The 72,089-nt window shown below is 39.0% G+C and overlaps 1 protein-coding gene across 13 annotated transcripts; it reads left to right on the forward strand.

Moving 5' to 3' along the window:
• The first annotated feature begins 12,484 nt into the window (after positions 1-12,484).
• On the forward strand, positions 12,485-53,569 carry LOC101425955 (zinc finger protein 596-like). Of its 13 annotated transcripts, XM_058289550.2 has the most exons (8): positions 12,489-12,610; positions 14,861-14,921; positions 15,534-15,677; positions 42,152-42,332; positions 48,018-48,144; positions 48,895-48,987; positions 49,539-49,630; positions 50,080-53,569. In XM_058289550.2, the coding sequence occupies exons 4-8, from the start codon at positions 42,300-42,302 to the stop codon at positions 51,544-51,546; spliced, it is 1,812 nt and encodes a 603-aa protein (XP_058145533.1). In that variant the 5' UTR covers positions 12,489-12,610; positions 14,861-14,921; positions 15,534-15,677; positions 42,152-42,299; the 3' UTR covers positions 51,547-53,569. The 13 variants fall into 13 exon arrangements, with proteins under 13 accessions (XP_058145536.1, XP_058145537.1, XP_058145533.1 ...); XM_058289549.2 differs by lacking the exon at positions 15,534-15,677; XM_058289551.2 differs by lacking the exon at positions 15,534-15,677 and having other exon boundaries at positions 42,248-42,332.
• Positions 53,570-72,089: the final 18,520 nt, after the last annotated feature.

A 72,089-nucleotide genomic window follows, 5' to 3' on the forward strand; every position in this document is an offset into this window, starting at 1 on the left:
TGACAAAATGATCACTCACACACTCCGTAGAAGCCTGCCCTGTGTCAGATGGCCCCCTTAAGCATCTTAAACAGATTACCTTCCTTATTACACTTTCTATAGAGTTTTCTCACCATTATAGTTTCAACCACATACCTGACAATCTCCTATGTTTGAATGTTCCCCTCACACTCCCCCCAATTTCTTGGGACACCTGACCCATCCTCCAATCCCTAGCTCCCCTCAAGCCCACAAAGGCCCACCCAAAGGTTTCCCTATACCCCCATTTTATCCCTTCCCTGTGCGAATAATTACCTCCAGCTTATCATAGATTCACCCATGTAAGTGTCAGCTCACAACTTTCCTCTTCCCCCATTTCCTTTAAGCCTATCATCCTATCTCTAGCTGTCTGAGACAGCTTGGTTTATGTATTTCATGTCAGTGAGATCATGTAGTATTTGTCCTTCAATACCCGACTTGCTTCACTTAACATAAGATTCTCAAGATTCATCCATGTTACCACATGTGTGTGTACTGTACTCCTTCTTATAACTATGTAGCATTCCAGTGTATGTATATACCACATTATATTTATCCATTCATCTATTGGTGGGCATTTGGGTTGATTCCAACTTTTGGCAGAAGTGAATAGTGCTGCTATGAACATTGGTGTGCATATATCAGTTTGTGTCCTTATTTTCCATTCTTCTGAGTATATTGCCTACAGTGGAATTGCTGCATCATATGGCAAATCTATAGCTAGTTTTTTTCAGAAACTGCCAAACTGTCCTCCAGAATGGCTGAATCCTTCTACATTCCCACCAGCAGTAGTGTTCCTATTCCTTCACATCCTCTCCAGCACTTGTAGCCTTCTGTATTTTTGATAGCTGCTAGTCTTTAGGAAGTAAGATGGTATTTCATTGTGGTTTTGATTTGCATTTCCCTAACAGCTAGTGATTTGGGGCATTTTTTCTTGTGCTTTTTAGCCATTTGTATTTCTTCTTTGGGCAAGTGTCTGTTTAAATCTTTTGCACATTTTTAAAATGGGTTGTTTGTCTTTTTATTTTCATGATATAGGAGTTCTTTATATATGCAGGATATTAGTCTTTTATCAGATATATAGTTACCAAATATTTTCTCCCACTGGGTAGGTTGTCTTTTCACTTTCTTGACTCCTTTGGGGTGCAAAAGACTTTAATTTTGAGGAGGTCCCATTTATCTATTTGTTCTTTTGCTGTGTTAAATTGAAGGGGTGATAGTGGGCATCCTTGTCTTTTTCCTGATCTTAGGGGAAAAGACTTTAGGATCTCACCATTGTAAATGATGTTAGCTGTGGGTTTTTCTATATATACCCTTTGTCACTGTTCAGAAAATTTCATTCTATTCTGATCTTTTGCAGTGTTTTTCCAAGAAAGGGTACTGTATTTTGTCAAATGCTTTTTCTGCATCTATAGATATGATCATGTGATTTTTTCCCTTGAATCTGTTTATATGGTGTATTACATTACTTGGTTTTCTTATGTTGAACCATCCTTGCATGCCAGGAATGAATCCCACTTGGTCATGGTGTATGATTCATTTAATGTGTTGTTCAATATGATTAGGAAGTATTTTGTTGAGGATTTTTGCGTCTAGGTTCATTAGAGAGATTGACCTGTAATTTTCCTTTCTTGTGGCGTCTTTGCTTGGCTTTGGTATTAGGGTAATGGTGGTATCATAGAATGTGTTAGGTAATGTTTCTTCTATTTTGGTTTTTTGGAAGAGTTTAAGGAAGACTGGTGTTAGTTCTTTCCATAATGTTTGGTAGAATTCACCTGTGAAGCCATCTAGCCCAGGGCTCTTCTTACTTGGGAGGTTTTAAATGAGTGATTCTATCTCTTTACTTCTGATTGGTTTGTTGAGATCGTCAATTTTTTCTTTTGTCAGTGTAGGCTGCTTTTGTGTGTCTATGAATTTGTCCATTTCCTCTAAATTGTCCTTGTTGGAATACAGTTTTTCAAAGTACCTCTTATGATTTTTTTAAAAAATTTCTGTGGGGTCAGTGGTGATATCCCCTTTCTCATTTCTTATTTTGTGTATTTGCATCTTCTCTTGTTTTCTTTGTTAGTCTAGCTAAGGGTTTGTCAATTTTATTGGTCTTCTCAAAGAACCAGTTCTAGGTTTTGTTTATTTTTCAAGTGCTTTCTTATTTTTTATTTCATTTAGTTCTGCTCTTACCTTTGTTATTTCTTCCTTTCTTCTTCCTTTGGGGTTACTTTGTTGTTTTTTTACTAACACCCCAAAGTGTGCAGTTAGGTCTTCAATTTTTGCTCTTTCTTCTTTTTTGATGTATGAATTTATGGCTATGAATTTCCCTCCCAGTAGAGCTTTTGCTGCATCCCATAAGTCTTGATATGTTGTGTTATCATTTTCATTGGTTTCAAGGTAGTAATTGATTTTCTTTGAGATTTCCTCCTTGACCCACTCTTTTTCTAAGAGTGTGCTGTTTAACTTCCATATCTTATTGCCAAATTTGGGTCTCTGGCCCTTGCAGATTTCCAGCTTCATTACACTGTCATTAGAGAAATTATTTCATATGATTTCCATCTTTCTGAATTCATTGAGACTCTTTCTGTCACCTACCATGTGGTCCTTCTTGGAGAACGATCAATGTGCACTTGAGAAGAATGTATATCCTGCTTTAGTTGGGTGTAATGTTCTGAATATGTGTATAAGGTCCAACTCCTCTAATTTATTGTTCAAAGTCTTTGTTTCTTTATTGATTCTCTTTTGAGATGTTCTGTCTAAAGCTGATAGTGGTGTATTAAACTCTCCCACTATAATTGTAGAGGCATCTATTCTTTCACTTAATTTTTCCAGTGTTTGCCTCATGTATTTGGAGGTGCCCTTGTCAAGAACATAAATGTTTATGATTAGTCTTTCTTCTTGAAAGATTGTCCCTTTCACTACTATGTAGTGTCCCTTTTTATCTGTCACAATTGTTTTGCATTTAAACTCTATTTTGTCTGATATTAATATAGCTACTCCTGCCTTTTTTTCTGTTATTGTTTGCTTGTAAGATTGTTTTCCAGCCATTCACTCTCAACTTTCTTGAATCCTTGGGTCTAAGATGTGTTTCTTGGGAAGCAGAGTTGGTCCAATGGATAGGGCGTCCACCTACCACATGGGAGGTCTGTTGTTCAAACCCCGGGCCTCCTTGACCTGTGTGGAGCTGGCCCACTTGCAGTGCTGATGCATGCAAGGAGTGCTGTGCCAGGCAGGGGTGCCCCCCACATAGGGGAGCCCCATGTGCAAGGAGTGTCCACCATAAGGAGAGCTGCCCAGCATGAAAGGAAGTTCAGTCTGCCCAGAAATGGCACCACGCACACGGAGAACTGATGCAGCAAGATGATGCAACAAAAAGAGACACAGATTCCTGTGCCACTGACAACAACAGAAGCAGACAAAGAAGAACAGGCAGCAAATGGATGCAGAGAACAGACAACTGGGGCAAGGGAAGGGGAGAGAAATAAATAAAAAATAAATCTTTAAAAAATGTGTTTCTTGTAGACAGCATATAGATATGTCATATTTCCTTATCCAATCTTCCAGTCCGAGGCTCTTGACAGGTGAGTTTAATCTGTTGACATTCAGTTCAACAGTTCTTTAAGTTTAGGTTTCTTTTTTTTTTAAGATTTATTTATTTATCCCTCCCCCCCACCTTGTGGTTTGCTTGCTGTCTGCTCTCTGTGTCCATTCACTTCACGTTCTCCTGTGTCTTTTTGTCTCCCTCTATTATGTCATCTTGCTGCACCAACTGTCCAAGAGCATGGGCTGTCAGTTCTTCACAGGCATGGGCCATCAGCTCTCTGTGGGTGCAGGCCAGCTTGCCATCACGAGGAGGTCCTGGGATGCAAACCCAGGGCCTCCCATGTGGTAGACAGGAGCCCAATCAGTTGAGCCACAGTCAATTCCCTGTAGGTTTCTTTTTTACAAACTCTCTTAATTTCTGCTTTTCTGTGAATATTTTGATTTCTCCCTCATTTTTGAATGCCAGCTTTCCTGGATAGAGTATTTTTGGTTGGCAATTTTTTTTTCTTTTAGTATCTTGACCACCTTATACTTTTGCCTTCTTGCCTCCATGGTTTCAGATGAGAAATCAGCATTTAATCGTATCAAGCTTCCCTTGTATATGATGGACATCATTTCTCTAGCTGCTTTCAGTACTCTCTGTCTTGAGCACTGGACAATTTGATGAGTATATGTTGAGGTTAGGCCCTAATTCAAAAAGATTGAATTCTGTATAAGTAAAAATGGAAACTAGTGGAGAAGCCAGAGAAGGAGAGAGAGATTTCCATGTGATGAATGCAGAGATGCAACTACAAATGAAAGAACTCCAAGGATTACTGGCTAGCTAGCACCAGAACACTACAGATTCTGGTAGAAAGCACAGCCTACGGATACTATGATTTTGGGATTCTAGTCTTCAAAACAGTATGACAATAAATTCCTGTTGTTTAAACCCATCACTACATGTTATTTTGTCATAGAAGCCCTGGTACACTAAGACAGTCACTGAATGACACAAGATCTCATTTTGGAAGTACATCTTCGCAATTCCAAGGATTAGATGGCACAAGATGTTGCCATGTAAAATCACAAATTCAGTGTTCTTATTAGGCTTATTATGTTTACAAGGAGATTATCTAAAGAGGGAGAATCGGAAGCATCTTCCCCTTTCCTCTTTGTTAAGTAAAGAAAATTTCATCCTTTTACCCTAACACAACTGAGAAGTTCAATTTGAATATATTTGTTAATAATTTGAGTACCCAAGAGAGCTGTATATGTATTTATATATGTGTTTCATTTTTTAACAAATCCAATTTATTGATGCTTATTAGAAAAGTATCAATCCACAAAATGTACAATCATGGTATTTGATATAATCACACAGTTGTGCATTCATCAATCCAGTTTTAGAGCATTTTCATTATTCCAGTAATAATAGCAACACTAAAAATCCCCAACGAAACAAACTCACCACAGTCTCTCTAGGCTTCCCCTGATGTACCTAACTGCTAGTCTGTTTCCATCTGTCTAGTTTATTTGTAATTATATTTTGTAAAAACAGTCTTACATATGCAGTGTTACATTTTTTAGGGTTCCTTCTAGTAATATAAATGTCCTTAGGATTTTCCTTTTAACCATTGTCAAAATCATAAAATAGCTCTGCTTCTCATGAAAAGCATGATGTGCTCTCACAATTTCCATTCATTTTGAAAGTTTTACAAGCAACCTTTTTACCAATTCTGCACAGATAAGCTCTCAGCTTTCCATTCTCTACCATCATTCTATTTTCTGGTGACTATATTCTAATTATTAATTCCATGACTTTACCTAATATAATTTAGTTCATAATAGCACAATCACACAGCATTTGTCATTTTTGTGTCTGGCTTGCTTCATTCAACATAATATCCTCAAGGTTCATCCATGTTGTCATATGCCTCCATGATTTCATTTCTTCTTACCACAGCATAATATTCCATCATATATATACACCACAATTTATTTATCCATTTATCAGTGTATGGACACCTGTGTTGTTTCCAACTTTTGGCAATTGTGAATAAGGCAGTGTGCAGATGTCTGTTCATGTCACTGCTCTCAGTTCTTCTGGCTATATAACTAGGATTAGTCACATGAAGAGCCAATATTTAAGTTCCTTAAGAACCTCCAAACCATCCTCCACAGTGGCTGTACAATTCTACAATCCCACCTGCGGTCACCCCTCGGGCTGAAGTGTGGTTTGCTGGCCTGGCAGGGGAGCGGCCGCGGTAGGCCTAATTCCGCTGCCCCCATAATAGGGTGGCTGGTCGGACTCACCGCCACCCCTGAAGGAAGCTCGGCATGGGCGCAGAGTGCCCTCGGGTCTCCCCTTCTCGGCAGCCATGCTTCCACGGCCGCCCCTCCTCCCAGATGGCGCCACCCGATGCCTTGTGGGGCGGCACCCTTCTTCTTCCTTCTCCCTGCACAGGCGCAGGGCAGAAAATTCCAGTCTGCCCTTTTCCCCTCCCCCGACAGCAACAACAGCCAGGTGTGGGCGGAAAAATCCAGCCGGCCCTTTTCCCCTCCCCTGACAGCAGCAACAGCCAGGTGTGGGCGGAAAAATCCAGCCCGCCCTTTTCCCCTCCCCCGACAGCAGCAACAGCCAGGCGTGGGCGGAAAAATCCAGTCTGCCCTCCACCCCAGCAACAGCAGCCACCAATCCCTAAACCCTGCCCCTTCCCCCAGCAACAGCGACAGCCAATCCCTAACCACCACCCCTCCCCCGTCCAGTACCGCCCACTGACCTTTCGCCAGCAACCAATCAGAACAGGGCGTGGCTTCGACCAATCAGCCTTCCCCGGCCCCTATAAAACTGTTGCCTCTCCCTCAGTAAAGTGGACTTGCGTGTTTACCTTGTCTCCGCGGTAGTTCTTCTGCCGTGCGCCCTCCAGTCCTGAGAGCCCCCGACAAGGGCCTGGCCTCCCTTGTCCCCAGTTCGTCGCCTGCTTCTCCGGGCGACCCCTTCGTCGCCTGCTTCTCCGGGCGACCCCTTCGTCGCCGGCTTCGCCGGGCGACCCCTTCGTCGCCGGCTTCGCCGGGCGACCCCGTCAGCCGAACCGCGCAACCCCTTGTGAGACCGATCCCTCGTCTGCTGCCGGACTGACCCCTCGTCCCAAGCGGGACCGACCCCTCGTCCCAAGCGGGACCGACCCCTCGTCCAGAGCTGGACCGACCCCTCGTCCGCAGCCAGACCCCACCTCTACCGACCGAGCAAGCCGCCGCAGTTGGCGCCCAACGTGGGGCAAAGCAACCCCACCACAGCACAACGTGGGGCAAAGCAACCCCACCACAGCACAACGTGGGGCAAGGTAACTCCACCACAGCCTCACTCTATAACCTGGCGGCCCCCCCCTCCTCTCTTCTCACCTTGGGACTTCTCTCGTGCAACATTGCTGCTACCTGAGCCTTGGCTACCTCATACGATCCACGGCGGTCTGGGAGAATCGCTGGATGGCTTTCTCCTTCCATGTCGGGGGCTTATACCGACCCGCTATGATTAAGAGGAGCCTTGGATTTCTCGGGAGCGCGCACTTGCACGTCTGAAGTAATCCTACCACAGCCCTACCCCCTCCTCTCTTCTCACCGTGGGACTTCTCTCGTGCAACATTGCTGCTACCTGAGCCTTGGCTACCTCATACGATCCACGGCGGTCTGGGAGAATCTCTGGATGGCTTTCTCCTTCCATGTCGGGGGCTTATACCGACCCGCTATGATTAAGAGGAGCCTTGGATTTCTCGGGAGCGTGCGCTTGCACGTCTGAAGTAATCCTACCACAGCCCTACGCCCTCCTCTCTTCTCACCTTGGGACTTCTCTCGTGCAACATTGCTGCTACCTGAGCCTTGGCTACCTCATATGATCCACGGCGGTCTGGGAGAATCGCTGGATGGCTTTCTCCTTCCATGTCGGGGGCTTATACCGACCCGCTATGATTAAGAGGAGCCTTGGATTTCTCGGGAGCACGCGCTTGCACGTCTGAAGTAACCCTACCATAGCCCTACGCTCTCCTCTCTTCTCACCCATATCTTTTCACTCTGCATTGCTGCTCCTGAACCTTGGTGACCTCATATGATCCACGGCGGTCTGGGAGAATCGCTGGATGGCTTTCTCCTTCCATGTCGGGGGCTTATACCGACCCGCTATGATTAAGAGGCGCCAATAAAACTCTCAAGAGCGCGTGCCTGAGCACCTCCACCCCTGCCTTCACCTCTGCCTCCTCCCCTCTGCGCTTGCTCCCCTTTGCCTTGCTCCACTGCTCGTCGTCCCGCCCTCCCCTCGTCGGGGCCTTCTCTTGGCCCGCGACCACCGTCGGAGCCCCACCGGCTCCGACCCCTCGTCTCACCGCGCACCTCGGCTCCCATCGCCGCGCTCTCAAGGTAAGGGCCCCTTTTCTTATCGGCTCCAAAAGGCCATTAGCAATGGGTAACATCCTATCTGCTAAGCAAGCCCCACAAGTTCGGGCTCTCGCCGGTCTCCTAGACACTCACCGGTGTAAGATCTCTCTGAAACAGCCCCAAGTCTTCTGTAACCGCGGCCCCCCATGCCGCCATCGCTCTCAAGCAGCACCAGGCCCGCAAAACGGCCCACAACCCGCTTTCCCCGGCCTGCGGCCTGCTTTCTAGCATCTAATAACGTTTCTGCTTTTGCCTCCCTATACTTCTGCGGAGCTTCCTCCTGTCTCAACCTCACTCCTCTTCTCAGCCATCCGAAGCGTCCCTCCTCGTCCCCCGCCCCCCTCCTTTTTCGCTTGAACCCCTACTGCGTTGCAGATTGGGCCGCCCCATGTCGGCCCGCCCCATTAACATCGGCCTCTCTCGCGCCCGTGAAGACTTTGGCCTTCTTATTGTCCTCGCCTACGTCTCCACCACTCCCGATGCTGCCGCCACCACCGTCGCTGGTGCCCTGACGCAACTTGTCCTCACCGCTGCGATCCTCCAGACCATCACACAGTCTGCCTCTACCGCTCTTCGCCGCCAAGAAGAGATCAACTACCTGTAACGCACTGTCATCCTGGACTTTTAACAAGCAGATGGACCTTATAGCCACCGAGATCAACAAGAATTGGACATTGGCCACCCTTGCTTGCAATGGCAAGATACTGCCCCCCAAATTGTACATTTGTATCCCCGTCATACTCACCTCCCTCTTCAGCCCCGCTTCCCTCATTGCTTACTGCCTCTTGGGCCTCGGCTACTTGTTGCTGCTGCCATCCTGGCCCTTATTTGAAAAGAAGGGGGAAATGCGGTCACCCCTCGGGCTGAAGTGTGGTTTGCTGGCCTGGCAGGGGAGCGGCCGCGGTAGGCCTAATTCCGCTGCCCCCATAATAGGGTGGCTGGTCGGACTCACCGCCACCCCTGAAGGAAGCTCGGCATGGGCGCAGAGTGCCCTCGGGTCTCCCCTTCTCGGCAGCCATGCTTCCACGGCCGCCCCTCCTCCCAGATGGCGCCACCCGATGCCTTGTGGGGCGGCACCCTTCTTCTTCCTTCTCCCTGCGCAGGCGCAGGGCAGAAAATTCCAGTCTGCCCTTTTCCCCTCCCCCGACAGCAACAACAGCCAGGTGTGGGCGGAAAAATCCAGCCGGCCCTTTTCCCCTCCCCTGACAGCAGCAACAGCCAGGTGTGGGCGGAAAAATCCAGCCCGCCCTTTTCCCCTCCCCCGACAGCAGCAACAGCCAGGCGTGGGCGGAAAAATCCAGTCTGCCCTCCACCCCAGCAACAGCAGCCACCAATCCCTAAACCCTGCCCCTTCCCCCAGCAACAGCGACAGCCAATCCCTAACCACCACCCCTCCCCCGTCCAGTACCGCCCACTGACCTTTCGCCAGCAACCAATCAGAACAGGGCGTGGCTTCGACCAATCAGCCTTCCCCGGCCCCTATAAAACTGTTGCCTCTCCCTCAGTAAAGTGGACTTGCGTGTTTACCTTGTCTCCGCGGTAGTTCTTCTGCCGTGCGCCCTCCAGTCCTGAGAGCCCCCGACAAGGGCCTGGCCTCCCTTGTCCCCAGTTCGTCGCCTGCTTCTCCGGGCGACCCCTTCGTCGCCGGCTTCGCCGGGCGACCCCTTCGTCGCCGGCTTCGCCGGGCGACCCCGTCAGCCGAACCGCGCAACCCCTTGTGAGACCGATCCCTCGTCTGCTGCCGGACTGACCCCTCGTCCCAAGTGGGACCGACCCCTCGTCCCAAGCGGGACCGACCCCTCGTCCAGAGCTGGACCGACCCCTCGTCCGCAGCCAGACCCCACCTCTACCGACCGAGCAAGCCGCCGCACCACCAAAGTGAATAAAGCATTCCTATCTCTCCACATCCTCTCCAACATTTTCAGTTTTCTGACTTTTTAATAGTGGCCAATCTAATAGGTGTGAGATGATTTGAATTTCCCTAATTGCTAGTGATGTTGCACATTTTTTTCATGTGTTTTCTTCACCATTTGTATTTCTATTCTGGACGATTGCTTTTTCAAGTCATTTCCCTATTTATAACTGGGTAATTTGTCTTTTTATTGTTGAATTGTATAATCTCTTTATATATGATAGGCATTAAACCCTTATCAGATATGTGATTGGCAAATATTTTCTCCCATTGAGTCAGCTGCCTTTCACTCAGTTGACAAAGATCTTTGAGGTGCAATAGTATTTAATTTTGGGGATGTCTATCTTATGTATTTTTCCTTTCATTGCTCATGCTTTGGGTGTAAGTTTTAAGAAACTACCATCTACTAAAATATTATGATGATGTTTTCCTACAATTCCATCTAGGACTTTTAAGGTTGTCACCTGGTGTTATATTTAGGTCCTTGATCCATTTGAGTTAATTTTTGTCTAATTTGTGAGATCAGGATTGATTTTCTTTGGGATATGGATATTCCATTCTGCCTTAGATAGAGTGATGTGATCAAATCAAGATTTCTGAAAGAGACCTTCAAGTGATTTTTGACAAGGCTGTGAAACAAACACAGCTGAATCAGAACAGCCTATTCAAGAAATAGTGCTGGGAAAACTGGATATCCGTAACTTAAAAAAAAGAAAAGGATCCCTATCTCAAACCTACAAAAATTAACTCAAAATAAGTCAAGGTCTTCAATGTAAAAATTAGAATCATAAAATTCCTAGAAGAAAATGTAGGAAAACAACTTTTAGATCTTGTGGTAAGTGGTGGTTTCTTGGCCCTTATACACAAAGCACAAGCAATGAAAGAAGAAATAGATTACAAAGGATTTAAGACTTCATCAAAATTAAACATTTCTGTGTTTCAATTTTTTTAAGAGGGTGAAAAGACATCATATTCAGTGTGAGAAAGACCAACAAGGGTTTTATTTCCATGTTTTATAAAGTGATCACATACCTCAATGACAAAAAGTCAAACAACCTAATTCAAAAATAGGCAAAAGAATTGAATAGACGTTTTTCCAAAGAGGAAATACAACGGGCCAAAATAGCACTTGAAAAGATGCTCAGCATCACTAGCTATTGGGGAAATGCTGATCAAAACTACAATGTGATAATGTTTCATGCCATACAGATTGGCAATTATTTTAAAGAAAAAAGAAAACTGTGGTTGTTTGAGAGGATGTGGAGAAATATGAACGCTACTTCACTGTTGGTGGGAATGTAAATAGTGTTGCCTCTGTGGAGGATGATCTGGTGGTCCCTCAGGAAGCTAAATATAGAACTCCTCTATGATACAGCAATTCTACTAGGACTATATACAGAAGGACTGAAAGAAAGGATGCTAACAGATATTTGCACATCCATGTTCATAGTGACATTACTTGCAATTGCTAAAAGATGGAAACAACATAAATGCCCACCAAACAATAAATGGATAAACAAAATGTGGTATAAAAATTACAAAATAATACTATTTATATGTAAGAAGAAATGAAATGACAATGCATGTGACAACAAAGATGAACCTTGAGGATACTATGGTGAGTGAAATAAGAAGAAACAAAAGGATGAATATTGTATATTCCCACTGACTTATACTAAATACTTTTAGTAAGCTTATGGAATTACACTATAAACTGCAGGTTAGTAGGAGATAGAATGCTGGCTAAGAAAGAAGATATGATATGGAATGTATGTAAAATGTTTAATAAGGTCAATTGTAAATATGTTGCAATGGATAGAGTTGAAAGAAACACATTATAATGACTATTACACACTCTGCTTATTTATAAATTTAGGATTGTAGTTTAAAGATGTAATCTAGGGAGCTTAATCTTAACTGAAAGTATAGGATAGTCTATGGGCTGTATAATATAGTGATTTTGGTGGACTGTGTTTAATAATATAAATACAAGAATGTTCTTCAACTACAAGATGTTAAGAATTTGGTAATAAGAAAAAATCAAGTAATATAGACTGTAATTACCAATAGTTTTGTAGTATTTTTGTAAGAAAGGCAAAGAAGGTATCATATCATTGCTAAAGGTAAAAAAAAATGAGTTTCATTTTATGAGATATGAATATGATTAAACATTTTTTCCTTCATTTTCTTCATTATGAAGGAAACATGGGTCATATCATTTAACCAATCTCTGCTCATTTATGTATCTTTCTGAACACTGGAGAAATAATTGAGTTTGTTTCTAGGGTTAAATACGATAAATGTGACTGGACAGAAATTTCTAGATTAATGCTTTCATAATTTGTTAAGCTGCCCTTTGTATATTACTTTACTTTTTGAAGTTAGAAAAAATCAGTGAGGGAGTGGATGTAGCTCAAGTAGTTGATTTCCTGCTTCCCCGGTTTGAGGTCCTCGGTTCAATCTCTGGTACCTTTTAAAACAAAAACAAAAAATGAAAAAAACGAACTCGCATTGGAGAGTGGATCTAGCTCGGTAGTTGCGTGTCTCCTTCCCATGTAAAAGGTCCTGAATTTTATCTCTGGTACCTCTTGAAAAAAAAAAATCAGTGGTCTATGGGTGACGTCATCAACCAGCGACAGAAGCCGTGCCCAGACAAAGCCACCGCAGGTACCCTGGAGGATGGCAGAGACTGGAGAGAGGCTCCACAAATGTCAAATTGAAGAAAGAGAGAAATATCAGGTAGGAAACTTCCATCCGGGAGATATTGGTCCTCTGCACTTTCCTCTCAGAGGGTCCTGTGCAAAACTTCTGGGTTCTCCAGAGGCAGCAAGAAAAAGCAGCCTGGATCGCTCTCACGGGGGAACAGATTTTAGAGGCACTAACAGCATATTCAGGTACAGAGACCCAGTGCTGAAAACAAGCTGCTGAGAAGTGCTGAAAACAAAAGGGTCCCCATTCTGGGGGATTGGGGAGTAAAATCGCAGCAGAATGGCTGTGGCAAGTGGTACACTCGCTACAACCCATTTCTGTTGGTTGAATTCCCTAAATGCAGAATGGACTTTTTGGGGACCCCACCTTTCTGCAATGACCCTCTCTGACTCTCTGGGGCAGGATAACCTAGCAGGGAAGAAACTTTAGGCAGAAAAACCTCACAGAGAAAAACTGAGAGGGAGCATTAAACTGAACTGCTGCTGGACTGGAGAGTTCCAGAAATGAAAAGTGTAAGGAAAATGGGGCACTGGGTGAGGAAGAGACTTTAAACAAATCATAGAAGCTGGGGACAAAATTCTACACAGAAACAAAGAGAACAGATCAAGATTCCTGAGAAGGAAACGAGGAAAGAAACTGGCAGGTTTTGGCAAGTTGTTATGTTTCAGGTTCTGGGAAAAGGAGCACTTAATAAGAAATAGGAACTATGTTAAGCTTCAGTTTGCTGATGTAGGACTTAGCATAAAGGTCTCCATCAAGGGTCTACTTAATTTATTTAACAATTTACCCCGGTTTGATCTGGCTTACAGCCATTTAGAGTGGTAATAAAAAATTTAGGATGTTGAATCCATTTTCATGTAATGTCTAAGGTCTTGGGGTAGTATTTCTGGTTGTTTATATGTTGTGCTCATAGATAGTCATGATGTCATTTTTCCCATGATCATAATTTTTAGGTCATCCCAGACATAAAGAAATCATTTGCTGGATCTCAAGTGGTTGGGGATACACATTCAAAACTCTTGGAAAAAAAAAAAAAACAATGCAAGAGGGAGATTATAATGAGTATGAGTGACAAAAGGTCCAAATGCCAACCACATAATGTATGCCTAAGCCCAGTTCCTATGATTTGTCCCAAATAAAATCAAAGTGACCAAATCAGGGCCTTGAGGAAGGCCTTAGCTGGTTTAAATCATGAACTGCATTTAATTATTTTATGTAATTATGCCTTAACTTCCACAGAAGTGTGTACCCATACAACAGGTGATGTTGGCAATGACAAAAATGCCTCCTTGTTCAGCTAATAAGTAACAACTGTAGCTACTAAATCTAATATCTTGCTGTGCAGTTATAGCTCTAGCAATAGATTCAGTAATTTCTCCTATTGTGATTGATAGATATCTAATTCTAATTTCATTTGTGTTAACCCCAAGCTAAAGTAGCAGCAATCAGCCCAAAGAACCAAACCCAGAATCATTAACTCCCTGGGTAAATCCTCTTTCCCCTGAGACTATAGATTGAGAGGAATAGTCCGTTGAGAAGTCTCAGATTCATTATAAATTCCTAAGGGACTGTGAGGTGACCAAATGCACCTTCCCCGGACATTTTTTCACCTATTAAGATACTTTACAAACCAGTCAAATATCTGATAACGTTTCCAAAATAAAAATATTTCCTGGGGAAATGGATGTGGTTCAAGTGATTGGTCTCCCATCTTCCATATAGGAGGTCCAGGGTTTAATTCCCAGGGCAGCCTGTTGAAAGGCAAGCTGGCCATCATGGTGACCTGGCCTAAGCAGAGTGCTGGTCCACACAGAGTGATGGTCCATGCAGAGTGCTGGTCTGTGCAGGAGAGCTGGGCCCATGCAGAGAGCTGGCATAGCAAAATGTTGCAACAGAAAGAGACACAGAAGAGAGACAATAAGAGATGCAGCCGACCAGGGAACTGAGGTTGCACAAGAGACTGAGCACTGCACTTCCACTCTGGAAGGTCCCAGAATCAGCCTGGTGCCACCTAAAGAGAAAATAAGCAGACATAGAAGAACACACATAGAGAAGAGAGCAAGTAAAAAACAATGGGGGTTGGAGAGAAATAAAATAAATTTTAGAAAAAAATTTTTAAAATGTATTTCCAGGCAGAACAATGTAAATACAGTCAAAGTGATGTTTATAGATTTATAACTAGGAATACTATCATTTGTCCTTAGTATCCGTTGGTCTGTCTTATTGAGATTATAGCTGAAAAGCTGACAAAAGTTTGTTTGTATTGTGAATATTTTGCAGATCCAGTACCCTAAACCTGAAAGTGGACATGTATTGTTAAGGTAACTTGTACTTGATGAAGGTATGTGGACTAATATAGTAAGTTTTCCAACTGTTCTATGATATCTTTGTAATTCTCTCAATCCATTGTGTCTCTTGTGTGGTTGACCCCCAAAAAAACAGGTTGTTTCCTTCCAATACACTTTAGTTTTTTTAAAAGATATTTTTATTCTTTTTTGAAAAGATACATAGATCACACAAATGTTAAATTAAAAAGCATGAGGTTCCCATAATCCCACTCCCCACCACAGCCAATCTCCTATGTCAACAACCTCTTTCATCAGTGTGGCACATTCATTGCATTTGATGAATACATTTTGGAGCACTGCTACAATGCATGGATTATAGTTTACATTGTTGGTTACACTTACCCCCAGTCCATTCAGTGGGTTTTGTCAGGATATATGATATCCTGCATCTGTCCTTGTAATATCATTCAGGACAACTCCAAGTCCTGAAAATGCCCCCATATCACAGCTCTACTTCCCTCTCCCTGCCCTCAGCAACTCCAATGGCCACTGACTCCACATCAATGATACAGTCACTTCCATTGCTAGAGTCACAATAATTCTTTAGTAGAATGTCAATAAGTCCATTCTAATCCATAATTTATTCCTTCACCCTGTGGACCTAGGATGGCTATGTCCACTCCACCTCTAAATCAAGAGGTGGTTTAGATCCTACATGGCTGATGGATTTCTCCTGCTTGCAGTTGTGGACTCTCTCAGTTCCTTGGTGTGGTGGTTGACCATTCTCACTTCCCTGTTGCCTCACCTGGGTAAGTAGAATAAATTGGAGAGGAGGTTTAGCAACCCTGCTGAGGCTCATGGCCCGGCTGGGACATGGACAGACCAGAGATTCAAGTCTCCTGAGCATACACCAACCCCAGGACCAATGATAGGTTCAATGAAAGTGACAGAGGAGGCATGTTTAGAGAGTTCACATCTGAGTCTGACTCCATTACATTAAGGAGCACAACTTCTGAAGAAGGGCCACTGGCAAGGTACTGAACTCCAGAGCCATCTGCTATGACCATAGGATCTGGGTGTCTCCATAGCCCTCAGGAGCACCACTACCTGAAGTTGTATCTACTTTGGCTGTCTCTGGGATCCTGCTGAGACATGCGTACGTCCTAATGCTCTGATGAACTCCTGAATCATTTTGAAGTTACTTAAACATATAAACTCATTTGTCTTCACCATTTCCTCCTTTTATTCAAGGTATTCTTCTTGTTGCATCACCAGCTGGTTCTTGATGGTAATCCCTTGGGGCCAGGGAGGCTAATCCCTGGGAGTCATGTCTCATGTTTGAGGGGGGGGAGATAATGCATTTGCGTGATGTGTTTTCTTTAGAGAGTGGCCACATTTGAGCAACATGGAGGCTCTCAGGAAGTAACTTTTAGGTACCTTGCAGCTTTAGGGCTAGTTGAAATTTCAAACACACAGCTCATGAGTACAGTCATTAATATCAAGTGCACATAATTGGACCATTCTTCTTCACTAGTCTTTGCCCTTGCACTTGGGGGATTGTTTCTATTCCATGGGGAATGTGACAGAGCTCACCAGGATAGGAACTCACCACTCCCTCAGTTGTCATGTGTAAATCTGCCCACTATGTCAGTACCCAATAAACATATGAACATATACATATACCCTATATGCATGCCCTAGGAACTCCCTACCACCCATTCATCACCCATCAATGGCATCCCACACCAGTGCTCCCCCCTGCCACATTTGACCCCCACTGTGATCCAAAACTTCTTAAAAAATGAAGCCAAATATAGTGCCACATTCAATTAGTGGGAAAGTGAAATAGTAATGATAGGTTTAACAATTATAAATAGAATATATAATAATTTAGAAAAACTAAATTAGAGTAAAAAATAAATTTGGTATTAAAAATGAAAAATATCATTAACCTTGTTTTTGATGTTTTGCCTTTTATCACTGTAATATGTGTTGCCCTGTATGTACAGTGGCAAGGCAATCTCTTCCATTTCTTTCTCAGTGTCTGCATCCTTTTCTTAAAATTTTTTTTATTATATCTTCAAAAAAGTTTTAGGTCACTGTCAAGTCACATATAGAATATAGGGGATGCCCATATACCCAACATCAAACCATTTTCCCCTTTCCCCAGCAACAATCTTTTTAATGTGGATGTTATATTTGCTAGAACTAATGTACAGATACTAAAACATAGCTACTAACCATGGTTCCATTATGATTTGCATTATGGTTAATATTTTAGACAGCACACTTTTATAAATTTTGGTTACCTTATGGTTTACCTTATGGTTTACGTTTTAGACTATACATGTTTATAAGTTTGTGGTGAAATTTAACATGGCCTATATCCATCATTGCACAATCTTGTGGAACACTTCCATTGCTTTCCAGTTAACCCTTCTTACATCCATTCTATTTCTCTCTCCTCCTCCCTCAGGGCCCGAAGTGACATCCAAGCTTGAAGGACAAGATTCATAGATACTTGTAACAATGCTGAGGGATTGGCACACTAGTCTGTCCTCCCCCTTTTGGAGCCACCCTTGCTCTTGAGAGACATACTTGCCTCTGTTAAAGAACATCAGGACTCCCCAGGATGGGGATACAACACATTTCACTCATTGTAAGGGTCTCACCCAGTGCTGTAACACACTATGGCAAGACGAGCACTCACACAGTCACTAGAAGCCTGCCCCAGTACCCTCTGTGCCAGATACCCCCATCAAACACCTATAACCAGTAAACCTTCTTTATAATATTTTCTAAAGAGTTTTCTCAACATTGTAGTTCCAACCACATACCTGACAATATCCCATGTTCACCTGCTTCCCTAAACCTCCCCCCAATTCCATGGAACACCTGACCCATCCTCCCAACCCTAGTGCCCCTCAAGCCTGCACAACCCCATCCAATATTATACCTATGCCCCAGTCTTATCCTTTCACTGCACAAACTACTTACCTCCACTTTATCATAGATTTCACCCATGTAGGTGTTGGATCACAACCTTATTCTACCCCCTATTTCCTATATTTTCCAGTCTCTAGTTCTATGAGATAGCTTGATTTGCTTAATTCATATTGTTGGAAACTGAGGCACAGTGGCCTCACAAGGATAGACGTGCTGTCTCAGTGGTTACACTTGCAACCTAAGGAATCCAGTAATTAAGAGTTCCTGGCAAATGGGATGAAGCTCTTAAAGGCTAAAAGAAAGGATGAGCACATAAACCTTTTGTAGTAAATAGAACACGTAGACTTTGTACCTTGAGATAAGATTTTTTGAGTTCCTTAGTAATGCTAATAGTTAACTGCATGTTGCTGCTTGTTGTCACATAGACTGTATGTTGCTGCTGGGGTATATAGAGAGCCCCTTGTAAACAATAAAGTTGTCTGATGAGTCTCTACTCACAGACACCGGATCCTAGTTCTCTCCTTTCTTTCTTTTCTTTTCTTTTCTTTTCTTTTTTTTCTTCTTTCACTCTCCTTTTTCTCTTTCTTTCATTCCTGATACCAATACCATTTGGGTCCAAATTGCCAACACATATCAGAAAGGTCATGTAGTATTTGTCCTTTAATGCCTGGCCTGCTTCACTCAACATAAAGTCCTCAAGATTCACCCATTTTATCCCATGTGTTAGTTCTGTATTCCTTCTTACAGCTGAGTTGTATTCCATTGTATATATATACCACATTTTGTTTTATCCATTCATCTGTTGATGGGCATTTGGATTGATTCTACCTTTTGGTAATAGAGAATAATGCCAGTGTGGACATTTCTGTCCATATACGGTTGTGTCCTTGTTTTCAGTTCTTCTGAGTATATACCCAGCAGTGGAATTGCTGGGTCATATGGAAAATCTGTAGCTACATTTTGAGGAACCATCAAAAGGTCATCCACAATGGCTGGACCCGTCTATATTCTGACTAGCAGTAAATGAGGGTTCCCTTCCTCCACATCCTCTCCAACACTTATAGTCCTTTGATTTTTTAATAGGGGCTAGTCTAATGGGTGTAAGATCATATCTCATTGTACTTTTGATTTGCATTTCCCTAGTATCTAGTAATGGTGAGCATCTCTTCATGTGCTTTTTAGCTATTTGTATTTCTTCTCTGGAGAAGTGTCTGTTCAAATCTCTTGCCCATTTTTCAAATGGGTTGTTTGTCTACTTTTGAGATACAGGATTTCTTTATATATGCTGGATATTAGGCTCCTATCAGATATATGATTACCAAATATTTTCTCCCATTGTGTAGGCTGTCTTCTCACTTTCTTGATAAACTCCTTTGAGGTGAAAAAGGCTTTTAATTTTGAGGAAGTCTCATTTACCTATTTTTTCTTTCATACCTCAATTTTTGGGTGTAAAGGTCATGAAGTCATTTCATATTACAAGGTCCTGTAGATGCTTCCCTGTATTTTCTTCCAAGGTGTTTATGGTCTTGGCTCTTATATTTATATCTTTAATTAATCATGAGGGGTTTTTTTTTGTATAAGGTGTGAGATGCGTTCCTCTCTCATTCTTTTGCATATGGACATCCTGTTCTCCACGCACCATTTGTTAAAGAGGCCATTCTTTCCCAATTGAGTGGGCTTGGTGGCCTTGTCAAATATCAGATGAAAGTATATGCAAGGATCTATATCAGAACTCAAAATTGAGTTCCATTGGTCAATATGTCTATCCTTGCGCCAATATCATGCCGTTTTCACCACTATAGCTTTGTAGTATGTTTTAAAGTCAGGTTGTATGATGATTCGGCTATTGTGTCAACTCAACCAGGTAACTGTGCCCAGTTTGGTCAAGGAAGCACTGGGCTAACTATAATACAAGGGCATTTATGGACTTTAGTCATCATTGACTTTTGCAGTGATAAATCATAGATAACTGGTTATAAGTACCTCAGTCAGGGAGACTGCCATCAGCAGTGAGTGATGCTTATCTCAATCAGTTGAAATCCTTAAAAGGGGAATTGATTCCAGCATTGAGAGAGAATTTCCCAGCTCATCTTTGGACAGTCAACATCTCCCAGAATTTGTCAAGAATATTCGTTGGACTTTCATCAGAGTTTCTTATTGTAGCCTGCCTGCGGAACATGGACTTGTGCATCCCTATGGCTGCATGAGAGACTCTGACAAATCTCTTACTATCAACAGATATCCCTTGTTGATTGTTTCCCTAGAGAAACCTGACTAATACAGGTAGTGTGATTCCTCCAATTTCTTTTTACTTTTTAAATATGTCTTTGGCTAATTGGGGCCTCTTTCCCTTCCAAATAAATTTCATAGTTACTTTTTCCAGTTCATTAAAATTGCTCTGTTGATTTTTATTGGGATTGCATTAAATCTATAATCTGTTTGGGTAAGATAGATATCTTAATGGTATTTAGTCTTCCTATTCATGAACAGCAATATTCTTACATTTATTTAACTCTTCTTTGATTTCCTTGAACAGTGCTGGGTAGTTTTCTGTGTATAAGTCTTTTATGTCTTAATTTATTCCTAGATATTTGTTATTTTATTTACTATTGTAAATGGAATTTTTTCTTGATTTGCCCCTCAGATTGCTCATTATTGGTGTACAGAAATGCTGCTGATTTTTGTACATTGATCTTATAACCTGCAACTTTACTGAACTCATTTATATGTTCTAAAAGATTTGTTGAACATTTCTCAGGGATTCCTATTGATAAGATCATGTCATCTGCAAATAGTGAACTTTTGACTTCTTCCTCTCCAATTTGGATGTCTTTTATATCTGTTTCTTGCCTCAGTGCTCAAGCAAGTACTTCTAACACAGTGTTAAGTAAGAGGGGTGATTGTGGGCATCCTTGTTTTTTCCCTGATCTTACAGGGAAAGATTTTAGGATTTCACCATTGTAAATGATGTTAGCTGTGAGTTTTTCATATATACCCTTTATCATGTTCAGAAAGTTTCCTTCTATTCCTATCTTTTGCAGTGCTTTTATCAGGAATTTTGTCAAATGCTGTTTCTGCACTTATAGATATGATCATGTGATTTTTTTCCCTTTGATCTGTTTTTGGGGTGTATTACATTAATTGATTTTCTTATGTTGAGCCATCCTTGCATACAATGGGGTGAAACCCATTTTTACATGGTGTGTAATTCATTTTTTGTGTTGTTGAATATGATTAGTAAGTATTTCATTGAGGATTTTAGCATGTAGGTTCATTAGAGAGATTGGCCTATAATTTTCCTTCCTTTTGGGGTCTTTGTTTGACTTTGATATTAGGGTACTGTTGGCATCATAGAATGAGTTAGGCAATGTTCCTTCTATTTTGAATTTTTGGAAGAGTTTAAGCAAGATTGGTGTTTGTTCTTTCTGGAAAGATTGGTAGAATTCACCTGTGAAGCTGTCTGTCCCAAGGCTCTTCTTAGTTGTGTGGTTTTAATGACTGATTCTATCTCTTTACTTGTGTTTGCTTTGTTCAAATTATCTTCTTTTGTCAATATAGGCTGCTTATGTGTTTCAAGGAATTTGTTCATTTCCTCTAAATGTCCTTCTTTTGACATATAGTGTTTGAAAGTATCCTCTTATGATACTCTTTATTTCTGTGGGTTCAGTGGTGATATCACCTTTTTGCATTTCTTATTTTGTGTATTTTGCAGCTTCTTTCTTTTCTTCTTTAAGGTTTTGTCAATTTTATTGATGTTCTCAAGGACCCAGCTCTTTGTTTTATTTTTTCTAGTGAGTTCTTATTTTCTATTTTATTTAGTTCTGCTCTGATCTTTGTTATTCCTATCTTTCTTCTTCCTTTGGGGTTAGTTTGTTCGTTTTTTACTTTTCCTCCAAGTGTGTAGTTTTGTCTTCAATTTTAGCTATTCCTTTTTTTTTTTTTAATGAATGAATTTATGGCTATGAATTTCTCTCTCATATTGCTTTTGCTGCATCCCATAAGTTTTGATATGTTTTGTTGTCATTTTCATTCGTTTGAAGGTAATTACTAGTTTCTTTTGAGATTTTCTCCTTGACTCACTGTCTAAGATTGAGTTGTTTAATATCCATATCTTTGTGCCTATCTGATTCTATGGCCCTTGCAGATTTCCAGCATAATTCCACTGTGGGCAGCAAAATTATTTTGTATGATCTTAATCTTTCTGAATTTATTGCGTTTTTCTCTGTGACTTAGCATGTGGTCTATCTTAGAGAATGTTCCATGTATACATGTGAAGAATGTATACCCTGCTGTATTTGGGTGTAGTGTTCTGTATATGTTTAGTAGGCTCAGATCCTCTCATATATTATTCAAAGTCTTTGTTTCTTTATGGATTCTCTGTTGAGATGTTCTCTCTAATGGTGATAATTATAAGTTCGCCACTATAATTGTAGAGATATCTTTTCCCCCACTTTGTTTTACCAGTGTTTGCCTCATGTATTTTGAGGTGCCCTTGTTAGGTGCAAAAATGTTTATGATTCTTCTTTCTTCTTAAAAGATTATCTCTTTTACTAATATGTAATGTCCATCTCTGTCTCTCACAGTAGTTTTGCATTTAAAGTCTGTTTTGTCCAATATTAGTATAGCTACTCCTGCCCTTTTTTGGTGATTGTTTGCTTGTAGGATTTTTTCCGGCCTTTCCCATTCAACCTCCCTGAATCCCTGGGTCTAAGGTGGGTTTCTTGTAGACAGCATATAGATGGGTCATATTTCCTTATCCATTCTGCCAACCTGCCTCTTGACTGATGAGCTTGATCCCTTACCATTCAGTGTTATTAGTCTCAAGAAATTACTTAAAGTAGCCATATTTTCTTTGCATTTGTATATGTTCTATGTTGTTTTTATTTCTCTTTTCATCTTTTTAGTTTTTCTTACACTCCCCTTCAAGTCTGTCTCTCCTGCTTTTTTCTTTCAACATGCAGAACTCTCTTTAGTAAAACTTGAAGGGCAAGTTTCTTATTGGCATAGTCTCTTAGTTTCTATTTATCTGTGAATATTTTGAACTCTCCATCATTTTTGAATACCAGCTTTACTGGATAAAGTATTCATGGCTGGAAATATTTTTCTTTTAATACCTTTTAAAGTCATACCACTGCCTTCTTGTGTCCATGGTTTCCAATGAGAAATCAGCACTTAATTTTATTTATTTTTAATTGTCTTTTTTAGTATGACACATAGATCACAAAAAAATGTTACTGATAGTTGTATTTCAAAATCTGTACATCAGCTGCAGCAAATATAAACATGAACATCTAAAAAGATCATTGCTGGGGAAGGGAAAAAGGGTTTGATGTTGGATATCTGGGAGTCCCCTATACTGTGTATGTGAATTACTGTGATCTAAAACTTTTTTGAAGACAAAATTAAAAATTAGGAAAAAAAAAAGGATTTAGACACTGAGGAAGTAATGAAAGTGCCTTACCATTGTATATACAGGGCAATACCTATTACAGTGATGAAAGGCAAAATTTTAGGAAAAAAGCTTTATAATATTTTTCATTTTATTAATACACCAATTTATTTTTACTTTATTTTAGTATTTGTAAGTTACTATGTATTCTATTTCTAAACTTTAAACCCATTGCTATATTTTAATTTCCTATTAATTGAATTTGGCAATATGTTAGGCTTAATTTATGAAGAGAGGTTCAACTATGACAGGGCAGGAACTTTGGTGTGGGGTGTTATTGATGGGGGACACATGGTTTGGGGAGAGTTCTCCAGACTATGTATATAGGGGACATAAATATGTTATGATATATGTTGGGTATTTTTATAGTAGTTACAGTTACAAACATCAACTGAGGGAGTGCTGAGTTCCCACCCAGAGGAGCTCTGTCACATTCCCCAATGGAACAACAATAATCCCCAAGTGCAATGGCAAAGATCAACAAGGAAGGATGGTCCAATAATGAGCCCTTGATACTGATGACTGTGCTTAGGAGCCTGTGTGCCTGTAATATGAACTAGACCTAGAGCTGTAGGGTGCCTAAGAGTTACCTCCTGAGAGCCTCCCTGTTGCTCAAATGTGGCCACTCTCTTAGCCAAACTCAGTATGTAAATGCATTACATTCCCCCCAGTGTGGGACCTGACTCCTCAGGATGAGCCTTCCTGCTGCCGAGGGATTACTACCAATCACTAACTGGAGAAGCAACTAGAAGAGACCTCAAATAAAAGGGCCAACTCATACCAGCAGAATATCTCAGCCTACATGTTGGATCAAGTGTTAAAAACTGCTTTTTGACCTTGAATAAAAGGGGGGAATGGCAAAGACAAATGAGTTTATATGGCTAAGAGTTTTCCAAAAAGAGTCGGGAGGTCATCAGAGGGGTCACACTTATGCACACCTCAGCAGGGTCCCAGAAAAAGCCAAAGTAGATACAACCTTAGGTACTGGTTCTCCTGAAAGCTACAGAGATCCATAGGGTATGTGGTCATGGCAGATGTATTTGGAGCTCTGTGCCATGTCAGAGGGACCTGCTTTGGAATTTGTGCTCCTGAGTGTGATGGAGCTGGACTCAGATGTGACTTTTCTACACAAGCCTCTTCTGTCACTATTACTGAACCTGTGGTTGGTGCTAGGCATGGTCCGTAGTCAAGAGAATTGAATCTCTGGACTGCCCATGTGACAGCTGGGCCTTGAGTGGTGGCTCCTCTCTTGTTCATTGGTCTTACCCAGGTCAGCTAACAGGGAGGTGAAGATGGTCAACCACCATACCAGGGAATCAAGAGTGCCTACAACTGCAAGCAGATGAATTGCATCTATCATCCATGTGGAATCTCAGCCCCCTCTTGATCTAGAGGTAGAGAAGACATCACCATCCCAGGGTCCATAGAAGGGAGGAATAAAATATAGACTAGAGTGGACTTACTGATATTCTGTTACAAAACTATTGTGAGGAGTAATAGAAGAAATTTTAGCATCTAGGTGGGAAAGTGGCCCTGGTAGTTGCTGAGGGCTGAGACATGGTAGAAGAGATGTGATGTGGGGGAATTTTGGGATTTTGAGTTGTCCTAAATGATATTGCAGGGTCAGATGCTGGACTTAATATATCCTGCCATAACCCATGGATGTACTGGGGGAGAGTGTGAACTACAGGGTAAACTATTATCTGTGTAGGGCAGCAGTGCCCCAAATGTGTTCACTGAGTACTATGAGTGTGCCACAATGATGGGGAAGGTTGTTGGTGTGGGAGGAGTGGGGTTGGGAGGTGGGGGTTATACAGGAACCTCTTATATTTTTTAATGTAGTATTTTTTTGTGATGTATATATCTTAAAAAATATATAATTTACAAAAATGATGTGGTGGGAGTGGGAAGTGGGTTATATGGGAACCTCTTACGTTTTTTGTTTTTTTCTTATGTTTTTTAATGTAACGTTCCTTGTGATCTATTAACTTTAATTTTAAAAAATATAAGCAATAAAAAAAGAAAAAAATATGTAAGTGCTTCCCATATACCCCACATCCCACTCCTTCCACATCAACAACCTCTTTCATCATTGTGGCACAGTCATTGCATTTGGTGTATACATTTCAGAGCACTGCTGCACCACAAGGATTATAGTTTACATAGTAGTTTACATTCTTCTCCAGTACTTTCAGTGAGTTATGGAAGGATATATAATGTCCAGCATCTGTCCCTGTAATAACATTTAGGACAACTCCAAGTTCCAAAAATACCTCCACATCACACCTCTTCTACCCTCTCCCTGCCCTTAACAACTACCATTGTGACTGCCTCCACATCAATGATATAGTTTCTTCCATGGCTAGAGTCAAAAGAGTTCTATAGTAGAATACCAGTAAATCTACTCTAATCTATATTTTATTCCTCTACCTGCAGACCCTGGGATGGTAATATCCACTCCACCTCTATATCAAGAGGGGCTTAGATCCCACATGGATGATGGATGGGATTCTCCTGCTTGCAGTTGTAGCACTTAATCTTATTGAGCTTCCCTTGTATGTGATAGTTCTCTTTTCTCTTACTGCCTTCAGTATTTTCCCTTTGTCTTGAGTATTGAATAATCTGACAGATATATGTCCTGGAATAGGCAAGTTGGGGTTTATACTGTTTGGGGTGTGCTTCACTTCCTGGACTTGTACCTCCATCTCCTTCAGTATGTTTGGGAAGTTTTCAGCAATTATTTCCTCCAACACCCCTTCTGTCCCCTTTCATTTCTCTTCTCCTTCTGAGATGTCTATAATGCATATGTTTATACATTTTTAATTGTCTTTCAGTTCCCTTTGTCTGTGCTGGATTTGCTCTACCTTTTTATCTATGAGTTCTACTATCTGTTTGATTTCAGATGTACTGTCTTCCACATCAATAATTCTTTCTTTTGTCTGTTCAAATCTGCTATTTGCTGAGAGTGTATTTTTGATTTCTTGGATTGTGCACTCATCACCATCATATCCATGATCTTTTTGAATATGTTTACAATTTCTTCAGTGTGCTCTGCAAGTGTTTTTTAAATATCTTAATATCTTCCTTCACTTCATTAATTTGGTCCATGATATTTGTCTAGAGAGCTTTGATTAGTTGCTCAATGTTCTGCTCCTCTTCCTGGGTTTTAGTTTGTTCATTGGATTGAGCCATGTCTTACTGATAATTGGTATGGTTTGTAATTTTTTGTTTTTGTTTGGTCATCATTTATCTTAATGGTTTGTTCAGTTGATTAGCTTCTCTGTCTAATCACAGTTTTTATTTAGGTATTGTTTGCATGTGTGTGTTATGTTTTCTCTTTAATACTTTGTTCTTCTTATTCTCTTTCTTTGTTGTCTAATTTCCCTTGAAGGAAAAATATTAGTGCCATGGCAATCAAAAGAGGTAAGAAAAGAAAAATATAATAGTATAATTGATAACAAATCTTAGCAGAAGAACTGTGTAAGATTAGGAGAATGAATATTAAACCCATGTAAGCAGTGTAGAGTTATACAATAAAAAAGTAGAGTACTTACCATGAAATGGGAAACTGAATAGAGAGAAGAATATAGTATGAATTAAAAGGCCATTTTGATGAGGAGACAGGGAAAGAGAAAAGAAGGGACAATAACAGAAAGTTAATAAAAGATAGAAAACAGAATAGAAATGTTAGAAATGAAAAGCCAGATAAGGTGGTGGCCAAAAAAGGAGATTTAGAATATAAGAGAAACTACTGAATTTGAAAGACAGAAATATATAGAAGGAAAAAAGATAGTGTTAGTAGCCAAAATCAGTACACACAGAAAAGAGGAAATACACAACAAATGGGAAACAAGCTGGCATCCCCTAATTAAGAAAAAGGGGGGTGGTTAAGAGCAAAGAAAGATAAGAAAACAAAAAACAGACAAATCCACAGACACAGAGTCAGCAGAACATTAAGAAAAACCAGGCTTCTTTCTTAAGCCCCTGTGGAGATTTTCAGGCTGCTGGTGTTTATGTTACCCTGCAGCTTTGCAGATTTTGAAGTGAGTTTTAATGAGTAAACTAAGTTAAATTATGTAACAAAAGTAACCTTTTTTTTTTAAGGAAAAATGAAAGACCCACTAAAAGCTCATCCAAGGATAATGTCTATGTTTTCCCTGTCCTAAAGTATCAGCTGGACGTTTAATATCCCTATGGGTCATTGCTCTCAGAGGAGCTGGGAATTGTACTAGAGAACTTGCACATTTAAGGCTGAAACTCCTACACTGAGGTAAAATTTCTTTTTGGGTTGATTTGCTCTTCCAAAACAGCCCTTTTCCCCATGGCTGGATTGACTCTTTGCAATTGGATAAACTGCTAATTAGGAATCTATCCTCCCCCCCACACACACTTTTTAGCTGCTTTCTCTCCCAGGGTAACAGGAAGCAATAACTTGTGTGAGAGTTCCCCTTTGAAATTCAATGAGACCCTGGTGAATTAACTCACCACGGAAATAATGACTCTCAGTCTCTTTGAAAGAGAGCACCCACACCTTGTTGGGAACCCTAAAAATGCTCTTGGAGGCCTATTAAGCACTTCCTACTGTCCCCCTCCCTTAGGTGTGTTGTACAGCATTAGTTAATTGCCTGATTTCAGCTTCTCCCATACAAATTTTTCCTATCCCTGGGAGGTTAGTTAAATCAGGCTGCCTCAGCAGATTCACCTCCCCCTCCCTGGTTTCTCCTCAAGCCAGCTAGTATGCTCCTCACAACTCAAAAAAGGGAGTCCAAATAATTGAACCCACACTTGTGGAACCCCTTGTTGTAGAGAAGTCGGGTGTATGTGGTATCGAAGGCCAGGACATGAGAACTCTGAGAAGGAAGTTGATTTATTTTGACTGGCCAGACTTGGTGGACTCCTGTCCTAATAAAAACCAAGCCCCAAATAGAATTTTGGGTTCCCTTTTATACAGAAAAGATATAAGGGTTGGGAGTTAAATGGTGCCCTTTTGAAAGAAAATGACTTTCCTTGTTAGTTGTTTGTTTGAGTACTAGATAGGTTTTCAATTAAAGTACCCCGCATATTTCAGGTGAGCTTGAATTAGCATATCCCCCACATTTCAGGTGAGCTTGAATTTGCATATCCTCCACATCCCATCCGGATGCAATCTTGAATACACATTCAGTCTTACATCCTTTCTGAACATTCAAAGACTGTAGGGCCTATATTACTTATTTGGATTTCTAGAGACTAGGTACACTTGGAAACAATTTTGAATTTATGCACAGGGTATATTATACCCTCTCCACCCTTCACCAGAGTCCTCCCACTCTCAGAGTTTGTCTCCTCTGGCTGTGTGACCATCAAGGTGCAGGGAATGCCCTGGCTTCCTGACCTGACAGAGGGACTTAGCCATGCCACAGTTCCAGCCTCAAGCACCAAGAACTCATTGTTTTACCTTGGGCAATCACTCTTTTTTTGCACTCTCTCCAGACCAATCTCCTGCTTCGTGGTCCCCAAAACAGCTCTCTCAGGCAAGATGTTGTCCCCACTCAGCTGGTTTTTGGGGGAGAGATGATGTGGGTGCACTGACTGATACCATCTTGCCCCTCCTTCTCCCAATACACTTTAAAGTCCAATTTCTGAGACACTGAGGTTCCAAGTGAGAAAGTTTATTTGCTAGGCATGCAAAGCAATCATTGGTTTAACAAGGGCCCAAAAACCTGCCTCCTTGATTTTCAGGAGTTTAGGGTTTTTATGGTTTCAAATGGGAGGGTGGAGTAGTTACAAACACAATAGTAAATAGTCACAAGCCTAGTTTTCAAATGACCATAAACAAATATGAGTCTAGAATAGACACCACAATAGTAAGAAAACACAAGGATGAGCCTAGTTTTGAAATAACTGTAAACAAAGGTAAGGTCAGACTGGAATAACCGTCATAATATTATGTATATACAAGGGTGTGCCTCCTTTAAAATAATCATAAAGAACGAGTTTGACCTAGTCACTTTCAGTGGCTTCAGGTATTAGTTTTGGGCTATTCTATAATTCACATTCCAGAAGTTATGGGTGCTTGGAAGGATTCCTTTTAATGAGGATGTTGGGCTATATTTTTTTGTGTCATTTCCAGTAGACCCATTACCCTGATGTCAGATTGTGATTAATGGAGTGTCTGTCATGTGGGAAAGGAAAAGTGTCCTTTACTTATTGAAGGTAATCTTTGGCAAAATGCATTAAGGATTTGCAAATTGGGTCATGTCATGGTGTAACAATTTTCTCAATTTATTCCCAGAGATAGGTGTGCTAGGAAAAAATTTCATTTGGGGAGAGTTTGAGTTTCTTAAAATAAATGCTATGAATAAACAGGGCCAGAGGTAAAATTTTGGGACTGGAAAGTCTAGGTTCTTCAGGTAATTTAGATAGTATTCATTTAAGTTTATAATTATACCTATTTTACTAGTGGCTGTTTTTGCATGAAAGTATGCAAGTGCATTTTAAAAATATTCAGGCTCAGTCTTTTTTGTGTAAGCCTTTATCTTAATGATAACAACAGTAGATGGGAGTAAAATGGCAGGAAGGGGACAATTTGCTTGTCCACAATTTTCAGTTGGCACACCAGATGAAGCAAGGAACACTCTTGCTCCCAGAGCATGCTGAAATCAGTATAAATCAGGGGTTCTAAACCAGAAGCCTGGAGATTTCAGGGGAAAGATTTCAGAGGGTCAGTGAGCTTGAATTGAAAATTTTAATTTAAAGACATGCTGATGTTGAGTGTCATAAAACTATCTGCTTCTACATTCTGAGTAGGGGTCCATGGTGTTCACCTGACTGCAAAAGGGATCCTTGGAACAAAAATGGTTAAGAACCCCTGTTATAACTGTTAACAGAAAGCAGGATTGGGTCAGAGTACAGAGTTCATCCTTTGTGGTAGAAGAAAGTTGTGGATGGCTACCTTATTCAATCAGTATGTGGTTGATAGTAAAGTACATATGTGTAGAAGTCAAGGGGGATTCAATTATTTGCATATAGAAAAGCCAGGACTCAGGAATAATTTTGGGAAGGAAAAAGGATTTATTTATGACCAGCCAGGCTCAGAGCTTGTCATTCAAACTCCCAGCCCTGAACAGGATTTTTGAGTTCTTTTTATACAGAGGAAGGGCCAAATCATTTTGTTTCAGGGCTTGATAGGCTTGAATTAACATGTATCTTCCACATCCTGGGTAAACTTTTAGCATGGACTTCATACATTCTAGATAAACTTTAGCACATTTGGTTTGCATTTTCCCTAAATACTTAAAATTTATAGTTTGCATTGCTAAAATGTTTTTCTGGAACTGGAGTTGTTGTCATGGTTACCAAGGGCAGGGCTGCAGTTCTCAGTGTCCAAAATGCGCAGCTCAGGACACATACAGCTCAGGTTATCTACGAAGAGATAAACAGCCTCCTTCAACTACAGCCTACATCCTTTCCACCCTTTATGCCAGCTTATGTTGCTAAGCTTTGGCATAGTTATTGTTGGATTATGATATGGGTGGCTGTTCATTGTTTTGATTGATTATTCCACTTATCAGTGAGAGCCCAAATCAAAGTTCCTAGGTAACATCTGGGGTTTATCCTGTTTTCAGAAGAAGCTCTCATCCTGCACAGTAGAATCATGGGGGTGGGGCCCCCCAACAGTCATGCTGGGGGTTACTGGTGCTTATGTGGGTTTCTTGCTAAGTTCTAGATCCATCTATTAATTTTATTTTACCCTTAAAGAGTTTACACCTTTAATCTTAAAGGCGTGCTGAAGGGAGATTATCTCTTTTCTGTAAATACTTCCTGCTAGCCATGGGTTGTAGTCCTTACCTAACAAGGTGTAAAAACTTTGTTATTTTATTTTGACTGGAGGACGGTGCATCTGGCATTCTGTACAAAGCTGGATGTAGTTTTCATATGGTTAATAAGATGATCATTCTCAAAGAAACAAACTTAATTAAAATTTTTGGAATACCTGTTTTTTTAAAAGAGGACATCAGATTACAAAGGTAGACAAAGTTAGGTGCCTATAAAGATGGCACCCTTTTTAAAAGTTAGTGTAGAACAGTATATATATATATGTTATTTATTTTCAGAGAGAAATTGTAATAGATAATAGTATTAGGTACTTAGCTTTGTTCTGAAGATGCATTTTAGATTGTTTAATGATTGGCACTCATGCTCCATCAGGTGCTTTTGGTGAATTGGCACCTTTTGGGCAGTTGGTTTTACTCAGAATTAGTGCACCAAGTTGTAAATTCCCTTAGGTTTTGTAGCTGTGGGAGTGATCAGAACTACAGAATAAGTTTTTTTTTTTTTACATATCAGTTTCAATTGAATAATTCCTGGTAATTTTGACTGCTCAATAGGTGACCCATTACTAGCAAGCAAGCCTCATTTGCTAACAATAGAGTAGAGTAGTAGGGTGGCTGAGCCTGGCACCAATTAACCGGCTACCTGCAAGCCACTGGTGGCCCATTGTTTTCAGCTAAGACCACCACCTTATTTTATAGACATGTTTATTAACTATTTAGAAAATGAAGTTACCAGGAATTTAACATAATTAATGTACTTTTGTATCTGATCCAGAATAGAAAAGATAACATTATAATTATTAAGCATACACATAGAACAGGATAAAAAGTACAGCAGCACTTAATATTAATTAATGTATTACTTAATGCATAAGGATTCTGAGTTGTAATTAATAGTTTTAAGTTTTAGGTTTATAATATCTTATATGTTATCTCTCCATGGAAGAAGGCCATAATGCCAATTGTGTTTAAATTTTATTTACAGTATCCTGATAATCTTGGCTTCACTTAGCATGGTCTTCACACAATGAACCAGTCACAGCATCGGTAATCCTAGAGAGAGTTTCCAGTATTTAACTGGCCTGGTGCACAGTGCTCTCTGGCACTTTGGAACAGTGCCAGTCTGGAGATGATATCCATTGTACACTTGGCTGTACTGAGTCATCATTGGCTGCTGCAGGATCTTGAAACTGCAATGTAGTTTCCAACAACTTCAGGAGCATAGCCAGAGGTGTGATATAGTAAACATTTCTATTTGAGGGGTCAGTGACCAGCCTAGCCAATAACTCACATGGAGAGGCTACTTGTAATGTATTCAAGGCCTGGTTTGAATGCAGAAGAGAGTTTGACAATGTTAAAGTTTATGCCTTGTATATATATGTATATATATAAAAAATATATATATTTAAACATTTTTAATGCAACACATTATATATCAAATGGCTTTGTTTATTTTTTACACTTTTACCATGAAGATACTAGCAGGCTTAGTAGTAGAAGGAAAATAAAACTATTTTTGATTTTTAAAATGAAAATGGATGATTTCCTATAGAATTAAGGTAACTTTTCATTACCATTTACTTAAATATGCACCTTGCAGTGACCTTCAGACAGGTTTTATTATCACGAAGTTATTTTTTGCCATCAATACCAATCCAGGTTTTTAGTTAACAATGACTTCTAGAACTAGAATCATTTAAATGTTTCAGTTTGAAAGATGTTTTTTACCAACTTTTTACAATTAACCACAATCACATAGACTGGTTACCTTGTATTTAAATAAATGTATTAAATTACAGTTACCAACTAAGGAGGTTTACTTTATTCATTTAAGAGAGCATATCTACAATATTCTTTAGCTTAATTTCATTAACATGAATTTATAATTTTCATTATTCCAAAGATTTTGTACCTATAATGTTAATTTATTTAATGGTTTTTTTATAAACCAAGGGAGATTATACCTGAGTTAAATAAAATTGAAACCATTATAGTTTATGCAAAGAATGTTCTCTTTCCTTTCTTTACAGGAAGCTAAAACCTTTTTTCTTTGTTTACGTTCTGAAACTGAATAATTTTAAAAGCATACTGACTTGTAGGCTTTGGAATATATTATAATTGCATAATTTGTGTAATCATAATTTAGGAAAGATTTTTCCATAGCTTTTATGGACTTTTACTTACTGAAATTTGATAATAGAATTATTAACCACCCTTATTTTAAGGCTGTTAAAAGGTTTAAACTGGGGAATTACAGGGCAAACTGATTCTTAATTCCCCAGTCTAGAAAATAGTTTTAATCTGCCACACCTAACCCCTCCCTCAAACCTCTTGCAAAGAGAACACCCTTTCCCTCTAGTTCCTATAATCAGATTTCTATGACTTTTCCAGCCTGTGTGGTCTAATTTGGGCTCCAGGAATATTTATTCACATATATAACTGCATATAAATTTTTAACAATTTGAATAGAGCTCTTTTAAGAATTTTCATTTGTTAATTTGATACTATTATCCCAATGTATGAAGATATACACTGAGCAAATAGGCAGACACAAATAGAGTTAGACACAGTAACACAACTCATTAATGTTACTTATAATTTGCATTATTTTATATACTGTTTAGTTTAATTTGGTTTCTAGAAATATATACTACTTATATAACTACATATTTAACCCCAACAATTTGAGCAAATAGGCAGACACGAATAGTTTGACACAGAAACATAACTTAGTTACTTAAAACTTTCATTTTTTAAAACAAAATAAGGGTAACTGCAAAACATTTGAAAGACTCCTGAAAGGTGGTTTTTTTTTTCCCCTTAATTTGCACTATGACCAAGCAGTTTTGCACAAGAATTTGTTTCTTAACTAATGGCTTATAACCAGAATGTTTCCAATGCTTTAATATAATTTTCCTTTGTTTCAGAACCTTATATTTTACTTTGACTTTAGCAGATTTTTGATGAGCAAGACTAATTCTCTGTATATTCACTGAGGCTATTGAAGCCTCAGGGAGGCAGGCTGGTTTCTCTCATGAATTGCCACTTTTAGGAACCCTGACAGTCAAGGCAGGAGGCCTCCTTCACTTCCCAGTCCTTGGAGATAAAAAGACTCCAGTGGACCTTCACCCCTAAGGGTCAAGAATTCCCCTAGCAGCAATTTAGTTCACACTTGGAATCATGAGAGAAAGCAGGGTTACTAATACCAGTAGGACAGGAGACAGGGATGTCTCATGTATGCTTTTCCCTGAGCTGTAGGGGCAGAAGCTGTTATGAAATAACCATAAGCAGAGGCAAGAGGTGAGGCTAGGCTTGAAATGACCATAAACGAAGGTAAAGTTAGTTTAGAATTTATACTTAAAATAAAAGTTCAGGCTAAATTCACCGTTATAATTTCAGTTATTATCTTCCTGCTGTTTTATAATGTAAATGCATCTGTAAATGATCTTAACTCTTAGTTACAGTTTTCATTAAGTTGTATTGTTAAGGGATGGGCTAGATTTCCAGGAATCACAAGTAAATGCAGTCTACAATTACCATCACAGTAGCTGAAATCCAGACTACATTTACTCCATTGCAATAGCCCCAGCTACCAACTTATATATATATACATACATAACTACTTATGCAATGATTCTAAGTCATAGCTACAGTTCTTAGTATGTTTAAATTTGAGATGAATTGGACACCTTTATTAATTAAGTTACAAGAACCTTGTTAGTTATAACCCTGCATAGTTTTCCTGTTTTTTTTTTTCCTGCAGTATTTCATGACCCTTACTGCTGACTGCTTTCAGCTAAACCATTAAAAGGGCTATCAAATGATTAGAGGTCTATTGATTTCAAGCAATAGCCTCCTTCCTTTACAGAAGTTTACAGCTTAAAACATTTCAAATCATTTTTACATTGACTCACAGGGAGAAAGATTTGGAAAAGCAGAACCTGGGCAGAATGCAATTTTTTTTTCGCCTTTCACACCTTAAGGAGGGAACGTTATTGCAATAATTTTGATCCTGTTCTGTGTCCCCTTCACCTCCCCCCTTCCAGGCAGTCAGGTGCATAGTGATTAAATAGGAATGTGGCTTATGAATAGAAGGTGTGGACTCACTGGAAAGGAGCAAGCCACTCCCCCCTTTTCAGCTCTCTGCTAAAATGGCTTGAAAGAACTTTTCAAATTTGGCACCTTTCCCATGGATGCCTTGTCCTGGCAGGGCTATGATTCAAGTCACTGGCTCCACCAGCCACCCTGACTGGGCCAGCTTCAACAAACTTGGGTGCATGATGCGGACATGGACACAGACAATCCCTGAGTTCTGGCAAATGGGGCTGACCCAGAGAGGCAAGACAGCAGAGCATGCGCCCACACATTCACGCCATGGTTTTGCTTTATAAACTCAAATCAGTTCACTCTTTTGCCAATGGCAAGGGAGGGTTCCAGCTTAACCAAATTTTACCACTTTACATAATTACACAATTTTAACACTAGCATTGAGCTGACACAGACAGAAGCACAAAACTTATTAATCTGACTTACAAGTTCTATATATATTTTCTTTGGCATGGCTGCCCCTACAGCCATTACAAATTTTAAAAAGAGAGAACTTTTAACATTAACATCTCATATAAAGGAAATTTATTTACAATTCAGCACTATAACAAAAGATTCCAGCTAGACCTCTTTCACTGTTTAACTTTACACCCAGACCGAGCTTCACTAAAAAACCAATTCATTTTCCTGTAACCAAGTTTTTCAAAATCCAGACCAATTTCCAGGATGTTAGGTCTCAAACCTCTAAACATCCTTTCTTAGTATAATCAAGCCTTCACTATTTCAGTGGAGATAAGACCAGTACCAAATTCTAAGATGCAGTTAGACAAGCCCAAAGCACCAGGTTTTTTCCCTTTTCTCTCTCTTTTTTTAGACCTATGCCTTTCCCCCAAATTTCTGGAGGTACTGCGGCTCTCTTGGTAGGTGATCAGGCTTCCCCTTCCTAGCAATTAAAACTAAGGTTTTCCTGATTATACTCCCCTGGGAGTCTTACCTTCCTCTGTGTTTGGAATCTTTTTTGTTCCCAGAATTTTTTTTTCAGACTTTCTATTGTCCTTGATTTTCACTGGGAAGATTCTGGTGGAGCCCGTGTCTTTTCTGGATTAAATGTAATCCATGGGTGCCCAGATTGGGGTTCACCTGAGTTGTCCTGCCTTCCTTGGGGATCCAGAAGGGGTAGTGAAATGCTACTTTCTCTGGCCTTCATTTGCAAATCTGAGATGAGTCCCCCAAAATGTAGAAGTCAAGAGAGGTTCAATTATTTGTGTATAGAAAGGCCAGGACTCAGGAATAATTTTGGGAAGGAAAAAGGATTTATTTTTGACTGGCTGGGCTCAGAGCATCTCATTCAAAATCTGAGCCATGAACAAGATTTTTGACTTCTTTTTATATAGAGGAAGGGCCAAATCATTTTGTTTCAGTGCTCAGTAAGCTCAAATTAACATGTATCTTGCACATCCGAGGTAAGCTTTTAGCATGGATGTCATACATCCTATGCTTTAGCAATCTGGCTTGCATTTTCCCTAAATACTTAGTTTATAGAATTTGCATTGCTAAATTGTTTTTCCAGGACTGAAGTTGTTGTCATGGTTACCAAGGGCAGGGCTGCAGTTCTCACTGTCCCATACACACAGCTCAGGACACATACAGCTCAGGTAATCTATGAAGAGATGAACAGCCCCCTCCCCCCGTAGCCTACATCATATACACACTAGAACAATGAAAATTTTCCTTGACTTTTCAGCACAAGTATTTCTACTTACATAGTCACATGGGTGACTTAGAAAATATTGGTATAATTCCATTTCTCTTAGAAGTGCACATTAGTAAGAATTGTTTTGTTAAAGATGTTTTAGAGTACTTGCCCAGGACAACCAAAATTCATAAAAGTGTGATGCATCTTTGAAAAAGTGGGAAGGTTGGTTTTGAGAGTTTTAGAAGGAAGTGAATGACACAAGTGTGCCTTGAGTAGTTTTATCATGACTAAAATCTGTGTTAATCAAGATGTATATTTTGATTTATAGGACTAATGATGTTATAACTACATTATGAAAGAGTTTGCCATCAAAATGGTGGTTTTTCTAGAGAGAATGAAGCTCTGAACTACACTTGTGGTGAAAGCAGCTTCATTAAGACTTGAATTCCTCGTATCAGTCCATTTGGATTCTCATGAATAAGGAAGAGAATTTTAATGAGGTGGGAGACTCCTCATTCATTTGGTAAAATATTTACTGTTTAATCAGAATGTATTATTTTTTAAATTAAAAATTTATTTATTTATTTCTCCCCCCTTTACCCTCCCCCCCCCCCCCCCCCCCCCCCGGTTCTCTGCTCTCTGTATCTATTTGCTGTGTGTTCTTCTGTGTCTGCTTGTATTCTTGTCAGGAGCACCAGGAATCTGTGTCCCTTTTTTTGTTGTCATCTTGCTGCATCAGATCTCCATGTGTACAGTGCCACTCCAGGGCAGGTTACACTTTTTTCATGCAGGGTGGCTCTCCTTATGGGGAGCACTCCTTGCACATGGGGCTCCCCTACACAGGGGCATGGCCCTCCTTGCATGCATCAGCACTTTGTGTAGGCTAGCTCACCATGTGTGTCAGGAGGCCCTGGGTTTGAACCCTGGGCCTCCCATGTGGTAGGAAGATGCTCTGTCAGTTAAGCCAAATCCACCTCCCAGAATGTATTATTTTTGACTGAAGGCAGTTGGATCAAGGCCATCTGAGTTAATGTGGATATACAATATTTCTGGATTTATAAGTATTTACTTATTTTCAAAGGGAAACTCATTTAATATATTACCACTCAAGGAAGGGTTTTATGCAGTTGGTCTAGGGAGAGACCAAAATATGGAAAAAAAAAAAAAAAACCAATAATTGTACAATGAAAAATTATGAGTGACCTGAAGAAATAGTAGAATTTTAATATAGGCTATAGGAAGGGCAGAGGATACTTGTTGGAGTTTAGTGAGGATTCTGAGGAAATGACAAATACTAAAAGAATCTGAGTATGAAGTGGGAAGTTTTTTGAAGGGACTTTCATGGAAATGAGGGGTGGTTATAGTGTTCAGTACTGAAATAATAGCTAATAAGAATATATTTGTGTGTTTCTGAGTAATGAATTCTTATTTAATCCTTGGGTGCCTGGAGGAGTCCTAACTTAATATAACTTAATTTGAAGGAAAATGTTTTATTAAAGTGGCATATCTTGATTATATTCATCTTGATTGGCATCTAGGTTAAACAAAGAGGTAGCTGTAGAAAAAGAGAATTTTTATTTTAGATTTCTGGGCTCATGCTGGTAGTAATGTTTTGAGTTATATTGGATTTTTTGAAATAGAGATGTACACTCTCATTTTTGAGCCAACAGTGGTATAAAATGAAGCAATTGTATAGCTCTGTGATTACCATGATAGTATAGAGAAGTGGGAGAGAAAGGGGGCTACAATTCAGTCTTGAGATGTTCTAATACTACTGTTTGAGTACTGCCATGCAGAACACAAGAACAAGGAATACACTCAGGGGACTGAGATATCAGAGAAGTCTAGGAAAAGAAAGTTGCCAGAAGGCCCAATACTTTACTTCCAAGTTATAGATTGAAGCACACATCCTGGATTTATTCATGGGGAGCTTATTGGAGATGGTAGCATGATTTACTTAAGAGGACGCTTGTCATTTTACTGACTCATCATTTAAGGTTGTGTGAGTAAAGGGTAAAAGTGCTCATGTAGATTGATTGTGAAAGAAGAAAAAGGAGATCAGGCATAAGAGATGAAATAGGCACAGTGGGCATTTGGGTTCATAATAAAAAAAAAACAATAAGGTTAAATGATGAGGTGATTATGATAGAAGAGACCAGTTACTGGTAATTATTTCAAAAAGAAACAAGAAAGCCAGGAATTCATTTGGAGGCATTCAACTTAATCAGATGACAAGGCCCTTCAATGAGAGAGGAGTAACTATTGGGTATGAATGCAGGAATATCTGTAGACATTGTGGTGCTAGGTTGAGTTGATTTTTAAAAATTACATCATTCACCTGGTTATTACAATGTCAATCTCATCTGGTAAAAGTAATATTAAATGTGAGAATATGTGGTATTCAAAACATGGGACTTGAAGTGATTATGGAAGATGGAAGAATGACTCAATTATTAAGATATAGTCTTTTTCCCCAGATGTTTTGAAAGCACCAGGATTTGTGATTCTGTATTTAGTCATAAAACAAGAGCTTAGTAATGTGCTGTGTGACATGCAGTAATAAACATGACACAAAATTATAGTCATCTATGTGGACAGATAGGGAAAATAGTAAGATATCTGTTGGCACATAGGGTAGATACAGTTGTTCTTGAAAAAAGACTTTCACCAAAAGGCAGAAAAGTTTATATGGCCAAGGGACTTCAAAGTGAGTCAGGAGATCATTCCAGAGGTTATGATTATATCTGTCTCAGCAGGATTTCCTTGACTGCCAAAGTTGATACTATCCAAAATAGCAGGACTCCTGAGATCTCTGGAGACATCCAGACACCATAGTCAGGTCAGATAGCTCAGGAGTTTGGTGCCTTACCAGAGTGCTCTATTTTGTAATTTATGCTCCCCAGGGTGATAGAGTTGGACACTTGTTGTGGTTTCCCTACACATGGCTCTTCTGTCGTTCTATTTGAACCTCTAATTAGTATTAGAGTTGGTACGTGTACATCCAAGAGTCTTAAATCTTTGGGCTGTCCATGTGCCATCTGGGCCCTGAAACTCCATGGAGTTTCAACACTTACTCTCCATTCATTGGCCACACCCAGGACAACTAACAAGGAGGTGGGAATTGTCAATTTCCATACCATGGAACTGAGAAAGTCTACAACTCAAACAAGAGACTTCCAATCACCAGCCCAAATGGATCACAACCCCCTCTTAATTATAAGTGAATGGACATCAGCGTCCCAGAATCCTCAAAATTGGGGAGTGAACTGTGGCTAAAGTAGACTTCCTGGTATTCTACTATAAACTTATTGTGATTCTAACAGTCATAGAAATTTTATCATTGCTGTGGAGGCAGTGGCCACTGGAGGTTCTGAGAGATGGTAGAGGGAAAGAAGAAATTTTGGGTACATTGAAATTGTCCTGAATGACACTGCAATGAGAGATACAGGTTATTATATATCTTGCCGTAACGTACAAAATTGTGTGGGAGAGAGTGTAAATAAACTACAATGCAAATTTTAATCCAAATTATTGGCACTGCTCCAAAATGTGTTCATCAATTGCAACAAATTTACATGCTAATAAAGGATGTTGTTAATGTATGAAAATGTGGGGGGTGTTGGGAGTGGGGCTTATCAGAATCCCCTACATTTTCATATAGCATTTATATAATCTCAGTATCTATTAAAAAATTAAAATTAAAAAACAAATGTTCTCATGAAACATATGCTGAAATATGCATGCTTGCTTGGATACATCTGGCAGTTACTATTACATGAGGTGGACGGTAATGCTTGCAAAATAGATTTGAACCAGGCTAGTTAGGGAATCAATAGACAGATCTGGAACTTGGCTGAAAAACCACCACCATTAAAAGTGTAGATATTGGTACCTCCAAGATGGCTGCTGGAAGAACTTGCAAGAATCCCATTCAGAATGAGACATCCTCTGGAAGTCAGGAGAAGCCCTGGATACTCTTCTGGGGCCTTATCATTGATCCCTCCTGGGGAATTGATGGTTGGCATAATCAATCAAAACAGCAAACAGCTGGTACTCCTCCCCTGTCATTAGGAAAGGGGTGTAATAATCAGTGGTTCAAAAAGCAAGTGAAAAGGCCAAACCAGCCCTTTCTTGACTTTTGACCCCTGTTCTTGCCTTCTGCCCCCTACTCTGGCCTTTTTCACCCCTCACCTGGATTAATACACAAGTAAACCTGGGGATTTATAATCTATAATGGGGAATTGTAGTCTGTCAGTCAACCCTGTTTATCACTCTTCACCCCTTTCCTCTTACTTAGGCCCCATGATTTGTTATTTTCTCACATTTCTCTTCTCACCAATCCTTAATAAGTTACTGGCCTAAGGAAACCGCCTTGCTCTTGAAATTCATTTCTTGTAGTTTAGCCAAGAACATGGAGAAAATTTGGAAACAACTTCAATGCAAAGGTTTCTTGAACAGGTTTGCTGTTCATGGTTTTAAGTAACACACTATATGAAGAGGAAGTTTTGACAACAGGGCAAGGATCTGAATATTGAAATGAGGGGTGACATTCCATGAAATACCTAGGTGTGGTACGTAAATTGAAATTGGGATACAGCAAGAAAAATTTCAAAATCTAGCTGTGTTTTCCAGTGGCCATATAAATTTGTCATTTTACTTCAGCTCTCTGAACCTCAATTTAGGACATTTGTTAAATGGGTAAATTAAACTTTATCAGTTGGGTTACTGAGAAAATTAAATTTTTAAAAGTTTGTAGTTCTCAAACATTGAATACAATCATTTTCTTCCTGGACTTGAGGTACAAATGACTTTACTAATCTTGGGTGTGATCATACTCATAATAACATATTCTTTTATTTTCTTTTTTCTTTTAATAATGTATATTCTTAAGTTTCTTAGTTGATTTCCAAATATATTTGGGTGGGATGTAAAACTCAGTGTTGAGTGGGCTGCATTATACATATGGAAGAATAAAGATGTTTTAGGACAAATGAATTGAGAAGGTCAGATTCATGGCAGAGCAGGGAGTGAGAATCCAGAAATCAGAAATGCATGTGAAAGAATGAATGCTGTTTCAAAAACCAGTAATAATTATAACTGAGATATTCTAGTCTGCTTCCTTTTGTAGTGAGGACCCAATTCCAGATGTGATTTTCATCAGGGATTCCTATGTTTTAGAATCAGCAATGAATTAAAAGTCTCTGAACATCATTGGCTAATTAATAAATGCAATTCAAAGAAGAAAAGATCTACAACACCTGGACGCTGGGAAAGGAGAGGCCTCTTTTATTTTTCTTGACATACCTCATGGTCCTTTTGTTGTTTTGGCAGGAAATACTTCTAGGTGAAACATTTGGCATTCATGACAGAGGGACCTGAAAATTGTGGTCAAGACTTGAATCTTAAGACTTCTTTCTCCATTCTCAGCTTTGTTCTCCTCTGCCTGTCTGGTTGTGAGTGAAAATCCTGAGGAAGATAGATGCCAGCTAAGGTATTAGCAATGCAATCACATGTGAGTATGTAATTCTTCTTCAACTGAAATTTCACTTCTATTGTCAGGAGATGTGCAGATTTCTCCTATTGGTTTGAGTATTTCAAGTGTACTCAGGAGTTATTCAAGGATCTTAGCTTAAGTTTATATAGGACTCTTTAATAATTATGGTAAGTTAGGTCCTGATCAATGAGTAATCTTACAAGGTAAATGCAAGAGTTGGTTAAAGATACCATAAAGGCTGTGTGTTCTCTGAGATGATGACAGAAGTTTTCATTTTCTCACCCATCCCATGACCTCATTGGATAAATAATGAATTCATAGATCATTTTAGTGCCTGAGATTGGCCTGGGCATATGATGAATAGAGTGACAGAGATGAGTAAGACGAGATGTTTACAATCAGAAGGGAAGTTGAGTTTTCAGCTATGCATTCAGTCAATCCAACATTACAAGTTTTGGGGTGTAGGGAGTAGGTATATTCATCAGAAACACATGAGAGTTTTGTAAATTAAAGGAAATGAGGAATAATATATTTATTTCCCCCAATTTTAATTTTCTTCCAGTTTTGATGGAATATATTTGTACATTTGGAAATACTTTTTAAAAAAGATTTTAAAAATGTATTTATAAAGTCCACTTCATTGTTTGCACTCACTGTGTGCTTTCTGTGTCTTTTCATTGTGCGTTCATCCTCTATATAAGAGGAACCAGGAACTGAACCCAGGCCCTCCCATGTGGGAAGGAGGTACCCAATGGCTTCAGCCACCTCTTCTGCTTGTTGTCTCTCATTGTGTTTCCTCTTTGTGTCTCTTCACTGCATCATCTTGTTGCATCAGCTTGCCATGCCAGGCCATTACATCATTGTCTCTTCATTGCCTCATCTTGTTGTATCAGCTCATATACCAGCCCATTGTGACAGCTTGCTGTCTTGGTCATCTTCTTTAGGGGAGCACCAGGAACCAAACCCAGGACCTCCCATGTTATAGGCAGGAACTCAACTGCTTGGACCATATACACTTCCCTTGAAATAATTTTTTAAAAAACTACAATTCTACTTACCACTCTTGTTCAAATTTCCCAACTTCAATTTACTAAATCAAATATATTTAAGTTTTCAAAAGGGGTGTCATGTATAGGAATTACTTTTCCTTTATTGTGGCTGTGGATTCAGAGGCTGTATAATAGTTGGAATAAAATTTATGTCTCTGTGAAAATTTTTGAAAATTTGCAGAGGCTAGAAGCAATGAACAGGATACTTTTAGTCTTCCACAGACAGAAGAAATGAAGATAAAAGTGAAACAATGAAAATTGGTCTTTGTGCACTCCAGAAAATGGTGATATTGGGAGGTCTCCAACCACAGGGATGGTCCATCTAAGGCCATGTATCAGTACAACTGTCTCAGGAGTCCCTGGCTTGTGACCCTGAACCATCTTTATTTATACATTACAACAAATACCAAAATTTTATAGCACTGAGGAAAGCAGGACTTACTAATTTGAAACTTACTGAGTTTTGCAGAATTCTGGCTATTTCTTCAAGATTCCCTGCCATTTTAATGAATAATTGATATTTGAATTGAATTTAGATAGAGAGCAATTCACACCTTAACTGGAATTTGTCGAAATGCATTACATATTCTTCAATTATTTTGTTTTTTAAATTTTTTATTATATTTCTTAAAGATATGTAGATCACACAAATTGTTACATTAAAAAATAAAAGAGGTTCCCATATACCCCACTCCTCATACTACCTACTCCTCCAAAATTGAAAAATTCTTTCATTACCATGGTATATTCATTGCACTTGATGAATACATTTGGGAGTATTACTGCACAGCATAGATCATAGTTTATGTTGTAGTTTATACTCTCCCCTAGTCCATTCAGTGGGTTATGGCAGGATATATCATGTCCTGCATCTGGCCCTGCAATATCATTGAGAACAATCCTAACTTCCCAAAATAACCCCAGTATCACACTTCTTTTTCCCTCTCCCTGCTTTCAGCAACTCCTGTGGCTACTGTCCCCACATTAATGATATAATTTCTTCCATTGCTAGAGTCACAATAATTCTGTCGTAGAATACCAGTAAACCCACTCTAATTCATACTTTAGTCCTCCATCCTGAGGATGCTAGGATGGTGATGTCCATTCCAACTCTAAACTGAGAGGGGCCTTAGATCCCATGTGGTTGATGGATGGAATTTTCTTACTGGCAGCTGTAGACTCCCTTTGTTCCCTTGTGTAGTGGTTGACCATCATCACCTCCCTGTTAGCTGACCTAAGTAAATCCAAAAACAACAGAGTAGATAATGCAACTCTGCTGAGGCTCAGGGCCCAGCTGGCACATGAACAGTCCAGAGATTCAAGTCTCCTGAGCATACACCAAATACAGTGTCAAGCACAGAATCAGTAAAAGTGACAGAAGAGGCATGTGTAGAGAGGTTACATCTGAGTCTAACTCCATCACACTCAGGAGGACAAATTCCAAAGTAGGGTCCAATGGAAAGGTACTGAATTCCAGAGCCATCTGTCATGACCATAGCACCTGGTTGTCTCGGTAGTTCTCAGGAGAACCATTACTGGGGTTTTATTTACTTCATCTGTCTCTGAGATCCTGCTAAGAGGTGCATAGCAAGACCCCACTGATGACCTCATGACTCATTTTGAAGTCTCTTAGCCATATAAACTCATTTGTCTTTACCATTTCCCCCTTTTATTCAAGGTCTTTTTCTAGTTGTATCATCAGGTGGTGCTTGGTAGTAATCTTAATGTTTGGTTTACTCCTTGCTTGTGGGCTTATCTTTCTTCTTTATATCTCATACTTTTGTTTTTTCCTTTTTTCAATTAGGTGCTGCTGGCTTGATCTTGTTTGCTGTGCTTCCTCATCCTCAATTTCATCTTTTCTGTGTATGGATTTTGGCTACCAAAGCTACCTCTTTTCCTTCCTACATCTTTCTAACATACACCTTTAGTTGTTGCTCTTGCAATCCATCTCTCTTCGTTTAGCCAGCAATTTTTCTGGGTTTTTATTTCTAACATTTCTATTCTGTTTTCTATCTTGTATTAACTCTTTCTATTATTGCCCTTTCTTTTCTCTTGGTCATGCTGGTTGTTTAATTCATACTCTATTCTTCTCCATATTCAGTTTCCCATTCCTTTGTAGGTATTCCACTTTTTTATTCCTATAACTCTACACTGCTAACATAAGATTGTTTCATTCTCTTAGGTCTTATATGGTTCTTCTGCTAGCATTTACTATCAATAGTATTATTATACTTTTTCTTTTCTTACCTCTTTTGCTTTCCCTGGCCCTAAACTTTTTCTTTCAAGGGGATTTAGACAACAACAAGTAAAGAAATAAGAACAAGTTGTCAAAGAGAAATCTTAACACACACATGGACAAACAGTACCTAAATAAAACCTGAGGGTAGGGTAGACAGAGAAGTTAGTCAACTGAACAATCCCATCAAGAAGAATTGATGACCAGAGAGCAAAAATTAATTACAAACCATACCAATAATCAGGAAAACATGGCTCAATCCACTGAACAAACTAAAAACCAGGAAGAGGAGCAGAACATCGAACAACTAATCAAAACTCTCCAAATAAATATCATGGGCCAACTTAATGAAGTGAAGGAACCAATTAGGGATATTAAGAAAACACTTGTTGAGCATACTGAAGAAATTGTTAACATACATAGAAAGATAACAGTTATGATGATGATGAATGGCACAATCCAAGAAATCAAAACTATACTTTCAGCATTTAACTGCAGTTTTGAACAGGCAGAAGAAAGAATTATTGAGTGGAAGACAGTACATATGAAATCAAACAGATAGTAGAATTTATTGATAAAAAGATAGAAAAAATCCAGAAGCAACTTAAGGACCTGATTTACAATGCAAATTGCACAAATATATGCATTATAGACATCCCAGAAGGAGAAGAGAAGGGAAAGGGGACAGAAGGGGTGTTGGAGGAAATAATGGCTGAAAACGTCCCAAACCTATTGAGGGAGATGGATGTATGTGTTTAGGAAGTAAAACACTCCCCAAACAGTATAAATTCCAACAGGCTCCACCCAAGACATATAACTGTCAAATTACCCAAGCTCAAGGCAAAAAGAAAATATTGAATGCAGCAAGAGAAAAGAGAGCCATCACATACATGGGGAATCTCAGTAAGATTAAGTGCTGATTTATCATCTGAAATCATGGAGGCAAGAAGGCAGTGGTATGACATCGTCAAGTTAATGAAAGAAAAAATTTCCAACCAAGAATACATTATCCAGCAAAGCTAGCTTTCATAAATGATGGAGAGTTCAAAATATTCACAGATAAACAGAATATAAGACAGTATGCCAATAAGATACCTGATCTTCAAGAATTACCAAAGGGAGTTATGCAGAAGGAAAGGAAAAAATAGGAGAGACAGTGTTCGAGGAGAGTGTATGAACAACTAAAAAGACAAAAAGAGAAAGAAAAACCACATATGACATATAGGAATCTAAAAATATATGGCTACTGTAATTCCTTGAGAGTAATAACACTGAATGTCAATGGATTAAACTCACCTATCAAGAGACACAGATTGGCATAATGGATAAGGAAATATGACCCATCTATATACTGTCTATAAGAAACCACCTTAGACCCAGGAATTCAAGGAGGTAGAAAGTGAATGTCTGAAAAACAATCTTACAAGCAAACAACCGAAAAGTGCAGGAGTAGCTATACTAATATCAAGCAAAATAGACTTTAAATGCAAAACTAGTGTGATATATAAAGGTGGACACCACATATTAGTAAAAGGGGCAATCTTTCAAGAAGAAAAGTCATAAACATTTATGCACCTAACCAGAGCACCTCAAATTACATGAGGAAAACACTGGAAAAAGTAATTGGAGAAAGAGATGCTTCTACAATTATAGTGAGGGAGTTTAATACACCATTATCACAATTAGAACATCTCAACACAGAATAAATAAAGAAACAAAGACTTTGAATAATATATTTGAGGATTTGGACCTAATAGACATATACAGAACAATATAATCAAATACAGCAGAACATACATTCTTCTCAAGCACATATGGATCATGCTCCAAGAGAGTCCAAATGCTAGGCCATGGAGAAAGTCTCAATGAATTCAGAAAGATTGAAATCATAGAAAATAATTCTCTGACCACAGTGGAATGAAGCTGGAAATCTGCAACAGCCAAATGATTTTATAAATTAGGAAAGTGAGCTCATCTATATAGGGGAGTAATCTAACCATATTTTTAATCTAACCTTTTTTAAAATGATACATATCATGGATATTACTTGCCTTATAATAAGTCTGTAGATTTACTTAAAATTGTTGAGCATGATTGATTTAGTTATGAATGCTCAAATGAAAGATTTATAATCAGCAGCAAGAAGGCATAATTACATGTTTATTGGGATATTCCTATGCGTATATCACACCCTGTGTCATTTGACTTTCTTTTACAATGGGTTCAGTGTGTGTATGTGTCTGTGCATGCATCTGACAGGGACATGGCAGTTCAGCATGGATAATGTTACTTCAACCACATACACCTTTTAAGTTTTATATACACATTTTCTGCCTTCAGTACTGTTATATTGTACATTCCACTTGACATATTGGTAAGGATAACCCTGTGTGAACAGAAATTTCTGTAATGTTTTAGGAGTTAGTGACCTTCAAGGATGTGATTGTAGACTTCACCCAGGAAGAGTGGAACCTGCTGGACACATCCCAGAGAAAACTGTTCAGAGAAGTGATGCTTGAGAATATCAGTAACCTGGTCTCAGTAGGTGAGACTCTCAAAATTTATCTAAGTCTATATCTATCTTTTATCTATCATCTGTCTAATCTATCTACCTATATATTTATCATAAATAATCTTCCATTTTTTAATTCAGATATCCAAATAAACTTCTCCAAATTATATCATCTTTCTTTACATTATATTTTTTTATTTTATAATTTTAACTCACTTATATTGTGTTAAAAATCCCCAAATGAATTTGTTTCCTCATTTTTTATTTACATCTATTTCATCCCAATAGAATTTAATATTCATGACCACAGTTTAAAATATTTCTTGAATCTCAATATCCAATACTCAGGGCTGTGTAAAAATAAGTATTCTCCTCCAAGTGCTATGCTGAGACTTCAGAACATAGTAGTAAAAGCATTGCATATATCCTTTTCCATATAAAATTCAGATCATTCTGTTGGAATTTATGTTAATTGGATTATTTTTAAACATAATATTCAATCACTTTGGAAACCTATTTCTCTCCATTTAGAAAATAGACAATTATGCAGTCTCTCTTTTTACAGTGCATGAGTAACAACAATCAGTGGTCCTCATCGAATGGGCAAAAGGTCAAGAGTTACAGTTTCTGTCGAAATATTGTCAGTGATCTAAGTTCAAGTTATTATTGCATTGCTCACCTTCAGTGCTTATTTTATTCTTTCATAACTTGTGATGTGCATCATGATCATGCCCTGATACTATTATAACTCAAAACCCAGGTAACTTTTTTTCATACAAACAGAATATCAAGTCTATAAAAGAAATGTGCTTTCACAGTTTGAACAGGAAGAAGTGTGGAGAGAAGGAATAGGTTTTCCTAAATACCAGAATCCAGGTGAGCTCTAAAGACCTGTGCATTAGAAGAGGGGTCTCATGTTATAGTATGTCCTTGAACATTTTGACTTCAGGATTACTTAAGTGAGTAATGATTCCTTCAGTGTTCCTAGTATGAGATATTAATTATTTCTAAGATGTAGCTGAGGATATTGGGGAAATTTTAGTCACATGTGTTTGTTCCATACACTTCTCAAGCTTTATCGAGTGTCATTGGCATTAGGAAAGGGATATTCATTTGTTATTGCAATTAAACCTTCACATAATCCTTATTCTGGTCCTATTCTTAGAAGATTTTTCCCTCTTTTTTAAATTCCATGACATCCCAAATTTTTTCTCATAGTCCATGCCTCAAAACCTTTTCTAAATGTAATATCCTAAAATTATCTTAATTTTGAATACTTATCCCTAAGTATTTATTGCTTTGATATTATTTCCTAGCTCATTGAGAATGTGGGAAACATACTGAAAGGGATACTTGGAACTTTCTAAACTTTTCTTCCCCTAATACTATTCTAACAATTTATTCTGCTTTTTTCCCAATTACTACAGGGAGGAAATGTGCCTTTAAAACATGTGAAATGATAGAAATGATATTCAATCAATGTACCTGTAGGAAAGACAATTCTAAAATCATGTCACTGGTAAGCTCAATTTTGTGAAACCTAGTATTTTGAATAGATACCTAGAGATAGAATAAATTAGGAATTCAGTAAAATCATGAATTGGTAATTTATGTTTGGATTAAGTGCTAATCCAGGAAAAATCTGTAATAGTTTGAATTTTAGGTAAAAATAAACTTAAACTCTAACCTGAGGTCACATAAAAAACAAATTGTACAAGCAGGTTTCATGAATGTAATCTTTGAAATATCATGAAGCTCAAAATTAATCACATACCTCTGCAATTAGATTGTTACAATAGAGAAAATCTGTGTGTTTTGAGTAGAATAATTTTTATATGAAACCAACATAGCAAATATTTTAATTGGAGACTGCCACTAGTGGATTAGTCTAAGTTTCTTATGTAGGGAAATGAATGAATTCATGTAAATGGATAAAAGTTTTATAGTCTCTTATCTAATTCCCCACAGCACAGATCACACACCAAATTACACTTAAAGAATTCCTTTAAGTGTAATTCTTTGCAAGAAGATTTTTCTCACACATCCATAGTGAGTCAGTATGCATGGATTCACGTAACAAAGAAATCCTATTTCAGGAAACCACCTGCAACCATCCTCAGTGACTATTCATATTTTAAAGAACATAAGCATCTTCTCCATACAAGTAAATCATGTGAACACTACCAAAGTGCTAAAAATTGTATCCAACGCTCTGACTTCAGACAAGACAATGCAACTCCTATTGGAGTGAAAACCCATGAGTGCCATCTATGTGGGAAAACCTTCACTACATCCTCTTCCCTTAAACAACATGAGATGTGTCACACTAGAGAAAAACTTCAAGAGCATTATTTTTATGGGAAAGCCTTCATTCAATCACAAACCCTAAAACAACATGAAAGAACTCAAACTGGAGAGAAACCCTATGAATGTCATCTATGCAAAAAAGCTTTCAGTCAGTGCTCTCACCTTCAACAACATGAGAGCATTCATGCTGGAGAGAAACCCCATCAATGCCATCTCTGTGGGAAAGCCTTCACTAGATTCTATTCCCTTAAACAACATGAGAGACGTCACACTGGAGAAAAACCACATGTATGCCATTTCTGTGGGAAAGCCTTCACTAGATCCTCTAACCTTAAACAACATGAGAGATGTCACACTGGGGAAAAACCACATGAATGCCATCTCTGTGGGAAAGCCTTCACTACATCCTCTCACCTTAAACAACATGAGAGATGTCACACTGGGGAAAAACCACATGAATGCCATCTCTGTGGGAAAGCCTTCACTAGATTCTGTTCCCTTAGACAACATGAGAGGTGTCACACTGGAGAAAAACCACATGAATGTCATCTGTGTGGGAAAGCTTTTAGGCATTATTCTACCCTTAAATATCATGAGAGAACTCACACTGGAGAGAAACCGCATGAATGTCATCGTTGTGGGAAAGCCTTCATTGAATTATCTAAACTAAAACAACATGACAGCACTCACACTGGTGAAAAACCACATGTATGCCATTTCTGTGGGAAGGCCTTCACTAGATCCTCTAGCCTTAAACAACATGAGAGATGTCACACTGGGGAAAAACCACATGAATGCCATCTGTGTGGTAGAACTTTTGGGCATTATGTTTCCCTTAAATATCATGAGAGAACTCACACTGGAGAGAAACCACATGAATGTCATCGTTGTGGGAAAGCCTTCATTGACCTATCTACTCTAAAAGTACATGAGAGAACTCACACTGGAGAAAAACCACATGAATGCCATTTCTGTGGGAAGGCCTTCACTGCATCCTCTCACCTTAAACAACATGAGAGATGTCACACTGAAGAGAAACCCCATGAATGTCATCTCTGTGGGAAAATTTTCACTTTAAGTTCTTCCCTCAGGAGACATGAGAGAATTCATGCGGAACAGAAACCATAATATATGTATGGGAAAACATTGATTTTTCTAGGCTTAGACAATAAATGAACTGAAGAGAATCCCTATAAATGTCAAAAATTTGAGAAATCCATGAGTCAATATTCTTAGTTTAAATGTAAAAACTAACAGTATAATAGTTTTGGATATGAAAGGGACTTCAACCATAGATTTAACCTTTAAACATAGCAAGGAACTCACACAGTGAATAAACACTGTTTTTATAATTCAGTAGTTCCTGTAGTCATCCATAATACTTCAGATAATCTAATAACTTTCCTACTGGAGATAATCCATATACATGTCTCTAAGTAGCAAAGTCCTCAGTAGATAGAGGATATACTATGTGAGAGGATACATAATATAAATATAACAGAACTGATAATAGTGAAAAGTATCTATTAGGATGAAATCCCTTGAGGGATTTCCAGAAAATTCATGGTGGAGAATGCAGTCAATAAAAAATCATGGGAAATCATATATTCAGAGATAAGGGAGGATGTTTGCATCAGTAATTGTGTTACTCTGAGGGATATTTTTTGAGGGGCTTGGGCAAATGATTGGGTATCTAATGGCTGATTTTATGAATATCAGCTGTGGAAATATAGGTTTGGGGATAGAAGAATGTGTGAAGTCTGTGATTTTGAAGTCTTACCCACATAAACATTTCTCTAGTTGCCTTTTCTGGGTCAGTGATAAAATATCTGAAGGGGAGAACCACAAGTTGTCTCTTTGTTCCTAATCTTAGAGGAAATAGTACTTCAACTCAGTGACTAGAATCTTTTATCAGTGGGCATGAGAATCATGCACACAGTCATTCTCTGTTCCAGACAGAGATCCAGATCATTCCCACTGTAAATTGCTAATTTTCCCTGTAGGAAGTACCCAGGCAAAATGCACTGCAATAATCATCTTAATAATAAAATACCTACTAGAATCCAAAACCTTCAGTGCCCATAGACAATGCAATTATGATGGAAGATATTTGGAAATCCTGTGATTGACATTGTTAAAACATTAAGATCCAGAGCATGCAAATATGGCAACCTTTCATTTAAGTTTTTTGGAACAAATCAATTTTATTGATCCATATTAGTGAAGCATACAATCCATCCAAAGTGTACTCTCAGTGGCATAATCACATAATTGTGTATTCATCACTTCAGTCATTATTAGAGGATTTTCATTATTTCAATAATAATAATAAAGATTAAAAATAGAAATTTATCACCTCTTAATCTCACTATGCTTCCCCTGCTGTATTTAGCTGCTCTTTCTGGGTATTCTTGCATATTTGTTCATTTTAAAGCAGTTTTATTGAGATATATTTACATACCATGCAATCTACCCTAAGTGTTTAATCAATAGGTTTTAGTATAATCATAATGTGCCTTCATCAAAAAAGTTTTAGAAAAATTTACTCAAAAAAGAAAAACTTGGGAAGTAAATATTGCTCAACTGATAGAGCATCTGCCTACCATATAGGGGGTCCAGGGTTCAAATCCAGGGCCTCCTGACCTGTGTGGTGAGTGGGCCCATGCACATTGGTGATGCATGAGAGGAGTCCCATGCCACACAAGGGTGTCCCCTGCATGGGGGAACCCCATGCAAAAGGAGTATGCCCTGCAAGGAGAACTGTCCATGTGAAGAAAAGCATAGCCCACCCAGTAGTGGCATTGTACACATGGAGAGCTGATGCAGCAAGATGATGCAACAACAAAAAGAGACAGAGATTCCTGGTGCTACTGAGAATACAAGTGGACACTGAAGAACACACAGCGAATGGACACAGGAGAGCAGACAATGGGGTGGGGAGAAAGGGGAGAGAAATAAATAAATCTTAGAAAATAAAAAACTCCACACCCCTTTGCAGTTACCTCATCCCCCTATCCTTCCACAACACTGCATAGTTATTAATCTAACTTCATCTTTATAAATTGATTTATATTTACATATTAAATAAATGGAATCATACAATTTTGAGTTTGTTATTGTATATGGTGTGAAATAAAAGTCTATTTTTTTACTCATGGTGGTCCACTTTTCCTAACACCATTTGTTGAATAGGTAATTCTTTCCAGATTGAGAGGTCCTTTCCACCTTGCCAATCATTGTTTGGCCAGAAAGGTGAGGATTGAATTCTGAGATCTCAATTCTATGTCATTGTTCTATTTCTGTCATTGTGACATTACCATGTCTTTTGATTACCATGACTTTGTTATAACATTTACGATTGGGAAATGTGAGCCCTCCAACTTTAGTCTTCTTTTTCAAGATGGCTTTATGTACTCAGGGCCCATTATCTATCTCTATGAATTTTATGATTTTCTTTTCCTTTTCTGAAATGAAACTTGTTTGAATCTATAAAATGTCTTGGGTAGTATTGACACCAGGTTGATATCCAATCCATGTACATGGAATAGCCTTCCATTTATTTAGATCTTTTAAAATTTCATTTAGCAATATTTTAGTGTATTCTGTTTAGAAGTTCTTCATATACTTGGTTTTATTTATTCTTTTATATTTGATTTTTAATCTGTTACTTTGAATGGATTTTTTCTTCTTCCAATTGTTCATTGTATATAGAAGCACTACTGATTTTTTGGCTATTGATTTACCCTGACACTCTGCTGAATTCATTTATTCTAAGAATTTTGTCATAGATTTTTTTCAGGATTATTTGTATATAAGATGCTATCAAGTCCAAATAGGGAAAGTTTTACTTTTTTCTTTTCAATTTGGATGCCTTTATTTCTTTTCCTTGTCTAATTGCTCTGGCAAAACTTTAGTGCAGTGTTGAACAACAGTGGATAAAGTGCTCATCCTTGTCTTGTTCCTGATCTTAGATGGAAGGCATTCAGTTTTTTATCATTAAATATGATGCTAGCTGTGCATTTTTTGTATATTCCCTTTTCATGTGGAGGAAGTTTTCTTCTATTCCTAGTGTCTAAGTGTTTTTATATACAAAGGGTGCTGTATTTTTTCTAATGCCTTTTTTGCTTTGACTGAGATGATCATCTGGGTATTTTCTTTCATTCTGTTAGTGTGGATAACATTGAGTTTATTATGTTGAACCAAATTTGCATGTCAGAGATGATAACCCCTTCATCATCCATCATGTATAATTTTTTTAATATGCTGCTGGATTCAGTTTGCTGGTAGTTTGTTGGGAAGTTTTACTTCTAAGTTAATGAGATTTTTTCTGTGGATTTTCTTGAGTTTTCTTTATCTGGATTAACTATGAAGGTTAATGCTGGTCTAATTGAATGAGTTTAATAGTTTTCCCTCCTCTTCCATTTTTTGGAAGAGTTTGAGCAGAATTAAAGTTGTTAAAATTTTCCTGTGAACCCCTATGGTCCTGAACTATTCTTTGTTGTGGACATTTTGATTATGGATACAATTTCTTTGTCATCTATTTGTTAGATCTTCTATTCCTTCTTCAGACAATGTAGGTAGTTTATGTTTCTAAGAATTTGTCTTTTTCGTCTACATTATATATTTTACTCTCTTACATATTGGACACTTTGAATTTTCTTTATGCACCCCCAAAATTAAAAGATTAAGTTTGTGGACTATTCCCTTCCTATGAGTGTCAAACCCTTTTAGTTGGAGTACACCAGTGGAATGTGACACAGTTTGGAATTCTGTCTTCAGGCTGGGCCTTATGTGAATGAGACAGAGTAAAAGGAAGCTGTTATTTTTGTTCCTGCCATGTGGGCAATGGCATGAAGATCACTAGTGTTCAAAATTTAAGTACAGTATTCCCAAGTGGATGGGCCCACAGAACAGTTCATGACTGAAGAGGTGAGACATATGCATTATAACCCATAGATGAACTTTAGAAGAAGCAAAGCGGGCAAGACTGGAGATAAGGACCTGAAAGAGAATCCCTGTGTCCACAGGTAAGCTCCAGGTGATGGTAGGTTCTGTAAAGGAATGCAGGGAACTGGATAGAGAATGGTGACCATCTTGCTTTGCTATGTGGGAACACCCCAATGTCACCAGTAGCTAATGGTGAAAAACGAATCTCTGTGGATAACTTGATTTGGACTTTTCATAGCCTCAGAACTGTAAAGTTTATCTTAAATAAAATTCTCATTATAAAACCCAACCATTTGTGATATTTTGCATCAGCAGCCTGTGGCAAACTAAGACACATCTGTCCACAGAAGCCACTTATGGCCCTTTTATATTTCACTAAGGATGGTAGTAATGTCTCCCTTTTCATTTATGATTTTCTTGATTTTTATCCTCTTTATCACTCTAACGAAATGTTTATTGATTTTATTCGTCTTTACAAAGAACGAACTTATGGTTCTTTAATACTGTATTGTCTTCTTATTTTCTATTTCAGTTGACTCTGTCCTTGTCTTTGTTATTTCCTTCCTTCTGCTTGCTATTGGTTTAGTTTGCTCTTCTTCACAACCTTCCAGTTTTGTTGTTACATGTCTGATATAAAGTCTTTCTTCAGTTTTAATTTAAGTATCTGGAGCTATAAATTCCCTTCTCAGCACTGACTTCACTGCGTCCCAAAAGTTTTGGTATGTAGTATTTTCATTTTCAAATTCACCTTAAGGTGTTTCCTAATTATGCTTCTGATTTCCTCTTTATTTCATTGGTTGTTTTAGATTGTATTGTTTAATTTCCACATATTTGTGGATTTCCCCTTTCTCCCTCTGTTACTGATTGCTTGCTTCATTCTATTGTGATCAGAGAACATGCATTGTATGATTTCAAATTTTTTTAATTCATTGAGACCTGCTTTGTGCCCCAGTAAATACTCTATCCTGGAAAATGTTCCATGTGTACTTGAGAAGAATATGTACTTTTTTTTGTCAGGTGCAGAGTTCCACATATATCTGTTAGGTCCAAGTCCTGTACTTATTGATGTTATTAGTTGGTCTATCGCTTATTGAGAGTGGTGTGTCAAATTCTCCTACTATTAATGTGGAACTTTTAATTTTTCCCTTGAAATCTGTCAGTACTTGCTTCATATATTTTTGGTTTCTGCTATTAGGTGCATAAATATTCATAATTCTTACACCATTCTGTATAATTGTCCCCTTTATCAATATGTAATGACCATCTTTGCCCTTCATATATATATGTTTTGTTTGTTTTTGTTTTTGTTTTTTGTTCTATGATCTACTTTTTTAATGTTACATTAAAAAAAAAAAGAGGTTACCATATACTGCCACCTTCCATCACCCCACTCCTCCCACATCAACAACCTCTTTCACCAATGGGGCACATTCATTGCATTTGGTGAAAACATTTTGGAGCACTGCTGCACTGCATGGATTATAGTTTACATTGTAGTTTACACTCTTCCCCAGTCCATTCAGGGTGTTATGGCAGTATATATAATGCCCAGCATCTGTCTCTGCAATATCATTTAGGACAACTCCAAGTTCCAGAAATGCCCCCACATCACATCTCTTCTTCCCTCTCCCTGCCCTCAGAAACTACCCTGGCCACTTTCTCCAATCAATGCTACATTAAAGACTATTTTGTCCTGAGAAGCAGATTTGGCTCAACTGATAGAGCATCTGCCTACCATTTGCAAGGCCCAGAGTTCAAACCTAGGGCTTCCTAACCCATGTGGTGAGCTGACCCATGCACAGTGCTGATGTGTGCAAGGAGTGCCATGACATGCAGGGTGTCCCCCATGTAGGGGAAACCCACAAGCAAGGTGTGTGCCCTCCAAGGAGAGCCACCCCTTGCAAAAAAACACAACGTGCCCAGAAGCGGTACCACACCTATGGAAAGCTGATGCAGCATAATGATGCAATAAAAATGCACAGATTCCCAGTGCCACTAACAAGAATACAAGCAAACTCAGAAGAACACTCAGTGAATGGAAACAGAGAGCAGACAATGGAGGGTAAGGGGAAATAAATAAATAAAAATAAATAAATCTCTGAAAAAATAAAGACTATTTTTTTCTATATGAGTATAGCCACCTCAGCTCTGTTTTGGGTACGACTTACAGGGTATTTTTTTCCATCCTTTCACCCTCAATATATTTGTATTTTAAATGTGAGGTAAATGTCTTGCAGACAGCATATAGTTGGTTCATGCCTTTTAATGCATTTTACCAGTCTCTTCCATTTGAGAGGAGAGTTTATTCCATTTACATTTAAGAGAACTATTGGTAATATAGAAATTTCTTCTGTAATTTGTCTATTTTACCTTTGTAAGTCTTACACTGTTTTGTCTCTCGCTGTAGCATATATGGCCTTGAATTTTCCCCACAAACCCTTTATTTCTTTCCCCTTTTAGTCACAGAAATATTTCATTTCATAATAGTTACACAGCAATCCTTGAGAAATAACTGTGACCTCCTGACTGTTAATTAAAATGTGTGCTTAGACTTCTCTCCCAGAAAATATAAGAATAATCTGATCTGTGAACTGCTTGACCACCTTTGTATCAATAGATTCCTTAGTAATTACTATAAAATTGTAACTTCAGCCCTACCAACCAACATCATAAATGCTTATTTTACACTGTTCCTGTAAATGTGTATCTTCTGCCCTGCTGGAAAATACTTTGAATGTAGGACATTGGTTTTCTCTCTTGAGTGCTGCACTTTTTTTCCCTCAGTTTTCTTGTCTTTATTTTTTTAATGTTACATTAAAAAATATGAGGTCCCCATATACACCCCACCACCCTTACTCCACTTGTCCCATAACAACAACCTCCTACATCATCATGGGACATTCATTGCACTTGGTGAATACATCTCTGAGCACTGCTGCACCACATGGTCAATGGTCCACATTATAGTTTACACTCTCCCCAGTCCACCCAGTGAGCCATGGAGAGACAAACAATGTCCAGTAACTGTCCCTGCAATACCACCCAGGACAACTCCAAGTCCTGAAAGTGCCCCCACATCACATCTCTTCTTCCCACTCCCTACCCTCAGCAGCTACTATGGACACTTTCTCCATGTCAATGCTACATTTTCTTTGATTACTAATCACAATAGTTCATGAATAGAATATCAGGAAGTCCACTCTAATCCATACTCTATTCTTCCATCTTGTAGACCCTGGAATGGTTATGGCCATTCCACATCTATATCAAGAGGGGGCTTAGATTCCACGTGGATGATAGATGTAATTCTCCTGCTTTTGGTTGTAGGCACTCTTGGCTCCCTGGTGTGGTGGTTGACCTTTTTCACCTCCATGTGAACTGGCTGGGGTAAGTCCAATAAACCAGAGGGTAGGAGTTGCAAGTCTGTTGAGGCTCAGCGCCTGGCTATCACATGGACAGTCCAGAGATTCAGGCCCCCTGAGCATACACCAAACCCCAGCACCAATCACGGGTCCGGTAAAAGTAACAGGAGAGGCTTGTGAACAAATATCACATCTGAGTCCAACTCCATCACACTCAGGAACACAAACTCCAAAGAAGGGTCAACTGACATGACACTGAATTCCATCCACCATGACCATAGAACCTGTGTGTCTCTGTAGCCCTCAGGAGAATCAGTACCTGGAGTTGTATCTACTTTAGCTGTCTCTGGGACTCTGCTGAGGTGGGCCTAAGGGTGACCCCTCTGATGATCTCCTGGCTTTTTTTTGGAGACTCATATCCATATAAACTCATTTGTCCTTTCCATTTCCCCTTTTTATTCAAAGTCAAACAGCATTTTTAACTCCTGATATTACATGTAGGCTGAGATATTCTGCTGGCCTGAGTTGACCCTTTTATTCAAGGTCTTTTTCTAGTTACATCATCAGCTGGTGCTTGGTAGTAATCCCTCGGCACCAGGGAGGCTCATCCGTGGGAGTCACGTCCTATGCCGTGGGGAAGGCAAAGCATTTACATGCTGAGTTTGGCTTCAAGACTGGCCACGTTTGAGCAACATGGAGGCTCTCAGGAGGTAACTCTTAGGCACCCTGCAGCTCTAGGCCTTGTTCTTATTTCAGGCACACAAGCATAGTCATTAGTATCAAGGGCTTATTGTTGGAACATCCTTCTCTTTTGGTCTTTGCCATTGCACTTGGGGGATTGTTGCTGTTCCATTAGGGAATGTGATAGAGCACCCCTGGCTAGGAACTCAGCACTCCCTCAGTTGTCATTTTCAACTGTAACCACTATGAAATTATCCAAACATTTTTATATACCCTGTATATACGCCCTGAAGAACTCCCTCCAAACCATGTGCCCCCTATCAATAACATCCCACACCAGTATTCCTCCCCTGCCATTGTTGAACCTCTCTATGACCCAAAACTTCTTCAAACGTGAAACCTAATATATTGCCAGGTTCCATTAATAGTAAAATGGAATATAACAATGGATTTAAAGATTAGGTATAGAATACATACTAATTTAGAAAAATTAAAGAAAAAAATGGGGTATCAAAAAATTTAAAAATGAAAAAGCTTTGTTTTTGATGTTTTGCCTTCCATCACTACAGTAAGTGTTGCCCTGTATGCACATTGGCAAGGCAACTTCTTCCATCTCTTCCTCAGTGTCTATATCCTTTTCTTTTTCTTTTTTTCTAATTATTAAGCTTGTCTTCACAAAAGTTTTAGATCACAGTAATTCGTGCATACAATATATGGTCCTTCCACATATCCAACATAAAACACTTTGTTCCTTCCCCAGCAATAATCTTTTTATCTGTTCATACAATATTTACTGTACCTCATGTACAGATATTGAGACAATAGCTTTCAAACAGGGTTATACTTGGGTTTACATTATGGTTTATATTTTAAGACTATACAATTTTCTAAATTTTTAGTTATCTTATGTTTTACATTATGATTTACATTTTAGCCTATAGGTCCCTATACATTTTTGGTGTAATTTAACATGTCCTATATCCATCCTTGCATAATCTTGTGGAACACTTCCATTGCCCCACAGTAACACTGATTTCATCTATTCAATACCTCTTCCCCCCTCCCCTCAGGGCCCACAGGGACAATCAATCTTCATTGCTTGAAGGGCCATGTTCAGACATACTTGCAACAATGTTGAGGGTTTGACATGTTTGGCTGCTCTCATGCATTGGGAACCACCATTTCTCTCAAGAGATACAATTCCCTCTATTTGAGAACATCAGTCCTCCCCAGGATATGGGTATACCTTCACTCTCATTGTATGGGTCTCCATCCAATGATATAACCCACTATCACAAAATGAGCACTCACACACTCCCTAGAAGCCTGTCCTGTGTCAGATTCTCCCCTTTAAGCATCTTAAACAGGTAACCTTCCTTATTATATTTTTGAAAAAGTTTTCTCAACATTATATTCTCAGCCACATACCCGACAATCTCCTATGTTCATATGTTCCCCCATTTTCCCCCCAATTTCTTGGGCCATATTATCCATCTTCCCATCCCTAGTCGCCCTCAAGCCTGCAAAGCCCCACCCAAAGGTATACTTATGCCCCCATTTTATCCCTTCCCAGTACAGATACTTACTTCCAGCTTATAGATTTAACCCAGGTAGGTTCTGCTTGCAACCTTCCTCTACCCCCCAATTTCCTATAAGTTTATCATCCAGTCTCTAGCTCTCTGAGGCAGCTTGGTTTACTTATTTCATATCATTGAGGTCATGTAGTATTTGTCCTTCAATGCCTGGGTTGCTTCACTCAACATAATGTTCTCAAGATTCATCCATGTTATCACGTGTGTTTGTAGTGTATTCGTTCTTAAAGCTGAGTAGTATTCCATTGTATGTATATACCACATTTTATTTATCCATTCATCTGTTGATGGGCATTTGGGTTGATTCCAACTTTTGGCAATAGTGAACAATGCTGCTATGAACATTGGTGTGCATATACCAGTTTGTGGCCTTGTTTTCAGTTCTACTGGGTATATACCCAGCAGTGGAATTGCTGGGTCATATGACAAATCTATAGCTAGTTTTTTGAGAAACCGCCAAACTTTCCTCCAGAATGACTGGACCCTTCTGCATTCCCACCAGCAGTGGATGAGTGTTCCCATTCCTTCACATCCTCTCCAGCACTTGTAGTCTTCTGTTTTTTTCATAGCTGCCAATCTTATGGGAGTAAGGTGGTATCTCATTGTAGTTTTGATTTGCATTTTCCTAATAGCTAGAGATTTGGAGCATTTTTTCATGTGCTTTTTAGCCATTTGTATTTCTTCTTTGGAGAAGTGTCTGTTTAAATCTTTTTCTCATTTTTTAAATGGGTTTTGTCTTTTTATTTTCAAGATATAGGAGTTCTTTATATATGCAGAATATAAGTCTCTAATCAGATATATGGTTGCCAAATATTTTCTCCCATTGTGTAGGCTCTCTTTTCACTTTCTTGACAAACTTCTTTGAGGTGCAGAAGACTTCAATTTTGAGGAAGTCCCATTTATTTATTTGTTCTTTTGCTGCTTGTGCTTTTGATGTGAAGTTCATGAAGCTGTTTCCTATTACAAGGTCCTGTAGATGGTTCCCTACACTGCTTTCCAAAGTCTTTATAGTCTTGGCTCTTATATTTAGGTCTTTGATCCATCTTGAGTTGATTTTTGTATAAGGTGTGAGTTGGTAATCCTCTTTCATTCTTTTTTGTTTTTGTATCTGCTTAGTCTAGGTATTTTATTTATTTTTTATTATTATTTTTATTTATTTCTCTCCTCTTCCCCACCCCACCCCCTGGGGTTGTCTGTTCTCTGTGTCCATTTGCTGCATGTTCTTTTTTTTTTTGGTCCACTTCTGTTGTTGTCAGCGGCATGGGAATCTGTGTTTCTTTTTGTTGCATCATCTTGCTGCGTCAGCTCTCCTTGTGTGTGGCACCATTCCTGGGTAGGCTGAACTTCCTTTTGCACTGGGTGGCTCTCCTTATGGGGCACACTCCTTGAGCGTGGGGCTCCTCTATGCGGGGACACCCCTGCATGGCAGGGCACTCCTTGCGCGCATCAGCACTGTGCATGGGCCAGCTCCACACGAGTCAGGGAGGCCCAGGGTTTGAACTGTGGACCTCCCATGTGGTAGACAGATGCCCTAACCACTGGGCCAAGTCCACTTCCCTCTTTCATTCTTTTACATATGGATATCCAGGTCTCCGGGCCCCATTTGTTGAAGAGGCCATTCTCTCCCAGTTGAGAGAGTTTGGTGGCCTTGTGAAATACCATATGGTTGTATATATGAGGATCTATAGCGGAACTCTCAATTTGGTACCATTGGTCAGTGTGTTTATCCTTGTGCCAATACCATGCTGTTTTCACTACTGCAGCTTTGTAATATATTTTGAAGTCAGGTAGTGTGATTCCTCCAATTTTGTTTTTCTTTTTCAATATGTTTTTGGCTATTTGAGGCCTCCTTCCTTTCCAAATGAATTTCATAGCTAGTTTTTCTAGTTCCTTAAAGAATGCTGTGTTGATTTTTATTGGGATTGCATTGAATCTATAGATCAGTTTTGGTAGGATAGACATCTTAATAATATTTAGTCTTTCTATCCATGAACAGGGAATATTCTTCCATTTATATAGCTCTTCTTTGATTTCCTTGAAGAGTGTTGTGTAGTTCTCTGTGCATAAGTTTTTTACATCTTTAGCTCAATTTATTCTCCTAGGTATTTGATTTTTTTATTTACTATTGTAAATGGTATTTGTTTCTTGATTTCCACCTGAGATTGCTCTTTATTGGTGTACAGAAATGCTACTGATTTTTGCACATTGGTCTTATAACCGGCAACTTTACTGAACTGATTTATGAGTTCTAGAAGCTTTCTTGTAGACATCTCAGGGTTTTCTATATATAGGATCATGTCATCTGCAAGTAATGAAATTTTGACTTCTTCCTTTCCAATTTGGATGCCTTTTATATCTGGCTCTTGCCTCAGTGCTCGAGCAAGTACTTCTAAGACAATGTTAAATAGAAGGGGTGATAGTGGGCATCCTTGTCTTGTTCCTGATCTTAGAGGGAAAGATTTTAGGATTTCACCATTAAATGATGTTGGCTGCGTGTTTTTATATATACATATTATCATGTTCAGAAAATTTCCAATCTTTTGCAGTGTTTTTATCAAGAAAAGGTGCTATATTTTGTCAAATGCCTTTTCTGCATCTATTGATATAATCATGTGATTTTTTTCCTTCAATCTGTTTATATGGTATATTACATTGATTTTCTTATGTTGAACCATCCTTGAATATGCGGAATGAATCACACTTGGTCATGGTGTATAATTTGTTTAATGTGTTGTTGAGTATGATTAGCAAGTATTTGTTGAGGATTTTTGCATCTAGGTTCATTAGAGAAATTGGTCTGTAATTTTCCTTTCTTGTGGTGTCTTTGTTTGGCTTTGGTACTAGGGTAATGTTGACAGCATAGAACAAGTTAGGCAATGTTCCTTCTGTATGTTCAATCCAACTATAGTTGTGATTGGTTTGTTGAGATCATCAAATTCTTCTTTCATCAATATAGACTGCTTATGTGTTTATAGGAATTTGTCCATTTCCTCTAAATTGTCTGTCTTGTTGGAATATAGTTTTTCAAAGTATCCTCTTATGATATTCTTTATTTCTGTGGGGTCAGTGGTGATATTTCCTTTCTCCTTTCTTATTTTGTGTATTTGCATCTTCTGTCTTTTTTTTTTTTTTTTTTTTGCTAGTCTAGGTAAGGGTTTGTCAACTTTATTAATATTCTCAAAGAACTAGCTCTTGGTTTTGCTTGTCTTTTCAAGTGCTTTCTTATTTTCTATTTCATATAGTTCTGCTCTTATCTTTGTTATATCTTCCTTTCTTCTTCCTTTGGGGTTACTTTGTTATTTTTTTTTTTTTTTTTTACTAATTCCTCCAAATGTGCAGTTAGTTCTTCAATTTTTGCTCTTCTTTTTTGATGTATGAATTTATGGCTATAAATTTCCCTCTCAGTACTGCTTTTGCTGCATCCCATAGGTTTTGGTATGTTGCATTATTTTCATTAGTTTCAAGGTAGTTATTAATTTCTTTTGAGATTTCCTCCTTGACCCACTGTTTTTCTAAGAGTGTGCTGTTTAATTTCCATATCTTGGTGCAAACTGTGATTTCCTGCAGATTCCAGCTTCACTCCACTGTGATCACAGAAATTATTTTGTATGATTTTGATCTTTCTGAATTCATTGAGAATTTCTTTTTGGCCTAGCATATGGTCTATCTTGGAGAATGATCCATGTGTACTTGAGAAAAATGTATATCCTGCTGTATTTGGGTGTAATGTCCTGTGTATGCCTATTAGGTCCAGCTCCTCTAATATACTGTTCAAAGTTTTTGTTTCCTTTTTTATTCTTTTTTGAGATGTTCTGTCCAAAGTTGATAGTGATGTATTGAGATCACTAATCTCTCCTCTGCCTCATCTAATCTGCTGTTATTTGCTAAGAGTGTATTTTTGATTTCTTGAATTATGCTGTTCATCACCATCATATCCATTATCTTTTGGTGTATGATTGCAATTTCTTCTGTATTCTCTCCAAGTGTTTTCTTCATATTCTTAATCTCTTCCTTTACTTCATTAAATTGGTTACTAATATATGTTTTGAGAGTTTTAATTATTTGTTCGATGTTCTGCTCCTGTTCCTGGTTTTTAGTTTGTTCATTGGATTGGGTCATGTTTTCCTGATTATTGGTTTGGTTTGTAGTTTTTTGTTGCTCTCTGGTCATCATTTTATCTTGTTAAGTTTAATCAATTCCTTAGCTTCTTTGTCTAGTCTTGGGGTTTAATTAGTTTTTTGTGTGTAAGTGTTATGTCTTCTCTTTGTCACTTTGTTCTTCTTATTCTATTTTCTTGTTTCTGGCTAAATTCACTTTGAAGGAAAATATTAGGACCAGGGAAAGCAAAATGAGTAAGAAAAGAAAATGTATAAAGTAGTGTTGATAATAAATGTTAACAGAGGAACCATGTGAGATCTAGGAGAATGGATATTAGACTCATGTAAGTTGTGTAGAGTTATAGGAGTAAGTAGAGTACCTATAATGAGACAGTCAATTGAATATAGGGAGTAATATAGTATGAATTAAAAGGCCAGTGTTTTCATGAGAGAGGGAAAGAGAAAAGAAAGACAATAATATAAAGAGTTAATAAAAGACAGAAAACAGAACAAAGAAATTTATTAGAAATAAAATGCCAGACAATTTGGGGGCCAAACAAAGGGAGGTGGAATGTAAGAGAAACAATAGATGATGGAGTATAGAAAGATGTAGGGGAAAGGGGATAGTGTTGGTGACCAAAATCATTGCACACACAAAAGAGGAAATGGAGAATGAGGAAACACAGCAAATGCAAAGCACTCCCTGCAGCACCTATTATATTTTTTAAAATAAAATAAAAAAGAAGAGAAAGGAAAAAAAAGAATAATAAAGGGGGGACAAAAAGGGGTGGAAGTAAGCAAGAAAAAGAAAAAGAGAAAAAAACTGAAGAAAAGAAAAAGGGCCTTGGGGGGATAAAGAGGGAAAAAAAAACAGGAAACAATGCAGCAATAACCACCACCACAACAACAACAAAAACCAAAGTTTCAAGCTAGGAATCCTCTTTGCAGTTAAATAAAATGCTTAGGGATCTGACATTCCCACTTTCTCCCTTCCTCACTTCCCTCTCTCCCAGGGCAGCAGGAAATCTGCATGAGGGGTCCAGTGGGAGATTCAAGTGGGTCCTTGGTGAACCAACTCAACACAGAAGATAATGACTCTTTATTTCCAGTGAGAGAGCACCTACACCTCACCAAATATGCTATTGGAAGCTTGGAAAGCACATCCTACAGTCCCTCCCCCTTAGGTGTGCTAGGGGAAGGCTAATTGATTTTCTGACTGCACCTTCTCCCAGACCAAGTTTCCTATCCCAGGGCATTTAGGTAAATTGGGCTTCCTCAGCAGATTCACCTCCTTTCTTCCCAGGCTCTCCCCAGGCCAGCTGGTATGGTCCTCCAAGCTTAAAAAAACACCTCAGGGTGCACTGGATTCAGGAATGGGAAATCTGGGATATTGCAGACCCAAGGTTTGTTAGTCTGTGGAGCGTGTGCTATGGGGGTTTAGGGGATACAGACCTGGGAAACACACATCTGGTAAACACAGAGTTTGGAAATGCTGCAGCACAACCAACAGTTTTCAGGAATCACTGCAGCCGCCAGCCCTAGGGGGAAGGGTCCTGCCCACAACTTCTGACTTTCATGTCAGAAATCTAAAATTCCACCACTTGCAAGAACCTCTTCTGTCACTGTCTCACCAAATCAACATCCAGACACCTCCTGCCCTGCAAGGCCCCGAAACAGCCCACTCCTGCAGGACTCCAACCCTACTCAGCTGCTTCTTTACAGGAGAGATTATGAGGTACACTCACTCAGATGCCATCTTGCACCCTTGAGCGCTGCCCTTTTAATCATGCTCCCTCCTCACATGCTCTTACCATCTGCACATAAACATGTGGTATAAAACATTCCTCTTTGTGGCAAGTGTGGCTCAAGCTTCAGAAATGTCATGCTCTCTCTGCAGGCTACAACAGATGAGGATTTAGGCCATGACCAGTTTAGATGCTGTAAGAGAGAGGATCTCCCCTCTGTACCACCAAGTTTGAGCCCCCACATATGCCCCTATAAAATGCTCTTTGTCCACTAAGCTTGGCTTTTCTGACTCTTTCTTTGGTCTGATATATCCTTCTCAGTTTGGTGGGAAGCTGTCATTTTACATGGTGCCCTGCTTTAACACTCAGTTCTATTGAATAATAATTTGCTTTCTTGTGTTGTACCATATTGAGTGCCTCCCCAATTCTCTCTGGATATGTTTTTCATTTGTGATTAACATATGAGTTTAAAATTTAACATCCTAAATATCTAACAATTATCTTCAGTTTGGTAATTACTTAACTTCAATATTTAACTTCAATAGCTTGCATGTATATTATAGCCCTCTGAACCCCCAGTTTTTTACTTGTTACCACTTATATGTTTGTGCATTATATGTACAAAAGGCTTTATTTATCACTACCTTTTTAATATTTGATTTAGGCACTTGTAGGAAACAAGGTGTGGAGATACATACTAAACAATACAATAATGCTGGCATTTACAATTACCCAACTGGTTACCTGTACTGCAGATCATTGTTTCTTTAGGCTATTTTGAAGTACTTTCTAGTGTACTTTAATTTCAGTCTGAAAAACTCCCATTAGCATTGCTTGTGACACAGATCTAGTGGTGATGAACTCCCTCAGCTTTTCTTTAACAGAGAATGTATTGATTTCTCCCTCATTTTTTCTCCCCCACTGTGTGATTTTTTTGTGTCTATTTCTCTCTTTTTTTGGTCGTCTCTTCTTGTTTTCTCCTCTAAGATTCACTGGGATTCAATCCTGGGGACCTCCAACATGGAGAGAGGATCCCTATCATTTGCATCACCTCAGTTCCTGGTTTCTGTTGTGTCTCACCTTGACTCTACCCTTTGTCTCTCTTTTTTGTTGTGTCATAATCTTGCTGTGTGGCTCACTGTGTGGACACTGGCTCACTGCATGGGCACTGGCTCACTGTGTGAGTCACTGTGCAGGCACTGGCTCACTGTGTATGCACTGACTTGCCACATAGGTTGCTGTGCAGGCACTGGCTTGCTGCATGGGCACTGGTTCACTGCAGTCCTGGGCTCACTGCATGGGCCTGGCTCACCATGTGGGCATGTCTTTTTTTTTTTTTTTTCTTTTCTCAGGGGAAGGTTTTTTTTTTTTAATTGACTTTGTAATAATATTACATTAAAAAATATATATATATATATATGGGGTCCCATTCAACCCCACCACCCCCACCCCATCTCTCCCCCCCCCCCCCCCAGCAACACTCATTCCCATCATCATGACACATCCATTGGATTTGGTAAGTACATCTTTGGGCACCTCTGCACCTCATGGTCAATGGTCCACATCATGGCCCATACTCTCCCCCATTCCATCCAGTGGACCCTGTGAGGATTTACAATGTCCGGTGATTGCCCCTGAAGCACCATCCAGGGCAGCTCCATGTCCCAAAGATGGCTCCACCTCTCATCTCTTCCTGCCTTTCCCCATACCCATCAGCCACCATGTCCACTTTTCCCAATCCAATGCCACCTTTTCTATGTGGACATTGGATTGGTTGTGTCCATTGCACCTCTATGTCAAGAGGAGGCTCAGATTCCACATGGATGCTGGATGCAATCCTCCCACTTTCAGTTGTAATCACTCTAGGCTCCATGGTGTGGTGGTTGTCCTTCTTCAACTCCATCTTAGCTGAGTGTGGTGAGTCCAATGAATCAGATTGTAGGTGTTGGAGTCTGTTGAGGCTCAGGACCTGGCTATCACATTGTCAGTCCAGAGATTCAAATCCCCTAAATATATCTTAAACCCCAACACTAACTGCACCTCCAGCACATTAGCATGAAAGTCTTATGAAGAGAGATCCCATCTGAGTCCAGATTCATCACACATAAACACCATTTCCAAAGAGGGGCCATCTGACCTGGTAGTTAACCCCATCAGCCATGACCATAACTCCCATGGGTCTCTTTAGCCCTCAAAGGAACCAATACCTGGGGGTTGTATCTGCTTTATCTGTCTCTCAGACTCTGCTCAGTTGTGCATAAGGGCAATCCTTCTGACAGCCTCCAGACTCTTTTTTAGAGACTCGTAGCCATATAAACTCATTTCTCCTTTCCATTTCCCCCTTACATTAGGTCAAACAGCATTTTAAAGTCATGTTATTATATGTAGACAGGGATATTCTGCTGATCCGCATTGAACCTCAGTAGGCCCCAGGGATTGAACCTGGATTCTCCCATTTGGTAATTGGAAGCTCAATCACTTGAGCCACATCTGCTTCCCTCTGCCTCAGTTTTGAAAATGCAACTCACTGTATATAAATTTTTGGCTGGCAGTTGTTTTTCTTCAGGACTTTAAGTATTTCAACCCTCTGCCCTCTTGCCTCCACTGACTCTGATGAGAAATCAATCACCACTCAATCTAATTGGGACTTCTTTGTATATAAAATGTTGCTTTTCTCTTGTAGTTTTTGGAACATTCATTGTCCTTTTGATTTGGTAGTGTAATATATGGTGGGGTATATTTTTTCATGGTCATCCCATTTGGTGATCACTCAGCTTCTTGGATTTGCATAGCCACACCTTAAAAGTTTGTGAATATCTCCACTATTTTTTTAATATCCCTTCTGGTCCTTTATATCTTTCTCCTACAGTTGACAGACCCATATATATTGGTATGCAATAGATGTTTTAGGCTATTTTCACTTTTAATATTTCTTTTCTCTTTGTCCTCCTCAACCTTACTCATTGCCAGCTCCAATCTGCACTTGAATCCTTTCTGACAATTTTTATACCAATTATTTTGGTCTTCAACTCCAATACTATTGTTTTATTACTTTTACATTTTTCTCTTTACTTAAACTTTTATATTGCTCATTTATTGTTTTTCTGATATATTTTAGTTATCTCAACTTTCATTAACTCTCTTCAGAATTTTTAAGACCTCTTTTTAAAATAATTTGTTCATTATATCCATATATCATCTTTTTAATTGGAATTTTCTGTATTTTTATCTGCTTCCTTTGGATGGACCATCATTTCCTCTTTTTCTGTATTTTTTTTTCTTGCACAATATATGTGTTAATATTTAAAATGTTAACTTTTGGATTCATGCCTGGAATGTATTTTTTTTTCATTTTGTAAACAGCTGATGAGAAGACAAACATTTTCTTTGGGCTGCAACCCTCCTAAAAAGAAGGTTTGTCAAGGCAAATGGAGTGCACAGGGTTTTTCTTGTCTTTCTGAACCTCTGTCTTTCCTGTTGATTTGTTTGTTAGTTCTTTTGGAGTTTCACTGTTTACAGGAGTTTGGTTTCCTGCTCTTTTCCTTGTATATAGACTGCCCTTTCCTGCGTATTTGAAGCTGCAGGCCTTTGTCTCAGACTGTCCACATCTATAGTTTTTTATACTCCTTTCATTGTCTCATGCTGCTATTGTGTAGAGTGCAAATCCTGGTAGGAAGGTCAGCCCAGGGATGATTTTCCAAAATTGTTTCCCAGCCATTAGTGCCAGACACTAATGAGGGTTGCAGACTTGCTCCAACATATCATGTGGAGGACAGTAAGGCCAACAAAGTCATCTTGAATGGCTTCCTAAAGCTGAGCTTTTCTAGCTGGGCAAGTAAATGCAGCACTTCAGCTTACTCTCTCCCAAAGCCCTGGGGGATTACCACTTCTTTAAATCACCACTGCCTCTGCCTCTGTCCAGGAAACTTTGAAACATAAGCTGCCACCACCTTTGTGCGGAGCAAGTTGAAACAATAACTTCCCTCAGAGCCATTACCCAGTGATCTGAACTCATTCATCAAAAGCTATGATCAGTGATAAGCTGTGCCTCCCTTGTTCTTGGGGAATAGATTTTTAAATACCTTTCTCCCAGTGGCAGCTAGCCAGGGACTGTACTCCACGGGGGTTGGCTGTTGTGAGGTTGTATGATGGGCACCAGTAGCTGCCACTCAAAGACAGTAATTAGAGTTGTTTTGTTTTTTTTTTTACTATACTTTATTGGCCTCTTCCTCTTGCTCTTCCATGGGTGTTCTACAGTGTTCTCCTGTACTGTGACATTTGAAATAGGTATTTCAGATGTTCCCTGTCTGTTTTATAATTGTGGCGAAAGTATTGAGAACTGGAACTCCCTAGTCTGTCATCTTCCTAATGTCTCATAATTTTGATTTTACCTCCAGGTCACCATCTTCAGTTCTCATAATCTCCTGAAAAATCAATGGCCTCACACTCACCACAATATTATTCTTGGAGGCATGATTGTAATCCTGGTTCCATAATGAAAAGAGATATAAGAAACCATGAGCCAGGCACTGGTAGCCCCAATCTCATTCATCTCAGGATTAAAACAGCTAGACAACTCCCTGGTATACATGGGGGATTCTTAAAAGCTATTTATTGATACTCTTCCTCAAGAGGATGTAGACATCATGCCATAAGTAACCCAAATCTGGGGCTTTACCCAGGGTTGTAGACAAGTTTGAAATATTGGCTGCAACTACCTTTGTGCAGACCAGGTTGAAACAATAATTTCCCCCAGAGCCATTAGCCAGTAATCTGAGTTCAATAATCAAAAGCTGTGATCATTCACCAGCAATGGCCAGTTTACTTCACAAATGCATCTTAACTGTTTTGCTCAAGACCCCACCAAACAAAAGGTATGAAAGAAATATGAAAATAATTGCCAAAATTCAACCAATCCCATTCCATAATTTGCCAGGTACTCTGCTTGCAGCACCAAACATCAGTGGAACAATTTGCTCTTTAGTGCATCTTGGGAAGACAGGTTCAGGTACAAAAATCTTCTAGTAAATGAACAGTTTATTTTTTAGCACAAATAGCTGAAAGAGGAGAGTAAAAGTTTCAGTCATGGCCAGTCTCCCAGTTAGGCCAACTACCCAGGTAGACGGCTGCTCTTATTGCTCCACTAGGAGAGGAGTGACTCTATATTGTTTCAGTGTTGAGTATTTATACACTCAGAGGGAAGAGGACAAAAAATCTTCATGTGTTTGATCTTCCTCATTTCACAAA

The sequence above is a fragment of the Dasypus novemcinctus genome, chromosome 28, assembly GCF_030445035.2.
Source record: "Dasypus novemcinctus isolate mDasNov1 chromosome 28, mDasNov1.1.hap2, whole genome shotgun sequence".
In the NCBI taxonomy this organism is placed as follows: domain Eukaryota; kingdom Metazoa; phylum Chordata; class Mammalia; order Cingulata; family Dasypodidae; genus Dasypus; species Dasypus novemcinctus.

Bases quoted from the DNA above. Each gene is read 5' to 3' on its own strand.
- LOC101425955 (XM_058289550.2), top strand. From the start codon at position 42,300: ATGCCAGCTAAGGTATTAGCAATGCAATCACAT. The intron at 48,145-48,894 runs GTGAGACTCTCA...TCATACAAACAG, and splicing joins CAGTAACCTGGTCTCAGTAG to AATATCAAGTCTATAAAAGA. The intron at 49,631-50,079 runs GTAAGCTCAATT...AATTCCCCACAG, and splicing joins ATTCTAAAATCATGTCACTG to CACAGATCACACACCAAATT.